General features: G+C 43.3%; 1 protein-coding gene across 1 annotated transcript; it reads right to left on the bottom strand.

Moving 5' to 3' along the window:
* Positions 1–377: 377 nt before the first annotated feature.
* Positions 378–35762, bottom strand: NFKBID (NFKB inhibitor delta). The gene is made up of 12 exons (XM_067460750.1): positions 35687–35762; positions 34297–34400; positions 29373–29406; positions 27799–28115; positions 16247–16449; positions 13888–13993; positions 12191–12337; positions 6654–6705; positions 4249–4394; positions 2266–2382; positions 749–913; positions 378–443 (listed from the first exon to the last, which is right to left on the bottom strand). The coding sequence occupies exons 1-12, from the start codon at positions 35760–35762 to the stop codon at positions 378–380; spliced, it is 1533 nt and encodes a 510-aa protein (XP_067316851.1).
* Positions 35763–72089: the final 36327 nt, after the last annotated feature.

Consider the following 72089-nt stretch of genomic DNA (forward strand, 5'->3'; position numbering starts at 1 on the left):
AATTCATTTCATAGAAATGATATAGATAATGCCACCGGGAGCACGCTGACCTCTGAAGGGATTTTTAAAAAATCATTCTCAGATTTTGAACTATTGCCTTACTGATGTAATGGATACTGTCTCCACCTAGGGAGAGAAGTAGGCACCCACTACAACTTCCCATTGGGAATCAAATCAACATCAGCAAGGAAGCAGTTGGGCACATGGCCCTGGTTCCAATAACTTACTTAAATATAGCTGGCATAAGGAATCAATTCCATTAACAAACAAACAAACAAACCCAACACTCAAAGAGAGAGAGATATCCAAGTTTCTCGACACGCTGGATAGTAGGAGAGGAGTCCTGCTGATCAGATGCGTTCATGGACAGAAAGCCATCAGGAAAGATTGGGGAGATGAGGTGGACCAGGACATGCCCGACGGCTCCTTAGAAGCAGGCGAAGCTGGAGAGAAGATGAGACAACCATTGGTAAGCACTGATGGTCAGACAATCCTCTTGCCTTCCCTCTTGATCAGTGGTTCTCAACCTGTGGGTGCCTATGTGTTTTGGCCTACAACTCCCAGAAATCCCAGCCAGTTTACCAGCTGTTAAGTTTTCTGGGAGTTGAAGGCCAAAATATCTGGGGACCCACAGGTTGAGAACCACTGCTGTAGGTAAAGTTACTAAACTCCCAAACCCACCCTAGCCAGCATGGCTAAGTGCAAACCCAAGCAACAGTTCCACCATTTCATTCTATTCTGAGTTTACCTGTTCTGCCACTGGTCCAGGAGCCAACAGGTGAACTGGTTGCTCATTCTCCAGATTCCGGGCACTGGGATCAGCCCAGTGGTGTAGTAACAGGCGAACAATCTCCTCTTGATAGGGATGCCCATGCAGACCGGCAGCCATGTGCAGAGCAGTATTCCCATGCGCCTGCAGGTAGAGATTTCACACACTGATCAGCACAAAACAAAAGCCCTTTATTCCTCGCAGTTCAGAACCCCTGATTGTAGCTCAATCCCACAAGGATGATAAAAACACCAAATCATCCAGGCGTCCCCTGGGCAACGTCCTTGCAGACGGCCAATTCTCTCACACCAGAAGCAACTTGCTCCTGACACGACAAAAAAAGGGGTTGATGTCCTCTCTCTCTGCCCTCCTCCCACTTTCCTCCTTTGTTCTCAGCTTACATCAGATGTTGCAAACTGAGGTCAATGTGCAAAACCTCACTTGCCTAGTTTCCAACAGACCTCACAGGGGAATTCCAGACAGGAAACAATCAGGGCCAGCTAACACCTTTCAACAAAGGATAATCCCAGGTAGGAAGCATCTAGGCTTTGAAGCTGCAAGGCTATTAAATGATAATCAAGCTGGCCAACGACACTATTCAGTCTTGCCTCAAGCAGACAAGAGTTCTTTCTCCCACTCTGGACATTCCACAGATATATAAATCTCACTTGCCTGGTTTCCAACAGACCTCACAGGGGAATTCCAGACAGGAAACAATCAGGGCCAGCTAACACCTCCCAACAAAGGATTCCTCCAGGCAGGAAGCATCCAGGCTTTGAAGCTGCAAGGCTATTAAATGCTAATCAAGCTGGCCAATGACACTATTCAGTCTTGTCTCAAGCAGACAAGGGTTCTTTCTCCCACTCTGGACATTCCACAGATATATAAACCTCACTTGTCTAGTTTCCAACAGACCTCACAACCTCTGAGGATGTCTGGCATAGATGTGGGCAAAACGTCAGGAGAGAATGCTTCTGGAACAAGGCCATACAGTATGGAAAACTCACAGCAACCTAGTGAGCACATGTTTGAAATAGGCTAATCTACACTGCCAAATAATGCAGTTTGATAGTTAATGTAGAACCATATGATGCAGTTCAATAGGTCTACATTGACCATATAATGCAGCTGAAGGATATGGTGAATGAACGGTCTTCCTCATGTAGAAAGTCACCTATTCCAGCCCTATGCTATTGCTCTTAGAGAATGTGCCGCACGTAGAAACTCACTCCCATGCCTGATCTGGTTCCTTCTTTTTGTTACTTTCAGGCTGCTGCTAAGTTTTCTTTTCTGTAGCTGATCAAAGAACAGCTTTTGAAAAGGGAGAAGTGGCTTTCTCATGTGCAGCGCTAAGCAACCACTCCCATCCAGTGGTTCTGTATTTCATGCTGCAGACACCAAGAAGAGCAAGTCGTCCTCATCACCATATTTCTCTCTCTCTCTTTCTCCAAATGTGGGTGACAACTCCCCCTGGCGGAAGAAATCTAGACACCTACTTTCATGTTGACAAAACGCTGGAGTTCTGGTCCAGGAAGCTGGAGAAGGAATTGGATCAGAGGCAGGTTTGCTGCTTGGACAGCCAAATGCAGGAGGGTTTTGCTGCTCTTCAGATCCTATAAAAAGGGATAGGAAAAAGATTTAGGCAGCCCATAGCAGGAAAGTAACGGCGCTCCATGCAGTCATGCTGGCCACATGACTTTGGAGGTGTCTATGGACAACGCCGGCTCTTCGACTTAGAAATGGGGATGAGCACTATCCCTCAGAGTCAGATATGGCTAGACAATGTCAAGGGGAAACCTTTACCTTTACTATAGCCTTTCTCAGAGCTAGACTTTTCCAAACTGTGTTTCGTGGTACGTTATTGTGTTAGCTGCAGTGTGTGTCATGCGAACATAACAAGAAACCTCTGAGTCTATGTGAAATAAGCAATAAATCTTATATGTTTAAAAATATAAAAAAGATTATCAAGAGATATTGTGTGTGCCCCATATATTTCACCAGTGCCCTCTGGTGGTGCAGCAGGTTAAACTGCTGAGCTGCTGAACTTGCAGATTGAAAGGCTGGTGGTTCGAATCCAGGGAACGGGGTGACCTCTTGCTGTTAGTCTCAGCTTCTACCAACTTGGCAGTTCAAAAACATGCTAATGTGAGTAGATCAATAGGTACCACTTCGGTTTTTTTTTTTTGATGTGTCAGGAGCAACTTGAGAAATTGCAAATTGCTTCTAGTGTGAGAGAATTGGCCGTCTGCAAGGATGTTGCCCAGAGGATGCCCGGATGATTTGATGTTTTTATCATCCTTGTGGGAGGCTTCTCTCATGTCCCCGCTTGGGGAGCTGAAGCTGACAGAGGGAGCTCATCCACCTCTCCCTGGATTCGAACCTGTGACCTGTCGGTCTTCAGTCCTGCCGGCACAGGGGTTTAACACACTGCGCCACCGGGGGCTCCACTTCGGGGGTAAGGTAACGGCACTCTATGGAGTCATGCTGGCCATATGACCTTGGAGGTGTCTATGGACAATGCTGACTCTTCGGCTTAGAAATGGAGATGAGCACCTTTCCCCAGATTCGGACATGACTAGACTTAATGTCAGGGGAAACCTGTACCTTTACCTTTTAGAAATTTCATTCTTCCCATTTATGCATGTGTTCATATCTCTTATGTGGGGTTGGTTTAACCTCTGGTTTGCTAGTAAAACTGAATAAGTGTTTTGCAAAATGTCTAAAAACTATATCAATAATATGAAATGTTTAGAAAGCTGTGTGTTATTGTATTGGCTGCAGTGTGTAAGTATGCTGCTCAACTGTAACGAGAAACCTTTGAGACTGTGTGAAATAAACAATACCACTGAAACTTGGAGGCGAGCTTAAAAATGCTGAATTACTCAGAGCGCATGTAGCTAATATTCTCCCAAATATTCAAAAGCTGTGTTCATCCCATCAATCTCACACATCTAATTAAAATGGTAAGTTATTTTATTGGTGTGAGATAATTGTTTTAAACTTCTTGCATATATTTACATATTGTGACTCATAAATGACAAAAACGTTGGAAATGTATGCTATTATCTTACAAATCATATATTAAATATACATATAAATGGCATGTTTATATGAGATCCGTTGTATCCCTAAACGTGTTATTACAATTTCTATCTGTGTCTTTATCTCTTATGAGGGGTTGGTTTAACCTTTAGTTAGCTTTAAAAACAAATTACTTGTATGATGCATGTCTAAAAAGTGTGACAACAACATGAAATGTTTGGAAAGCTCTGCTCTAAGCCAAGCATGAGCAAACTTGGGCCCTCCAGGTGTTTTGAACTTCAACTTCCACAATTCCTAACAGCCTCAGGCTCTTTCTTTACCTGAGGCTGTTAGGAATTATGGGAGTTGAAGTTCAAAATACCTGGAGAGCCAAAGTTTGCCCATGTGCATGCCTGATGCAGGAAGAGAGAAAATCATGCCCTAGCCCACTAGCCTACCTGGCTCTTGTAGTCTGCCCCAAGTTGCAAGAGCAGACGGATGCAAAGCAGCAAGTTCTGCAAGTGGTTCTGGGACAATGGCTCCATGGTTTGTGCCTGGAAGGCTGTATTGTGAGCGATGACAGCACAGTGCAGTGGGGTGAGACCTGTTGCAGGAGTAGGAAAAGTTATATCAATTAACAGAATATGAAATGTAGATAGCTTTGTGATAGGTTTGTGAAACATGTAGAATAATCACAGGATGTCTTAAACCTACGCCTGCTGATAGACTTTATAAGCTAGCTGAAATGTTGCTACTGTTATGACTCACAATGTAAATATCTGATATGCGGGTGTACATATTTCATTCACTGAACCAAATTTGGCACAAATACCTGATATGCCCAAATTTGAATACTGGTGGGGTTGGGATGGGGTTGATTTTGTCATTTGAGAGTTGATTTTGTCATTTGTAGTTGCTGGGATTTTTAGTTAACGTACAATCAAAGAGCATTCTGAACTCCACCAAGGATGGAATTGAACCAAACTTGGTACACAGAACTCCCATGATCAACCAAAAATAGTGGAAGGGTTTGGTGGGCATTGACCTTGAGTTTTGGAGTTGTAGTTCACCTATTTCCACATAGAACTGTGGACTCTAACAATGACGGATCTGGACCAAACTTGGCATGAATACTTAATATGCCCAAATGTGAACACTGGTGGGCTTTGGGGAAAATAGACCTTGACATTGGGGAGTTGTAGTTGCTGGATTTATAGTAGAATCATAGAATCAAAGAGTTGGAAGAGACCTCATGAGCCATCCAGTCCAACCCCCTGCCAAGAAGCAGGAATATTGCATTCAAATCACCCCTGACAGATGGCCATCCAGCCTCTGTTTAAAAGCCTCCAAAGAAGGAGCCTCCACCACACTCCGGGGCAGAGAGTTCCACTGCTGAACGGCTCTCACAGTCAGGAAGTTATTCCTCGTGTTCAGATGGATTCTCCTTTCTTGTAGTTTGAAGCCATTGTTTGAAGCCATTGTTCCGCGTCCTAGTCTCCAAGGAAGCAGAAAACAAGCTTGCTCCCTCCTCCCTGTGGCTTCCTCTCATATTTATACATGGCTATCATACATCTATAGCACCCCCATGCCTTGAGGGGACTTGCTGGAGCGACCCTCCTTACAGCCTCCCTCAGTCTCCCTTTTCCACACATGCGCACCGCGTTGTCATGCGCCGAGCACGCATGCTCTCCCCTCCTCACTTGGAGTCTCAGCCCTCCCCTTGGCTAAGAGGCCAGCTGAGAGGCCTGCCAATCACAGTGGAGGAGGGCTTTTGGTGGGAAGATTTGCCGTCTGTTTCCAAAAAGGATGAGAAGGACAGGCAGAAAGACCTTCAGCTTTCTCTGGCAAAGGCAATACCTTCTTTCACTTCCAGAGACCACTGCGACCCCCATGCATGGTGGATCTGGACCAAACTTGCCACACAGATCCCTTATGGTGCAGCTCAGGTTCTGGTGTGCTTCGGCAGAGGATGGATCATGGATGATGGTATACACAGTACTTTCACCACTATGACCCCAACAAATGATGTGCCTGGATGGGATTTGGCACAGATGCCCCATGACCTTCTAGACTGGCGTTTCTCTAATAAATAGTGTTATAGATTTCCTAAGTTATATTACCAAAGATTGAAAAACAAACAAAGCTTTTCTCAGCAACTTCAATTTGCAATACACCTTGCATTCTCTATGACTATCAACAAAGTACAGGGCCAATCTTTGCAAGTGTGTGGTTTGAATTTAGAAAGCAATTGCTTCTCGCATGCTCCAGAGTCAGTAAACCATCTGATCTTTATGTTTATGCAGAAACAGACAAACCAAAAATATAGTCAATCCAATAGCTTTACAATAAAAAATAATTTCTGGTAAAAAAAACTCCCTTCCTTTCATACCACATAGACACAGCAACACAAGGCAGGGTATTGAATTGAAGGATGTGTTTCCTCGGTGAATCTACGTTCGCAACAATACTTTTATTTACTTTCACATTCATTTCATATCAGACTGAGCCACAGCAAAGTGTGGCCGGGTTTAGCTAGTAAATAAATAACAATTTAGGTTTGTTGTTTTTAGGGGATCATTTGGAAGAGCTGTTGTTTATCATTTCAGTCAATTTTTTAAAATGGAAATTAACATGTTATTCAGATCTAAAGGAATGAATAATTTTAACTACGTGTTATTAATGATTAATCTAATGAATTAATTTTGCAAACTTCACTAAGACAAACGCGACTGAATTTCTTAATTATTAATGAATAAGCCTCAATGCTAATCCTTCCCAGTTCTATAGTTCAGTGCTTGCCTCCCTCAGTGCATGCTCCGGTCAAAACCATTTCTGGGAAGATACAACTCTTTTGTTCCCTTACCTTCAAAATTTCTTGCTTCCACGTTCACAGGGATGCCAGTCATCATGACAGCCTGGAAAAGATTGGAATAAAAAAATAATGATCTTGACATGTGCTTCCAAAGGGAATTCTCCAATACAGATAAAAACACATTGCCATATTCAATGAAAGATAGGAAACTTCTATCCTGTGATCTGGATGAGGCCCATGTGGGTTCCCATCTAGCCTTCAGGATTCTTCTGCTGGCACTTCCAATCAGTGATCAGAGACAAAATACTGTTTTATGGAACGGCAGTCTCATTGGCAGCTCAATTTCTTTAAGGCTCTGCCTAATGCTGTTGACTCTTAAAATCATAGAATCATAGAGTTGGAAGAGACTTTGTGGGCCATCCAGTCCAATCTCCTGCCGAGAAACAGGATAGTCGTATTCAAAGCACCCCCAACAGATGGCCATCCAGCCTCTGCTTAAAAGCCTCCATAGAAGGAGCCCCCATCACACTTTCACTGCTGCAAAGCTCTCACGGTCAGAAAGTTCTTTCTAATGTTCAGATGGAATCTCCTTTCCTGTAGTTTAAAGCCATTGTTCCACGTTCTAGTCTCCAGGGTAGCAGAAAACAAGCTTGTTTCATCCTCCCTATGACGTCCCCTCACATATTTATACACAGTCCTCATCATGTCATCAGCCTTCTCTTCTTCAGGCTAAACACACCCAGCTCTTTAAGCTGCTCCTCATAGGGCTTGTTCTCCAGACCCTTGATCATTTTAGTCGCCCTCCTATGGAAACATTCCAGCTTATTAATATCTCTCTTCAATTATGGTGCCCAGAATTGCACACAGTATTCCAGGTGTGGTCTGACCAAGGCAGAATAGAGCATGAGTAGCATGACTTCCCTGGATCTAGACACTATACTCCTATTGATACAGGCCAAACTCCCATTGGGTTTTTTAGCTGCAGCATCACATTGTTGGCTCATGTCTATCTTGTTGTTCACAAGGACTCCAAGATATTTTTCACACATACTGCTGTCTAGTCAGGAGTCCCCCATTATGTATCTCTGCATTTCATTTTTTTTCTGCCTAAGTGGAGTATCTTGCTCCAACTCTGTTATTATTATAGTGCTTTTCCTGCATAGCATAAGGGGGTTACTGTTATTAATATCATCATCATCATCAGGATTATTGAGGCAGGTGGCTATCTGTCGGGTGGGATTTGATGGTGCTTTCCCTACCAGGCAGAATAAAGAGGGTTGGGCTGGATGGCCCATGGGGTCTCTTCCAAATCTATTATTACTATTATCATTAGTATTATGGAGGCTGGATGCACATCTGTTGGAGGAGTTTTGATTGTGCTTTTTACTATTAATGTTATGGAGGCAGGATGGCCATCTGTTGGTGGTGCTTTGAATGTGCTTTTCCTGCATGGCAGAATAAAGGGGGTTGGATTGGATGGTCCTTGAGGTCTCTTGCAACTCTATTATTATTATTTACTATTAATATTAATGTTATGGAGGCAGGATGGCCATCTGTTGGGGGTGCTTTGAATGTGCTTTTCCTGCATGGCAGAATAAAGGGGGTTGGATTGGATGGTCCTTGAGGTCTCTTGCAACTCTATTATTATTTACTATTAATATTAATGTTATGGAGGCAGGATGGCCATCTGTTGGGGGTGCTTTGATGGTGCCTTTCCTGCCTGGTGGAATAAAGAGTTGGATTAGATGACCCATGGAGTCTCGTCCAACTCTCTTACGATTATCAATGTTAGTATTGCTGAAATGTGCCTTCCAGTTCTCTTCCCAATCTGCATGAAGGCAGAAGGGGGTTGAACTAGATGGCTCCTGGGGTTCTGCCTGTTATTATTATGTAGGCTGGATGGCCATCTGTTTGGGGTGCTTTGATTGTGCTTTTCCTGCATGGCAGAATAAAGGGGGTTTGGACTGGATGGTCCTTGAGGTCTCTTGCAACTCTATTATTATTTACTATTAATATTATTGCTATGGAGGCAGGATGCTGGGGGTGCTTTGATGGTGCTTTTCCTGCCTGGTGGAATAAAGAGTCGGACTAGATGGCCCATGGAGTCCCTTCCAACTCTCTTATGATTATCAATCTTAGTATTGCTGAAATGTGCCTTCCAGTTCTCTTATCAATCAGCACGAAGGCAGAGGGGGTTGGACTAGATGGCTCCTGGGGTTGTGCCTGTTATTATTATGTAGGCTGAATGGCCATCTGTTTGGGGTGCTTTGATTGTGCTTTTCCTGCATGGCAGAATAAAGGAGGTTGGATTGGATGGTCCTTGAGGTCTCTTGCAATCTATTATTATTTACTATTAATATTAATGTTATGGGGGCAGGATGGCCATCTGTTTGGGGTGCTTTGATTGTGCTTTTCCTGCATGGCAGAATAAAGGGGGTTGGATTGGATGGTCCTTGAGGTCTCTTGCAATCGATTATTATTTACTATTAATATTAACGTTATGGGGGCAGGATGGCCATCTGTTTGGGGTGCTTTGATTGTGCTTTTCCTGCATGGCAGAATAAGGGGGGTTGGATTGGATGGTCCTTGAGGTCTCTTGCAACTCTATTATTATTTAATATTAATGTTATGGGGGGCAGGATGGCCATCTTTTGGGGGTGCTTTGATGGTGCCTTTCCTGCCTGGTGGAATAAAGAGTTGGATCAACTCTCTTATGATTATCAATGTTAGTATTGCTGAAATGTGCCTTTCAGATATCTTCCCAATCTGGAATGTGGGACCAGGGGCCAAAAGAGGAAAAGATTCCCCACCATTGTGTTAGAGACAGGTGTTCAACTGAAACAAGCATTTCCCAGTAGCCTTCACTGATGTTGCCATGAATAGAAATGAGCATGAACTAGACGAGGAAGCAAATTTTTGAGCAAACAGCTTGTGCCTTGTGGCATGCACAGCTATATTCAAAGAAGTTGCTACAGTCCAAAAAAAAAAAGGGGGGGGGGTGGGGTAATAACTGCAAGCATGGAAGCAGAAATAGCTGTACTCATCTGCTGCAATGTGTGCCATGTTTGTCTTCCTGGCGGAAAACCCTTTTAACTACACTTGCAGCACATGCAAACTGGTGACTCTTGGAAGAGAAGGTCAGAACACTTCAGCATCACATTGACACTCTTAAGGACATGGGGACTTCCTGGACAATACAGAGAGAGAATAGATTTTACAGACTCAACTGCCAAAGAAAATGATGATGGCAATATCATTGAGGAAATACCCTGGGATATAGTCACTGTCCTGGCACGGCAGTGCCAGGAGATTTTAATTCCTTTTTCTTACACTGATAGTTTGTATGAATTTATTTAAGCATGCATTTTGCAATCAGGTAGCTTCCCCAGGTTGCAGCCATAGGGCCAGCAACCTGGCAATCATCGTTAGAGTCTTTAGACCCGCCCCTTTCCCCAGGGTTTTGGAGACAAAGGAGGACTTTGTTCAGTCTCACTGTTTGGAGCCTAACAGCAGGACGTGTGGGTTTCTCTATCCCACATGCACAAAGGCTTCACTACTCACAGCTCTGCTGGGGGAGTAAAGGAATAGTTCCACAGCTCTGCTGGGGGAATAAAGGAATAGTTCCATAGCTTTTGCTGGGGGAATACAGCCAGCCTTTGCTGGGGCAACAGGACAGTTCCTACAGCCTTTCGTGGAGTAAAACTAAAGGACACCTTTCAGCTTGGCAGATCTACAGAAACCTTGTCTGGTAAGGGACCACTTGGGCTATTCATAAAGTAGCTTGGAGCCGGGAGTAGTGGCCTCACTCCAGCAAGGTAAAGAAAGATTGCCCAAAGAGGGTTCAGAAGATTTCCCTAAGGAAGGAAGGAACAGTTTACCACCAGTTGCCTGCCCTTGTTGGCAGATTGAGGAAGCTACTGGTTTTCCAAGGTTATAAAGGGTTTAATTCATTTGTTTGAAGATTTAAGCCCAAATAAAGAACTTTGTTGAACTTATTTTGAGCCTCAATAGAACTTTGTGTTGGGAAATCCAAGGGGCCCTTCAGCTAAGGCACCCTGTCGTCCCGTTGGGCATACAGAAGGCAAGTCCTGTAAACAGACATTATTTCAGGCCCAGCGTTCGACAGCACAGTCACCGTCGGGAGCATACACAAAGAATTCCAAACTACTAAGCAATATGTTGTCAAAGGCTTTCATGGCCGGAATCACTGAATTGCTGTGAGTTTTCTGGGCTGTATGGCCATGTTCCAGAAGCATTCTCTCCTGACGTTTTTCCCACATCTATGGCAGGCAGAGGTTGTGAGGTGAGTTGGAAACTAGGCAAGTGACATTTTTAAATTTGTAGAATGTCCAGGGTGGGAGAAAGAGCAACACACAAAAAACAAAACAAAAAACAGGGAAATTCCACACAAGAATCAATGTTATTTTATATCCTTTTATACTTTTTTGCAAAACTATCAATAATAGTGGTGCCCCCCCCCCCCCCCCCCCCCCCCCCCGACTCTGGAATATTAGGCAAGCCCCCACGCTGGCAATCTTCAGGAAGAACCTGAAAACCTGGTTATTCCAATGTGCCTTCAATGATTGAATGTAAAATACTCCCTGACCAAACTTTGCATAAAATGGCCTCAGAAGCACTTTATTTTATGGCCCATGCAATTAAACCCTTTCTCATCCCCGGATCCTCCTCCCCGATAATTTATATTGTCCTGTCTCCCTGTGTTTTAAAATTTTATCATTGAATTTGGCCCCGCCCTGTCTAATCCTCTGTGTTTTTAATGTTTTGATTTGATTTTGCTGTGTTGCTTATTATATTGGTTTTGTATTTCATGTATTTTATGTGTTTGTTATGCTTTTGTGTTATATTGTGTTTACTGTATTGATGGGTGTGGCCTCATGTAACCCACACCGAGTCCCTCTGGGGGAGATGGAGCGGGGTATAAATAAAGTTATTATTATTATTATTATTATTATTATTATTATTATTATTATTATGTGGGCACTAACAACATGGTAAAAAGTGTGGATGGCAGGAGTTGGAAATGGTGTAACAGGCCAGTCTTTTTTTAGTTGAAGCCCCCAGTGGTGCAATGTGTTAAACCCTTGTGCCAGCAGGACTGCTGACCGAAATGTCGGCAGTTCGAATCCGGGGAGTGGGGTGAGCTCCCATCTGCCAGCTCCAGCTTCTCATGCCGGGACATGAGAGAAGCCTCCCACAAGATGGTAAAACTTCTAGGCATTCCCTGGGCAATACCCTTGCAGATGGCCAATTCTCTCACACCAGAAGCGACTTGCCGCTTCTCAAGTTGCTCTTGACACACACACAGAAACGTTTAAGACCTGGTCAAAACCATTGTGATAGGCTTCAATAAATACCCAAAGAAGGGCCTGATCTACATAAATTCAGCCAGTGCAAAGTTGCAAACCACGAAGAAAGGAAAACATTGGCTGCTTAATCTCTGTGTTCTGGTCTGGCATTAAAATACAGGAAATGATGCAATAAAAAGCATAATGGAAACGTGCGACTGTCAATGGCAACCCAGTTCTGTGGGCAGTTTTCCCAACACAGAGAGGCACAGCCAAACTCACCTCAATGACACTAGGCAGCCCGTATGTGGCGCCAAGGTGCAGCACAGTCTGGCCCTTCTGGTCGACAGCATTGGCGTCGGCTCCCAGCATGATCAGGTCTTTCACAATCTCTGCCTGATTTGCTGCTGCTGCCACTAGCAGTGGGGTCTAGACCCAAAGAAAGAAAGCAATGAATGACTGGGCACATTTTACCAAGTAGCCAATATGAGGCAACCGTTCCAGGATAGCATCATAGTTGTCACACGCTATTAGGTCATATGATATTGATGGTCAAGATCATCCCAAAACTGCTAACTGTCCACATTTGGCAAGGATAGTGCCAATTAATTCTCTGCTCTCCCATTTTCCAGTTACTTTTAAAATGTCCCAGTTGTTCTATCTTTCTCCTACTTTCTATTTTTGTCCTCAACTTATTTCAGTTTCTGCAAACTGAACTCTAAGTGCAACAATAATTTGCACTCAATTCACCAGGAAGCAGAGGAGAAAACAGAGTCCTTTAATGGGTCCCCTCCAGTCCAACCCCATTCTGCCTCCTTGAGAGATGTCCATCCAAAGAAAGACTTTCCAACACATTCCAAGGCAGCATATGCTAATACAGTGGTTCTCAACCTTCCTACTGCTGTGACCCTTTAATACAGTTCCTCATGTTGTGGTGACTTTCAACCATAACATTATTTTCGTTGCTAATTTATAACTGTGATTTTGCTACTCTTATGAATCATAATGTAAACTGATATGCAGGATCTATTTTCATTCACTGGACCAAATTTGGCACAAATACCTGATACGCGCAAACTACCAAAACTCCACCAGTGTTCACATTTGGGCATATTGAGTATTCATGCCAAGTTTGGTCCAGATCCATCATTGTTTGAGTCCTCAGTACTCTCTGTATATAGATGAACTACAACTCCAAAACTCAACGTCAATGCTCACCAAACCCTTCCAGTATTTTCTGTTGGTCATGGGAGTTCTGTGTGCCAAGTTTGGTTCAATTCCATTGTTGGTGGAGTTCAGAATGCTCTTTGATTGTAGGTGAACTATAAATCCCAGCAACTACAACTCCCAAATGTCAAGGTCTATTTTCTCCAAACTCCACCAGTGTTCACATTTGGGCATAGTGAGTATTCATGCCAAGTTTGGTCCAGAGCCATCATTGTTTGAGTCCACAGTACCCTCTGGATGTAGGTGAACTAAAATTCCCAAACTCGAGGTCAATGCCCACCAAACCCTTCCAGTATTTTCCGTTGCTTATGGGAGCTCTGTGTGCCAAATTTGGTCCAATTCCATCATCGGTTGAGCTCAGAATGCTCTTTGATTGCAGCTGAACTATAAATCCCAGCAACTACAACTCCCAAATGACAAAATCAATCCCACCAGTATTCAGATTTGGACATATGGAGTATTTGTGCCAAATTTGGTCCAGTGAATGAAAATACACCCTGCATATCAGATATTTACATTACAATCCATAACAATAGCAAAATTACAGTTATGAAATAGCAACGAAAATAATGTTATGGTTGGGGGTCGCCACAACATGAGGAACTGTATTAAGGGGTGGCAGCATTAGGAAGGTTGAGAAACACTGATATAAGACATACCCCAATTTAGAGGAGAAGTGTACTTCTGATGGGCAAGAACAGTGAGAGATGCCCACAGTAAAAGAAAGAGGTTCTGGTAGGCCACATCCTTACCTTCCCCCTGTGCTCTTTGACATCCAGTTGTCCACAGTCTCTGAGCATCTCAGCAGCAGCATAGGCCAGTGGGCGGAATCCTTGGGCAACAAGTAGGTGAAGAAGCCTGAAGACGGCAAATGGGAAACACAGGATGTTTAAAAAATACCTTTGGGGAATGGCACTCAAGACCTTTTTAGTATCCACCATCTGATGTCAACCCCTCCTGCTGCCCAGGTCCTTCCACATTTTAATATCTTGTATGTACCAGATACTTCCATGTCTTCACACATTTTTACACAGTTTGGCTTCCCTTTTATTGATTAAAATGTGAAACTATTTAAACTGATTTTTTGTAACCCACCCATCGTGCCATTACTGCTCAAGCAGGGAGCTTTGAGATGGTTGAACAGAAGCTCTCTGAAGCTCTAGGTGCTCTTACTGCCTACTACAGGGAAAACCAGCTGATCCCTAATCCATCTAAAACACAGACATGTGCCTTTCATCTCAAGAACAGACAAGCATCCCGAGCTCTGAGGATCACCTGGAAAGGAATCCCACTGGAGCATTGCAGCACACCCAAATACCTGGGAGTCACTCTGGACCGTACCCTGACCTACAAGAAGCCCTGCCTGAATATCAAGCAAAAAGTGGGTGCAAGAAACAATATCATACGAAAGCTTACTGGCACAACCTGGGGATCACAACCAGACACAGTGAAGACATCCGCCCTTGCGCTATGCTACTCTGCTGCTGAGTATGCATGCCCAGTGTGGAAAGCATCTCACCACGCTAAAACAGTGGATGTGGCTCTTAATGAGACATGCCACATTATCACGGGGTGTCTGTGGCCTACATCACTGGAGAAATTACAATGCTTAGCCGGTCTTGCACCACATGACATCCGCCGGAAAGTAGCAGCCAATAGTGAAAGGACCAAGGCAGAGACATCTCCAGGTCTTCCCTTGTTTGGGTATCAGCCAGCATGCCAACGACTTAAATCAAGAAATAGTTTTCTAAGGTCTACAGAGACACTTGTTGGAACACCTCAGCAAGCGAGAGTCAAAAAGTGGCAGGCTCAAACCCAGAGCCTCAATCAATGGCTGATACCCAATGAGAGACTCCCCCCTGGGCACACAGAAAATTGGGTGACTTGGAAGGCGCAGAACACACTGCGCTATGGCACCACGAGATGCAGAGCCAACCTTCAGAAAAGGGGACACAAAGTGGAATCCACAACATGGGAGTGTGGAGAAGAGCAAACTACAGACCACCTGATGCAATGCACCCTGAGTCCTGCTACATGCACAATGGAGGACCTTCTTGCGGCAACACCAGAAGCACTCCAAGTGGCCAGATATTGGTCAAAGGACATTTAATCAACTACCAAGCTTGCAAACTCTGTGTCTTTTGTATGTTTGTTTATTTGTTCTGTCAAAAATGTAATACAACTGTTCAGTTGCCTGACACGATAAATAAATAAATAAATAAACCCACCCTGGGATCATTTGAGAAGGATATATGTATTTTTAAAATTAACCAAGTAACTGAAGATAGATAAGCATATAAACTAGAGTTGTGCAAAATTTTGTTTGTGCCTCATTTCTTGCAAGATTCGTACATATGACGCAATATTAGGAGACATGAGGGGCACCCATGCAAAAAAATTCAAATTCAAAACACTGATGTGTGATTTTTCAGAAGAGTTGTGCAAGTCTGATAAATAGCTCCAGATCTCCTTCATGGGCACTGCTTCATCTTCAAAAGGGCTGGGTTTGGTTCCCGTAAAGAGCCCTGAGGATGAGATGGTGAGACTGGAGTGAAGGGAAAAGCCGTGCTCTACCCCAAATGGGGTGGCAAGGGGGGCTTTGGGATGGGTAGGATGCCTGGCTGGACGGCTGGGCAAGGAAGGAGCCTCTCTGGCACATGGCCCAGAGAAAGACAGGCAGAAACCACATTTACATCGAAGCTTTAACGCAGGAGGCGAGCAGAATTCTGGGAAATGTAGTTTAGGGCAGGACCTTTTGAATTCTCTGGCACAGGATCCTTGCCTTCCCAAACTACATTTCCCAGAATTCCTCCCTGAAAGTTTTAGTGTTCATTCTCTAAAGGGATTTCAAGACAAAAAGGGATTGTTGGGAGTTGAATCAACCCTGTGAGACAAGCAAAGTTGAGAGGCTGTTACTCCCAAGTTTACCTAGTAGGTTTCCATTATTATTAGTATTATTATTATTATTATTATTAAAAGGTGGTATACAAATGCGGTAAATAAATAAATAAACAAATAAATACTCCAACCAACAAAATCACATAAAAATGATCCCCTGCTTTGAGGAAGATCAACCCGTACCCTTCTATCCAAACCTTCCTGTGTACTCACATATCTCCATCCTCATCCTGCTGCAGCAGCCGGGTCAGCTCCACATTCTGGATCTGGGCCCGAGCTTGAGCCAGCTCCCCTGGATCCATCTCTGCAGATGGGACTGGAAAACTCCCAGGAGGAAGGAGACAGGGATTGTTCATTTCCTGCACCGGCCAGTTGTTCTCATAAAGGTTCAAGGTCTGGGCTTCAGTAGTTGCATTCTGTGATAGAGAAAACAAACCAAAAGAGGCCTTGAAACATAGCCAAACTCTCTCCTTGACCTTTCTGTTCTTCTTCTGGATCTTGGTTGCCATTCCTCTCCAATTACCACACTTTGATCAGAGAACTGCAGTGTTTCCTTGCTACTTCGTGGTTCGCTTTTAGCGGACTTGCTGTTTTGTGGTTTTTCAATAAATATTAATTTAAAATATATATCGTGGTATTTTTGCTGTTTTGTGGGTTTTTGCCGCTGCCGGCACTTTCCCTCCTCAGTCCTCCCTCCCTCCAGCTTTGAAGGGCCTTTCCTTCCTTTCCTTCGCTCTCTCTCTCTCTCTCTTCACCCAGAGAAGAGAAAGGTGAGGAGGGCTTGCTTCATTTCCTTCCTTCCTTTTCAGCCACCATACTGACAGTGTGGCAGGTGGGGGGAGCCGGGGGGGGGGGGAGGAGGAGGAGGACTCGGTAAAACAGAAACAGGGTTTATTTTAAGTTTATAAGGACTTTAAAAATGTATAACTACTTGAATAATGTATAAATATTAAAATAATATTAAAATAAATAGAACCTCCCTACTTCACGGATTTTCACTTATCGCGGGTGGTCCTGGAATGTAACACCCATGATAAGTGAGGGAACACTGTATGTTCAATGAAAATGTCAATGCAGAGTAGCTCATTAGATTTTATTTTATTTTGTATCAAAATCATTGCATAAATTAGTCTAAAACTGATAAAAATAAAAGGAGTGCAGGTGGCTAAATATCTTTTGACCAAAAACTGGCAACAGCAATGGCATTGTCTGTAGCCTCCAACAATTCCTCCTCTGTACATGAGGCAGGGCATAGTGGACAAGCATACGGATACAGAGTTGTCTGTTCTGCTCCACAGTTACACAAGGTGTGGGATTCTTTTAGGTAGTGCCATTTTGCCAGGATGTCTTTTGATCTGCCTACTCCACTTCTGAGCCTGTTCAGGGACTTCCAAGTGGCCCATTCTTGGTTTGCCCCTGAAGGAAGATCCTCGTGGGGGGCCATCCAATTGGGATTTCCTGGTTCATTAGATGGTCCATTGTAATGTTGTGAGTATAGAATGCAAGGGCCCTTTCAGTCTACATTAAGATTCTACTTTAAGGTAAAGGTAAAGGTATTCCCCTGACATTGTGTCCGATTTTGGGGTTTGGTGCCTCTAAGGTAATGTGGCTGGCATGACTGCATGGAGTGCCATTACCTTCCCGCCGAAGCTGTGACAACGTCGTCTATGAGCATTCAGAAGAAGACCTACAAGCCACTCTAAACACCTTTGCAGAAGCATATGAGAAGCTTGGCCTGTCATTAAACATCGAGAAAACCAAAGTGCTGTTCCAGCAGTCACCAGCCAATCCCTCTCCAATGCCAGAAATACAGCTTAATGGTGTAACATTAGAAAATGTTGACCATTTCTGCTACCTTGCCAGCCACCTCTCCACCAAAGTCAACATTGGCACTGAAATTCAACACCGCCTGAGCTCTGCGAGTGCAGCATTTTTCTGAATGAAGCAGAGAGTGTTTGAGGACTGAGACATCCGTAGGGATACCAAGATGCTTGTTTATAAAGCTATTGTCCTCCCAACCGTGCTATATGCCTGCGAGACGTGGAATGTCTACAGACATCACATGCAACTCCTAGAACGATTCCATCAGCGCTGCCTCCAAAAAATCCTGCAAATCTCTTGGGAAGACAAGCAGACAAATGTCAGCGTGCTGGAAGAAGCAAAGACCACCAGCATTGAAGCAATGGTCCTCCACCATCAACTCTGCTGGACTGGCCACGTTGTCCGGATGCCCGACCACCGTCTCCCAGAGCAGTTGCTCTATTCCAAGAACGGAAAACGGAATGTTGGTGGACAGGAAAAGAGATTTAAAGACGGGCTCAAAGCCAACCTTAAAAACTCTGGGATAGACACTGAGAACTGGGAAGCCCTGGCCCTTGAGCGCTCCAGTTGGAGATCAGCTGTGACCAGCAGTGCTGCAGAATTTGAAGAGGCACAAATGGAGGGTGAAAGAGAGAAATGTGCCAAGAGGAAGGCACGTCAAGCCAACCCCGACCGGGACAGCCTTCCACCTGGAAACCGATGCCCTCACTGTGGGAGAAGATGCGGGTCAAGAATTGGGCTCCACAGACAGATATGGACCCACTGCCAGGACACTTGGAGGACCATCATCCTCAGACTATGTTTTCTACCACCTCTGCTTCCCTTCCCTCACTCCCAACTTCCTAGCACCCCCCTCCCCTCCCTCTTGTTTTTTAAACTTTATTGTATAGCCTAACCCTTTCTTCTTATCCCCCCAAATTTTCTAATTGCATTTTGTAAAAGTATTCTAATAAAAATTATTTAAAAAAATCCTCAGACTATGTGGGATCGCCTAAGAAGAAGACCTATTGATCTACTCACATTTGCATGTTTTCGAGCTGCTAGGTTGGCAGAAGCTGAAGCTAATAGTGGGAGCTCACTCTGGTCCATGGATTCGAACTGATGACCTTTTGGTCAGCAAATTCAACAGCTCAGTGGTTTAACCCACTGCACCACCAGGGGCTCCTTTACTTTACCTGGCATAAATTCATCTGACGGAAACTGGGGTCTGTAGTTTGTGGTCATCCCACTTACTGTGCTGGCTGAGAACTGTGAACATTCCTCCCTAAATTGCAAATCACAAGATTCTACTGGCTGAATATGTGAATCAGAGCACTCAAACTGTGTTGTGTAAATGGGCCTCTGGACTTGGGGGATGTAGAATTCTTTAGTCCCCACTGAGATGCCTTAGGTTAATTACTTCCTCCCTGCCTTGCTATAGGATTGTTGTGAGGATAGAGCAGGAAGAAGAGGCATGGGTACTACCTTGAAGAAAGGCAAGAACAAATAAATAAATCTCAACATAGGAAAGTGTTCTGTCGATAAGAGTAATGATGAATGATGATATTGACTGATTAATATCATTACGATAAATAATTATAAACCCACAGGCATGCATATTACTACTATTATTCTCATTCCTGTCTGCTCTCAAAGAATGCACGGCAACATACAAGGACTGAAATTAATAACAGCAATAAAACAATAAACAGTAAATAAAACCAATATGTTAAAGCAACGTTTTTTACAATACGGCTGATTCAAAGCAAAAGAGAAACAATATTGTCAGAGTGTTGTCGAAGGCTTTCATGGCAGGAATCACTGGTTTGCTGTGAGTTTTCCGGGCTGTGTGGCCATGCTCCAGAAGCATTCTCTCCTGACGTTTCACCCACATCTATGGCAGGCATCCTCAGAGGTTGTGAGGTCTGTTGGAAACTAGGCAAGTGAGGTTTATATACCTGTGGAATGTCAAGGGTTGGAGAAAAAACTAACACCTCCCAAGATGGGATCCCGTCAGCCAGGCTTTGAAGCTAGAAGGCCATTATCTACCCTCCCAACAGGATGGTCAATTGCAACATTCCCACTTGCCTCAAACATACAAGAGTTCTTTCTCCCACCCTGGACTTTCTGTTGTTGTTCATTCTTTCAGTCGTCTCCGACTCTTCGTGACCTCATGGACCAGCCCAAGTCAGAGCTCCCTGTCGGCCGTCAGCACCCCCAGCTCCTTCAAGGTCATTCCAGTCACTTCAAGGATGCCATCCATCCATCTTGCCCTTGGTCGGCCCCTCTTCCTTTTGCCTTCCACTTCCCCCAACATAATTGTCTTCTCTAGGCTTTGCTGTCTCCTCGTGATGTGGCCAAAGTACTTCAACTTTGTCTCTAGTATCCTTCCCTCCAATGAGCAGTCGGGCTTTATTTCCTGGAGGATGGACTGGTTGGATCTTCTCGCAGTCCAAGGCACTCTCAGAACTTTCCTCCAACACCACAGTTCAGAAGCATCTATCTTCCTTCGCTCAGCCTTCCCTAAGGTCTACAGATATATAAACCTCACTCGCCTAGTTTCCAAGAGACCAAACAACATCTGAGGATGCCTTCCAAAGATGTGGGTGAAACGTCAGGAGATAATGCTTCTGGAACATGGCCATACAGCCCGGAAAAGTCACAGCAACCCAACACTGTCAGAGTAATCTTGTGTACTCCAGGGTTCCCCATATTTCAGGGCCTGATCCATCTTCTCTGGTCCTCAAGTTAAAGAGGAAGGGCTTCATGGCAAGATTATTACATTGGAAACTGCACACACTCTCACACTGTATGTATGCATGTAGGTAGGTAGGTATGGAATGTATGTATGTATGTTGAGCTATGGGACCACTGGTACTATAGTACATCTGATGTAGACTGTAGCTTGGAAACCTTTCTTTGTGTTATTAAAAGTGATGCTTTTGTAGATGTTCCAAACAAGGCTGTAAAGGGTCTGTGTGTTTCCTGTTTAATGCAGAGCTTAGAAAACATAATTTCCAACCACACAAATATTCTCATGTGTTAGGCTTGGCGTTAAGTATCTGAATGATACGCGATTAGCTATGCCTATGGAAAAGAAATAATCTATATCCTGTGTTCCAACTTGGTTCGATTATCATACCCTCCCAAATGAATTTTAAAAGCACACGGAGAATGGATCAAAAGGTGTGTGGTCAAGTGCAAAAGTAAAGAGTGAGATTATATTAAGCAGAAAAAAAATCTGGCTTTATGTAATGAATTATATATTGAATATATGAATATAAACATTATGTAAATACATAATATGAATACATTATATATTTATATAATAAAATGTATTGAATATAGTATAATATTTTATTCAATATTTAGGTTATATATAAATATTGCAGATAAATATTATAGTATACATTAATGTGCAATCAACCTAACCATGCTCAAAATGATCACTTTCTCTGTGTCACAATCACTGCTGGAGCTCTACGTTCACACTCACACCATCCACTCAATGCATAGTAACACCAACCTTCCAATGAAAGAGTCATATCTACTAGAGTAGTGCGTTGAGTTCGTTTCTCCCGTTTCCTCCGTGTCTTTCGGAGCATGGAAGAGAAAGGCCCCTTCCCATACAAAATACAGCTCGACACGAAAGCAAGCAGGATTGGGTCCCAGCTCCTGGTCTGCTTTTCGGCATCACAGAGTAAGAGGTGCTCCGCGCAGCCACTTTCTGAGCCTGTACGCCACACACACACACACTCTTTCCAAGGAGAGTGCATGTATGGCATGCAGGAGCACCTGCGCCTGCCAATGCCTGCAGCCAAGCACCTCTTACTCTAGAGTACGAGGCACTCGGCTGCAGCCATTGGCAGGCGGAGGCGCTTTCTGGGCCTTCATGCCACACATGAACTCTCCCTGGAAAGAGTGTGTGTGTGGCACGCAGGCCCTGAAAGCACCCATGTCTGCCTGTATCTGCAGCTGAGTGCCTCCTCTAGAGTAGAAACAGAAGGCAAGAAGATGCCTCCTTAAAGCACGTGCCAGGAAGGAGAGCCTGGATGGGTTGATAGAAAATCGATCTTTTGGTACCAAAGAGCAAAAACAGATATCTGCCCTCCAAATTTTGAGAGTTTCCCAAAAAATGGATTGGGCCCCCATTGAAAGCCAGGACAGGAAACGGGTCAAGACGTTCCCCGAATGCACAACCCTAATATCTACCACTTTCACCTCCAGGAGGTAAATGGAACAGAAGTAGTTAAAATACATATAGTTGAGGAGGAATATTATTATCAGAATTAATTTGACACATTCCAGGGGCTTTTTAGGGTGTTGCCTGGGCTACATTTAAGTCTCACTGGACTCAGTTGGGGGGGGGGGGGGTCTGTGTAGATGTGGGTATAATTTCAATGTCAAGGTAAAGGGACATTGACAATGGCTATATGTTGTTGTTGTTCATTTGTTCAGTCGTCTCCGACTCTTCGTGACCTCATGGACCAGCCCACGCCAGAGCTCCCTGTCGGCCGTCACCACCTCCAGCTCCTTCAAGGTCAGTCCAGTCACTTCAAGGATGCCATCCATCCATCTTGCCCTTGGTCGGCCCCTATTCCTTTTGCCTTCCACTTTCCCCAGCATAATTGTCTTCTCCAGGCTTTGCTGTCTCCTCATGATGTGGCCAAAGTACTTCAACTTTGTCTCTAGTATCCTTCCTTCCAGTGAGCAGTCGGGCTTTATTTCCTGAAGGATGGACTGGTTGGATCTTCTCGCAGCATGTATGTATGTCAACCCTGGAGGGACTCAAGGCAGTTTACAACATACTAATGGCAAAAATTCAGTATCAGCATACAGTACACAAAGAAATCATGATGACTAATTACTACATATGGTTATATGTAGTAATTAGTCATCCTAATTTCTTTGTGTACTGTATGCTGATACTGAATTGTTGCCATTAGTATGTTGTAAACTGCCTTGAGTCCCTCCAGGGTTGACATACATACATACATACATACATACATTAAATAAATAAATAAATAAATAAATAAATAAATAATGTACAGGTAAGGTTCTCTCTGTGGCTGTATCCACACTGCAGAATTGTGAAATATTTATCCTTCTCTCTCAGAGTGCTCTGGTGTCACAAAACTGAGGATTCCAAGGGATGAAACCACAGCAGTCAGAGAGCTGTTGAATTGCTATAATTCTGCAGTGTGGATAGTCTATGTTAGCATTTCTCAACCTGGGAGTTGGGACACCTGGGGTGGGGGGGGGGATCGTAAGGGGTGTCAGAGGGGTTGCCAAAGATCATCAGAAAACACAGTATTTTCTGTTGGTCATGGGGGTTTTGTGTGGGAAGTTTGGCCCAATTTTGTCATTGGTGGAGTTCAGAATGCTCTTTGGTTGTAGGTGAACTATAAATCCCAGCAAGTACAACTCCCAAATGTCAAGGTCTATTTTCCCCAAACTCTACCAGTGTTCACATTTTGGCATATTGAGTATTTGTGCCAAGTTTGGTCCAGATCCATCATTGTTTGAGTCCACAGTGCTCTCTGGATGTAGGTGAACTACAACTCCAAAACTCAAGGTCAGTGCCCAACAAACCCTTCCAGTATTTTTTTGTTAGTCATGTGAGTTGTGTGTGCCAAGTCTGGCCCAATTCCATCGTTGGTGGAGTTCCGAATTCTCTTTGATTGTAGCTGAACTATAAATCCCAGCAACTACAGCTCTCAAATTGCGAAATCAATCCCACCCCCAACTCCACCAGTATTCAAATTTGGGCGTATTGGGTATTTGTGCCAAATTTACATCCTGCCTATCAGATATTTACATTACAATTCATAACAGTAGCACACTTACAGTTGTGCAGTAGCAACAAAAATAATGTTATGCTTGGGGGTCACCACAACATGAGGAACTGCATGAAGGGGTCGTGGCATTAGGAAGGTAGCGAACCACTGGTCTATGTGTTTGTCTCACACTGTCTTTTGTCCCTCTCCATGTTTGCTCAAACAATCTCCTATCCATACACACAGATAAACACCCACCCACCCGAGTTTTATTTAGCTGGAGGAAAGACTTGGTAGTGCCCCTTGGTTCCTGCTGCTCTTTCCCTGCCTCTCTTTTCCTCCTCATTCAGTCAGCTTCTGCAGCAGGAAACAGAGAATGTCCGCCCACACCCACTTTGGATTGATGGTCAGGGCATCTCTCTTTCTTTCTCTCCCTCCTTCACTCCCCCTCCCATACGTTTTGATGGATCGATGTGTTGCTCTATGAGAAATACCCAATAGTTTAAAACTGCTTGTGGGAAGAAATCATCCTGCCATTTTGAATCCATGATTCTGTCATTATCTTTTAGGATCTCAGGGACATTCTTACTTAGTTAATGTATTGTTTTACTGCCAGGGACCAGGACTGTTGCTTGTGAAATTCTGTATCTCATTCATCCCAATGATTTGTCTAATAGTGGTGCAATGGGTTCAACCCTTATGCTGGCAGGATTGAAGACTGACAGCTCAGAGGTTCGAATTTGGGGAGAGCGTGGATGAGCTCCCCTCTGTCAGCTCCAGCTCCCCATACAGGGACATGGGAGAATCCTCCCACAAGGATGATAAAACATCAAAACACCCAGGCGTCTCCTGGGCAATGTCCTTGCAGACGGCCAATTCTCTCACACCAGAAGCGATTTGCGGTTTCTCAAGTCGCTCCTAACATGGAAAAAAAAAAAGCTTGTCTGGGTTGAGTATAATGCTTCCTTACTTTTGGGAATGGGGGACACTAGTTGCTGCTCCCCTTCAGGCCACAAATATCTTGGACCAACATTATAGGATTCTACTGTGGAACATAATGATGTAACTTATGATATGGGACCACTTTTACCCGATACAGATCTATATAAATAAAAATGTAATGTTCGTTTGTGGGATTAACAGAACTCAAAAACCACTGGACAAATTGACACCAAATTTGGACACAAGACACCTAACAACCCAATGTATGTCCTTCACTAAAAAAAAAAATTGATTTTGTCATTTGGGAGTTGTAATTGCTGGGATTTATAGTTCACTTACAATCCAAGAGCATTCTGAACTCCACCAATGATGGAATTGAACCAAAGGTGGCACACAGGACTCCCGTGACCAACAGAAACACTAGAAGGGTTTAGTGGGCATTGACCTTGACTTTGGGAGTTGTAGTTCACCTACACCCAGAGAACACTGTGGACTCAAACAATGATGGATCTGGACCAAACTTGGCATGAATATTCCATATGCCCAAATATGAACACAGATGGAGTTTGGGGGAAATAGACCTTATCATTTGGGAGTCGTAGTTACTGGGATTTATAGTTCACCTACAATCAAAGAGCATTCTGAATCACACCAGTGATAGAATTGGGCTAAACTTCCCACACAGAACCCCCATGACCAACAGAAAATACTTACGCCATTTAGTCCAACTCCCTTCACCGGGGCGAGAAAACATAAACAAAGCTCTCCTGACAAAGAGCCATCTAGCCATAGATATAGATATATATGAATCACACACACACACAGATATAGTATCATAGATTTGAAAGGGACCCCTAAAGAAGGACAATAATATGTTGCATGTTCCAGAGTAGGCAAACCAGACAATCTCTACATCAACACTGACAAAGAAACCACAAGAAGTACTGTTTATCCACAGGCATCAAGACATTCCATATATTAGAAACCAACACTTTCTCATTACTTTATTTTCGAGATCACCAGACTGGGCCACAGCAACGTGTGGCAGGGGACGGCTAGTTTAGAATAAAGATACTGAGAACAATTTTCTTACAGTTTGGCAGCATCCTGTCCATTGGTTATTTGCCTTGAGACAGCTATGAGATGGAACAGAATTCTGAATCTGAAGACAGCTTCATAGCAGAGCTTTAATAAAATAAGTTTCTGTATTACATCTTTTAGAATCTTCTAGTCCACATACCATTGTAATTTCTGCCTCTAATGTTGGAAATAGCATTCTTCTCAAGCCTTCACTAAATATTTCTTATGTACATAATTCTTACTGCATTATATGTGTGTGTATTAGTTTGCTATTTTACCTAATCTCTTTGATGTGGGAGGGGTTGCTGACCATGATCAGAACTGAGCATGTTCAGGATTCTGACTCCATTTTAGATTTAGACATCAGTGACGAAATTTGCTTTGAGATGCCTGTAGAGAAGTTTGTTATCAGATGTCAGCAGGAGCAGTATGTTTAGAGATTAAACAGAGACTCTATATTAAACTCCCAAAACAGAGATGCTTTGGACTATAGACTATTGATCACAAGGAAGATGCCCCGTGTAACCTACACAGAGAAACTACTACAAAATCCTATTGTAACTGGATTCATAAGCAAAGTGCCTGTATGCTGTATACATGAAGCTTTGTGAGTAAACCAACTTTGTTATTTTTTAAAAAAACTGTTTATTTTGTCTCTTGAGAGCATAATTTAAAGGCAAATATATTTCAAGGGAGAGTAGATATTTTTGGGCAATTAAAGGAACATTTCTGAAACTCTGCTGAATATAAATGTTTTTGTGCGTTGGCATGTCTTTGTCCCTGACAGTTCAAAGACATACCTAGATACATCAGTTTAAGAGCTGAGAGACCTAGCTGTTTTGCATGAATGCTGGTGAACACAATTTTTCCATAAAGGTTGTGACTTCTAACAAGGTCATGCCCTTCCTATGACCAGTGGTTTTCCCCAAAAGGTCATGTATCCCGTTTCCCAAATGGTTACGGAGATTGATATTTTCCAAAATCGAACACTGTAAAGTCTCTTCTTCCCTGGTACTACAAACAGGCAAATTCAGGTTGCATCTATACTGTAGAATCAATGTCATTTGACCCCACTTTAACTGCCATGGCTCAATGTAATGAATTTGTAGTTTGGGATTTTCCTGCTTTGGCAAAGAAGATTAAAGACTGTAAGACTCCAACTCCCACAATTCCATAGAATTGAGCCATAGCAGTTAAAATGGTGTCAAACTGCACTGCTGCATCCGTATATTGGGAAGTCTGACTTGGCCATGGTAGTCCATGCTCTGCTTACATCTCGTATAGACTACTGCAATGCGCTCTACGTGAGGTTGCCTTTGAAGACGGTCTGGAAGCTTCAACTGGTCCAGTGGACGGCAGCCAGGTTGCTAACAGGAGCAGCACTCAGGAGCATACAACCCCCTTGTTGCGCCAGCTCCACTGGCTGCCGAGTTGTTACCAGGCCCAACTCAAAGTGCTGGCTTTGACCTATAAAGCCCTAAACGGTTCTGGACCAACTTACCTGTTCGAATGCATCTCCCCTTACAAACCACTAAGGACTTTAAGATCGTCTGGGGAGGCCCTGCTCTCGGTCCCGCCTTTGTCACAAGTACGTCTGGCGGGGACGAGAGACAGGGCCTTCTCGGCAGTGGCCCCTTGACTGTGGAACACCCTCCCTAGAGAGAGAAGATCACCTTCTTTGCTCCTAACATTTCAGAAAAAACTGAAAACATGGCTTTTTGAGCAAGCGTTTGCAAATATTGAGTAATGGACATAGGAAAACGGAACATGATGGGACTGGACAATGTTTTTTAATGATGGTTTATTGACTTATGCTTTATTACTGTTGTAATGATTTTATTGTTGTTAATGTTTTAAAATTGTACTTGTGTTTTTGTGGCATTGAATTTTGCCTTGTAAACCACCTCGAGTCGTCGGAAGGCTGAGAGGGGCAGTATACAAATACAATAAATAAATAAATAGCTTCTAAAGGGTAGATGCATCCTGAGTCTGCCCAATTCCCCTCAGTCTACGCATATTTTAGGCCACATTATCCCAGCTTCCTCTGAAAAATGTTGGGAATGGTAGTTTTGATATGTTGCTTGTTTATTTCCCAGGTTTTCCTGGGAATATAGTAGAAATACAACCCTAGTTAGAGATTGTCCCAACCCTTTGCCCCAACCTTACCTCAAAATCCATGGCTGGTGCCGTCTTGGAGCCATGCACTGGCTCAGTGGCTGCTGGTCCTGTTGACCCATAAAGATTTGTTTCCAAGTAAATGAAGGGGCTCATCACACCAAATGGAGGGGCTGGAGGCTGAAGGCAGAAGCTATTGGTGGCATCGACATGCTGGTAGGGGCGGCCAGGTGGGAAGCTTGCTTGGCTGGAGGCATCTGGCTGCCAGGCAGGAAGGGCACCAACAGGGTACTCTGGAATGGCTGTCTGCCCTGGAGTGGGTCCCCCTCCTTCTGGGGCTCCTGCAGGCTCTGGGAATAGGAACTCGGCTAAGTAAAGACAAGATGGAACACAGAATAGTGGCTCAAACCTGCACAAGGCTGCCTTGCTTTCAAGGCAAGGCAGAAGATGCACAGGCGAGCATTCCTAGGGCTATGCATGCCCTGTTCTAAAGGAAACAATTTGTCCCAAAACAGAGAGCAAACCCCCCCCCCCCCAAAAAAACCCCCCAGCATTCTGTAAACAACACAAGTTGTATGTTTTGTTGAAGGCTTTCATGGCCGAAATCACGGGGTTGCTTTTTCGGGCTATATAGCCATGTTCCAGAAGCATTTTCTCCTGACGTTTTGCCTGCATCTATGGCAGGCATCCTCAGAGGTTGTGAGGTCTGTTGGAAATTAGGAAAATGGCAGAACCACAGCAGACCTGGACACAGCATATTATTTGAGAATGCAGAAATACTGGACCACTCTAACAACTGCCTTGTCAGTACACAGAGAAGCCATTGAAATCCACAAGTATGTGAACAATTTCAACAGAAAGGAATTAAACATGAAAATGAACAAAATCTGGGTATTAAAAAAACTCTAAATAAAGTAAATAAAGACAGGAGAGCTCCAGACAAGAAACAACTAGGGACAGCTAATCACCTCTAAACAAAGGATTCCCCCAGGCAGTAAGAAGCCACACCTTGAAAACTGCTAGGCCATTAAATGGTAATCAAGGTGGCCAATTGAAACATTCACACCTACCTCTAACGGACATAACATATGTGGAATGCCCAGGGTGGGAGAAAGAACTCTTGTCTGCTTGAGGCAACTGGCCACTGAGATTAGCATTTAATGGCCTTGTAGCTTCAAAGCTTGGCTGCCTGCTGCCTGGGGGATCCTTTGTTGGGAAATGTTAGTTCTTTCACCTACTGTGGACATTCCACATATATATAAACCCCATTTTCCTAGTTTCCAACAGACCTCATAACCTCTGAAGGTGCCTGCCATAGATGCAGGCGAAAGGTCAGGAGAAAATGTTTCTGGAACATGGCAATACAGCCCAAAAAATGTACAGCAATCCAACACAAGTTGTGTAAATTGCATCTCACATCTGCATCTCATGTCATATATTTTATTCTGAGGTGCATCTTTGGGAACATTTCTAACTCATACTCTGGGTAAGTCTGGTAAGGTTGGAATACCCCCTTCCCTGCCCCATTTTAGAAACGTTGGCATAAAGGAATGAAGCAAGAAAGGACAAGGCAGAGACAGAGGAGATGGAGAGCAATGCATCCTAGTATGTGTGGATCTACTCACCTGGGTGGCTGCCTTCTGGTGCTCCAGAAGGGATCTGTAGGGAGGAAAGATGGGTTTGGCAATAAGTATTTGAAAACAGTAAACCGGTTGGGGTTGCACAGACTTCGTCATCTGACCTTAATCTGGAAACAATTGTTGCGGGAGAGGACTGTCCTAAATCTGAAGCCCTCATTCATTCGATCCCTGGCAAACCAGAATCTGGGGGGCCTTCCACACAGCCAGAATATCAAGGCAGGAGATCCCACATTATCTGCTTTGAACTGGAATGTATGGCAGTGTGGACTCAGATATCCCAGTTCAAAGCAGAATACCAAGGCAGGGATTTTCTGCCTTGATATTCTGGATTATATACCTGTGTGGAAGGGGCCTGGAATTACCAAAATGAAAAAAAAAAAACAAACAACTTATTGAACAAGATCATATGCAGTGTATTGATAATTCTTGGATGCGAATTGCATGATGACAGCCGGGGCGGCTCAACCCATTACGCAAAGTAAGCATTTGCAGTATAGTTGATTTTGCCCAGGGGCGCTCTTGAGGTGCTCTTGGGGGAAAATAGACCTTCACATATGCGAGTTGTAGTTACTGGGATGTATAGTTCACCAACAATCAAAGAGCATGTATTGTCGAAGGCTTTCATGGCCGGAATCACTGGGTTGTTGTAGGTTTTTCCGGGCTATATGGCCATGTTCTAGAGGCATTTTCTCCTGACGTTTCGCCTGCATCTATGGCAGAGGTAGTCAGACTACACAAGAGAAGCCATTGAAATCCACAAGCATATGGACAATTTCAACAGAAAGGAAGAAACCATGAAAATGAACAAAATCTGGCTACCAGTATTAAAAAAAAACTCAAAAATTACAACAGCAAAACAATAGAGAGTAAACAATCAGGCACATCAAATCACTCCCAACAAAAGATTCCCCCCGGCACTTCCAAGCCATTAAATGCTAATCAAGGTGGTCAGTTGAAACATTCACACCTAGCTCCAGCAGACATAAGTCCTTTGTCGCACCCTGGTCATTCCCCAGGTATATAAACCCACTTTCCTACTTCCAACAGACCTCACTACCTCTGAGGGTGCTTGCCATAGATGCAGGCGAAACGTCAGGAGAAAATGCCTCTAGAACATGGCCATATAGCCCGGAAAAAACCTACAACAACCCAATTAAAGAGCATTCTGAACTCCACCAATGGCAGAATTGAACCAAATATGGCACACAGAACTCCCACGATGAACAGAAAATATATATCAATGATTGGTTGGGGGTGGGGGTGGGGCAAAATACTGTTTGCTTACCGTTGAAAATTACCGTTGAAAATTTAAATGCTTTAAAAATAAATAAATAAATAAATAAATTCAGCTAAGCTTTGAAGCTACAAGGCCATTAAATGCTAATCAAGGTGGCCATTTGCAACATTCACACTTGCCCCAAGCAGACAAGATTCTCCCACTCTGAACATTCCAGAGATATATAAACATCACTTGCCTAGTTTCCAACAGACCTCACAACCTCTGCGGATGCCTGCCATAGATGTGGGCGAAACGTCAGGAGAGAATGCTTCTGGAGCATGGATATACAGCCCAGAAAACTCACAGCAACCCAGTGATTCCGGCCATTAAAGCTTTCGACAACACATCTTCACATCCGCTTCCAACTAATCTATACTTCCTCATTAATAACTTTTGCCTTCTTGACCACAATCTGATGTTGCTTGGCCACAGGTATCTTAGTCTTCATCTGTGAAGTGCTGGCAGTATGCCCAGACTGAGGAAGAATTACCTTTGTTTTTAAGAAATTAGAGCTTTAAGTGAGCAAGCTCACATCGTTTCCAGGAAATATATTTCCTTGCCTCATAGGGGTAAGGTAAAGGGGTACAGCTGAACAGATGCCAAATTGTTTTATATATATATAACTGTGCGTGCCTGGAACCAACGAATACCGTATTTACTTGAGTCTAATGAGCCATTGAATCTAATGCACAATTGATTTTCAAAACCTTGAAACTAAAAAAAAGTATTTGCTGCCAAATGTAATGTGCAGCGGCAAAAAGGACATTCTTTGGCAATTGCCCATTACAGTTGTTGCCTGCTTAGAATCCCGTCTTTAAAAACAAACGCGTTAGAACACCAAAGCTTTCATATAATAAATAAATAAATAAATATTGGAAAAGAAAAATTTGGAGTGCATCTATGGTCCATCCATCTTGTCAATAGGTATGAGATGACAGGAGAAGAAAGTCCTCAAAACAGGAAGGAACACAGTTGTACTACCTTCCTTTCTCCACCAAATCCTGCTTCTCTGAATCCTGCTTAGCTAGGGTCTGAAGGTGCTGACCTAAGGGTGCTGTAAGGTATCTGCCAGGGACTTGCAAAAATGGAAATCTAGTACTCTCTTAGATTGCACATATCCTGTTCTTTACATTAGAGTTTCTGTGATTTGCATCTGGCTCTAGAATCATAGAATCATAGAATCAAAGAGTTGGAAGAGACCTCATGGGCCATCCAGTCCAAACCCCTGCCAAGAAGCAGGAATATTGCATTCAAATCACCCCCAACAGATGGCCATCCAGCCTCTGTTTAAAAGCTTCCAAAGAAGGAGCCTCCACCACACTCCGGGACAGAGAGTTCCACTGCTGAACTGCTCTCACAGTCAGGAAGTTCTTCCTCGTGTTCAGATGGAATCTCCTCTCTTGTAGTTTGAAGCCATTGTTCCGCGTCCTAGTCTCCAAGGAAGCAGAAAACAAGCCTGCTCCCTCCTCCCTGTGGCTTCCTCTCACATATTTATACATGGCTATCATATCTCCTCTCAGCCTTCTCTTCTTCAGGCTAAACATGCCCAGCTCCTTAAGCCGCTCCTCATAGGGCTTGTTCTCCAGACCCTTGATCATTTTAGTCGCCCTCCTCTGGACACATTCCAGCTTGTCAATATCTCTCTTGAATTGTGGTGCCCAGAATTGGACACAATATTCCAGGTGTGGTCTAACCAGAGCGGAATAGAGGGGTAGCATTACTTCCCTAGATCTAGACACTATGCTCCTCTTGATGCAGGCCAAAATCCCATTGGCTTTTTTTGCCGCCACATCACATTGTTGGCTCATGTTTAACTTGTTGTCCACGAGGACTCCAAGATCTTTTTCACACGTACTGCTCTCGAGCCAGGCATCCCCCATTCTGTATCTTTGCATTTTGTTTTTCCTGCCAAAGTGGAGTATCTTGCATTTGTCTAGCTTAACGTTTCTCAACCTGGGGGTCAGGACCCCTGGAAGAGGTCATGAGGGAGGTGTCAGAGGGGTCGCCAAAGACAATTAGGAAACACAGTATGTTCTGTTGGTCATTGGAGTACTGTGTGGGAAGTTTGGCCTAATTCTATCGTTAGTGAGGTTCAGAATACTCTTTGATTGTAAGTGAACTATAAATTCTAGGAACTACAACTCCCCAATGTCAAGGTCTATTTTCCCCAAAACTCCACTAGTGTTCACATTTAGGCATATTGAGTTTCCATGCCAAATTTGATCCAAATCCATCCTTGTTTGAGTCCACAGAGCTCAAACAAGGATGGATCTGGATCAAACTTGGATGTAGGGGAACTACAACTCCAAAACTCAAGCTCAATGACCACCAAACCCTTCCATTATGGGAATTCTGTGTGCCAAGTTTGGTTCAATTCCTTCATTGATGCAGTTCAGAATGCTCTTTGATTGTAGGTGAACTATAAATCCCAGCAACTACAACTCCCAAATGACAAAATCAATCCCCCCCCCCCCCCCCCCAGCAGTATTCAAATTTGGACGCACTGGGTATTTGTGCCAAATTTGGTCCAGTGAATGAAAATACATCCCGCATATCAGATATTTGCATTACATTTCAAAACAGTAGCAAAATTACAGTTATGAAGTAGAACAAACATAATCTTATGATTGGGGTCACTACAACATGAGGAACTGTATTGAGGGGTTGCGGCATTAGGAAGGTTACACAGTGGGTTAAACTCCAGTGGCGCAGTGGGTTAAACCCCTGTGCCGGCAGGACTGAAGACCGACAGGTTGCAGGTTCGCATCCGTGGAGAGGCAGATGAGCTCCCTCTATCAGCTCCAGCTCCTCATATGGGGACATGAGAGAAGCCTCCCACAAGGATGATAAAAACATCAAATCATCCGGGCATCCCCTGGGCAATGTCCTTGCAGACGGCCAATTCTCTCACACCAGAAGCAACTTGCAGTTTCTCAAGTCGCTCCTGATACATAAAAAAAAATAATTAGGAAGTTTGAGAACAACTGGTGTAGTTGTTTGTGTACTGGACTGTGGATCCATCTGCACTGTAGAATGAATGTGGTTTGATACCACTTTGCCTGTTTTGGAAGTTGAAGTTTTACAAGGTCTTCAGCATTCTCTATCAAAGAGTCCTGGTGCTTCGCCAAACTACACTTCCCATGATTCCCTTGCATTGCGCCATGGCAGTTAAAGTGGTTTCAATACACATTCATTCTACGATCAAGATGCATCATTGGACTCTGGAGACCAGGTTTCAAATCCATTCTTGGCCATGGAAAGCCACTGGCCATTGGTCAGCCACACTCTCTCAGCCTCAGAGGAAGACAAAGGCAAAACCCTCTGCAAATCTTGTCAAGAAAACCCTGTGACAGGTATGCCTTAGCGTTGCAATAAGACAGAAACGACTTGAAGGCAACCTATAGTCCACCAATCCAATCTTAGTCCAACTAGTGTTAGACCCACTGAAATGATTGTGACATGTTAGACCATACTTATGTAAATCCTACCTGTTTCATTAGATTTACTATAAAATTCTAAGGGCTGCTAAACGCCCTGCAGGTGTTCACAGGGGAAATGTGTGAAAAACGGGGAGTGGGTGGGTGGGAGAAGAGGACAAGGAATCATAACTTGTTTCTGTGGATGACTCACCAGGGATCTAGCGCTGTCTCCTGGCACTGACCGCTCTAGTCGTTTTTTCTCCAATAATTTCCTCACTGTCTGGGATGCAACATTGGTATGTGACACTTTGCAACCTGTAGGTAGAGAGAATAGGTTAGGGTTAGTCACTTGAGTTGTGCACAGAAATTGTTTCTCCTGTTTCCTTTGTTTCTTTCATTTCTTTCAGTCCCTCGGGAGCACGTAATGGGAAGCTTCCCCCCCCCCCCCCCCTTATGAAAATCAGCTCGACATGAAAGCAAATGGGAGTCCCAGCTCCTGGCCTGCTTTTCGGCATCACAGCTTAATCTTTTTTATCAATCCCCCAGCAAATAAAAAGTAAACCCTTATTCCCTGAAAACTACTCTCCTCTTCTAGGAGGTCATCGCTCTTCCTTATCTGGAAGTGGGAAGCCTCCTTAAAATGCCTTGGAGAGTGCGTAGCTGGCTGGCATAGTGTAGCCCAGGAGAGAAAGCACTCGTGCCTGCAGCTGAGCGCCTCCCAGAACTTGCCTCATTGCCTTGGAAAAAGAGAGAGAGAGAGTGTGTGTGTTTGTGTGTGTGTGTGTGTGTGGCATGCAGGCCCAGAAAGCATGCGTGACTACCAGTGCCTGCAGTTGAGTGCCTCTTACTCTAGAGTAAGAGGCGCTCGGCTGTAGGTATTTCCAGGTGCTTGTGGTTTCTGAGCTTGACCTGCATGCCACACACACACACACACTTTCCAAGGAGAGTGTGTGTGTGATATGCAGGCCCAGAAAGCATGCATGCCTGCCAGTCCTGCAATTGAGTACCTCTTACTCTAGAGTAAAAAAACGAACTTGCCTCCTTGCATTGGAAGAGTGTGTGTGTGTGGCGTGCAGGCCCAGAAAGCATGCGTGACTGCCAGTGCCTGCAGTTGAGTGCCTCTTACTCTAGAGTAAGAGGCGCTTGGCTGTAGGTATTTCCGGGGTGCTTGTGGTTTCTGGGCCTGCCCTGCATGCCACGTACACACACACTTTCCAAGGAGAGTGTGTGTGTGATATGCATGCCCAGAAAGCATGCATGCCTGCCAGTCCTGCAACTGAGCACCTCATACTCTAGAGTAAAAAACAGAACTTGCCTCCTTGCATTGGAAGAGTGTGTGTGTGTGGCGTACAGGCCCAGAAAGCATACGTGACTGCCAGTGCCTGCAGTTGAGTGCCTCTTACTCTAGAGTAAGAGGCACTCGGCTGTAGGTATCTCCAGGTGCTCGTGGTTTCTGGGCCTGCCCTGCATGCCACACAGAAAGCATGGATGCCTGCTGGTCCTACAACTGAGCACCTCTTACTCTAGAGCAAAAAACAGGACTTGCCTCCTTGCCTTGGAAAGAGTGAGTGTGTGTGGCATGCAGGCCAGAAAGTGCACACCTGCCAGTGCCTGCGGCGGAGTACCTCCTCTAGAGACTAGAAACAGCAGGCAAGAAAATGCCTCCTTAAAGCGCATGCCGGGATGGCGAGCCTGGATGAGGAGCCACCCCGCCCCCAAATAATGGTTTGATAGAAAACTGATCTTTTGGCACCCAGAGTGAAAACAGATATCTGCCCTCTTGATTTCCAGAGGCTCCCAAAAAATTGATCGGGGCCTCCACCAAGAGCCGGTTTACTCCAAATGCCCTATTATTCACAATGGAGAGAGTGGCAAGAGAACAGCCCTCTGCCGTCCACAACATTTCTTTTGATAGACTCTGAAATTTAGACAGATGAAAAAAGTGACTTCTTTTTCTTTTCCAAATAAGAACTCATTGAAGTCCAAAATTTACTATTTGTGAAAGAACAAGTCACAACTGCAGAGGAGAGTTGGATGGCATTGTTCCAGTGGCAGCTTGGCTGTTGATGGGACATCAGTACCTGTCTACAAAACATCATTCTGACAAATCACCAGCTAGCAAACTCATGCATATAACTATTTGGATGAATGGGTTAAGGAACTGGAGGGCTAAGGCTCAGGCAAAAGCAAACGGTTGCAACCTAGGGCCCTTCCACACAAGCATATAAACCAGAATATCAAGGCAGATAATCTGCAATATTTGCTTTGAACTGGATTATCTGAGTCCACACTGCCATATAATCCAGTTCAATATCTATTTTATACAGTTGTGTGGAAGGAGTCCTAGTCTGTGTGTTCTTTCACATTAATAACTTCTTCCATGGCATTCTGATGTTGCTTGGCAGCACGGTTTGCATCTGTGAAATGTTAGAGCAGTGTTTCTCAACCTGGGGGTTGGGACTCCTGGTTTGGGGGGGGGGGGTCATGAGGGAGTTTCAGAAGGGTCACCAAAGACCATCAGATAGTCTTAGGAACCCCTTTGGCATAGTTGTTTGGGTTCACAGTGCTCTCCGGATGTGGGTGAACTACATCTCTCCTAAATCATTGTCAATTTATCCCAAATTCCTCCAGTATTTTCTGTTGGTGGGTTTCTGGGTGGGAAGTTTGGCCCAATTCTATCATTCAGAATGCTCTTTGATTGTATGTGAACTATAATGCCAGCAACTATGGGTCCTTCCACACATCCCTATATCCCAGAATATCAAGGCAGAAAATCCCACAATAGCTGCTTTGAACTGGGTTATCTGAGTCCACACTCTGACAATGTGGGATTTTCTGCCTTGATATTCTGGGATATAGGGCTGTGTGGAAGGGCCCTACAGCTCCCAAATGTCTAGGCGTATTTTTCCCCAATATCCACCAGTGTTCACATTTGGGCATATTGTGTATTTGTGCCAAGTTTGGTCTAGATCCATCATTGTTTGAATCCACAGTGCTCTTTTATATAGGTGAACTACAACTCCCAAACTCAAGGTCAATGCCCACCAAAACCTTCCAGTATTTTCTGTTGGTCATGAGAGTTCTGTGTGCCAAGTTTGGATCCATTCCATTGTTTGTGGAGTTCAGAATGCTCTTTGATTGTAGGTGAACTATAAATCCCAGCAATGACAACTCCCAAATGACAAAATCAATCCCGCCCCCAACTCCACCAGTATTCAAATTTGGACGTATTGGGTATTTGTGCCAAATTTGGTCCAGTGAATGGACAATGAATGAATTTTTATTATACTAGCCATAGGCCATGACATCACATAATATTCAACCTTTGAAAGTACAATACAATAAATACAATAAGCACTTTCCAATATAAATATTAAAACTTATTCCATATATTGGCTCTTTAAAATTATAGTAGCAGTCCAGTGAATGAAAATAGTACATCCTGCATATCGGATATTTACACTACGATTCATAACAGTAGCAAAATTATAGTTACGAAGTTGCAATGAAAAGAATGTTATGGTTGTGGGTCACCACATGAGGAACTGTATTAAGGGATTGCCGCATTAGAAAGGTTGAGAACCACTGAGTTAGAGGGTATACTGATCTGTGAGTCTAACACCATCAGCCTACTTTTTTTTACAAACTTTTTTGATGAAGAAGCCAGTGGATTTTGAAATTCAGTGCAATGAATGGCCTAACAAAGGTATTCCAAAAACATGACATCAACACCTTGCCAGCCAAATGATTGACTGCCCAGCAACCTCTATGACAGAAAATTGAAGTGTTGGATCTTCACATGCCAGGATGATTCAATTTCTACTCTGCCCATTACACAGTCAGTTCTGTCAGCAGGAAATCACATTTTTCTACCTGTTCCCCATGAATCATGCTCTGCCCTCTCCCTCCTTCGGCTGTGGTTTTCCTTCTCAATTTTCCAGATCAGGCTGTGCCCAAGACACAAATGCTTGGGGGTGATTCTTATCTGCGGGGAAGGGGAGAAGCAAAGGCCAGCCTCCCAACTTTGAGAATTGTTCCGCAGTTGTCATGGCTTGCCTCTGTCGCGAGGCCAAACTGCTGCAGCATTGCTTCCGTGATGGAAGGCATGAGACTCAGCCCGGAGGAAATGATGCGGAAGGAAAACCTCAACAGGCACCGGCTAACAGTGAGAATGATTTCTCCACACAACAACAGATGGTTTCCTCATGCGGTGACCTGAACCCATGGGGTTCTAGGCTATTTCCCATTGCAATGATGTATTGGCAAATAATCTTGAGGGCAGGGCTGGTGCCAAGGGCTGGCATCCCAGTCAGGAGTCTCCTTTTGGGAGAAGGCAGTGGCAGACAGGGTGGCAAATGAAAAAGAGATGCAGTCAGGGAGGGAAGGTTGAGAGTGAGGGCTCTTCTGTTGGAGCATTTAAAAATCAGTTGGTGAGTGTGTTACTTGAAAAATGCAAAGCTGATTGGTTTGCCCATGCACGAGAGGCTAGCTGAGCCTGGGAATTTTGACAAGAGTTACATGTTTACGTTTTCTGTGCAGGAGATTGCCAAGCCAAGTTAGTGTATATTTTCTGCTTCTGAGCTGCTGGAAGAAGATAATAAAATCATAGAGTTGGAAGAGACCTCGTGGGCCATCCAGTCCAACCCTCTGCCAAGAAGCAGTAGAATTGCATTCAAAGCACCCCTGACAGATGGCCATCCAGCCTCTGTTTAAAAGCCTCCAAAGAAGGAGCCTCTACCATACTCTGGGGTAGAGAGTTCCACTGCTGAACAGCTCTCACTGTGGACAACAATAAGATCCTTTACATGGACACCCAAGGAACATTTGAATCTCTCTCAAAGGACATTGTGTTAGTCAATGCAACTGTTTGCATGACTGTATATATGTTGCTCTGCATAACAAAGTGTAAACAGTTTTTACTGATCATCCACATGGCATATCTTTTCTCTAGCAAGACAGTGTGTGATTGGTAAAGACACGAACTATGTGTGGTTTTTATTCCACCACACCTTCCACATTGTCCCTATATGCCAGGATCTGAACCCAGATTGTAATAATAATAACAACAACAACAACAACAAATCTTTATTTGTACCCCACCACCATCTCCCCAAAGGGACTCATGGCAGCTCACAGATGCACTCCAAGTGCCACACGCAGACAACAACACATAAGCACAAACACAATGACACAAGTACAATAAACAGATTATCTGATTTTCCCAGTTTATCTGACAGTGATGACTCCTACACTGCATTATAATCCAGGATATTGAGGCAGATAATCCATATTATCTGCTTTGAACTGGATTATCTGAGTCTATATTGCCAGATAATCCAGTTCAAAGCAGATAAACTATATTTTATACAGATGTGTAGAAGGGGGCTCATATAAGCCAATTTAAAGCAGATAATCTAGGATCAGTTCCTGGATGTAGAGCAGTGTAGAAGATACCTGAGAAACAACATTGGCTCACATAAGAGAGGATGAAATGGCTGGCAAAATAAAGAGGAGGAAGGAAGTGGAAAGGGATTGTTGCAAGGATAGTGGCCCTACTCACCACTATTCTCCGTTTTCCCACATTGATTTTCTGCTAAGGAATAAATCAAGGGTGAACAAAGTGTGACTCCTGTCACTTGCTAAAGCCACGGACCAATTTGGGGACAGTTTTTCATCCCAAATCAAGTCAAGTCAATCCAAAGCAAGTGCTTTAGCCAACCCTCCTGGGCTTCCCAAGTGACCCTACTCCACCCCAAACTAAAGGTCTGAAGATGTCAGGAATTACAAGAGGTAATTTCCATCATACTAAAATGTGACGTGCTGACTGTCAGGAGGATCCACAATCATTTGCTCACTCATGGAATAAATCCTCAATAGAACCCCAAAGAGTCATCTACGCTTCTTAGCTGTTGGTTCACTACCCCTTTCCAAGCAAGGTAGGAGAGAGAGGAATGAGAGGGGTTTTTTTTAATGGAAGAGTTATTTCTACACAGGTCTGCTGTTGCCTGAGGCCCTATCTACACTGCCATATAAAATCCAGATTATCTGCTTTGAATTGCATTATATGGCAGCATAGACTCATATAATTCAAATCAAAGAAGATAATATGGATTATCTGTTTTGGTAATCCGGATTATATGACAATATAGAAGCAGCATGAGTCTATAGGGAAGCACATGTTGCCTTCTCTCCTCTTCCCCCTACTTAGTAAGTGCAAATGAGTAAATGCAAATTACTAATTATATTGCAGTATAGTGGTATGGTATAATACAATGTAGTAATATATAATGCTAATATTGTGCTAGGTTAATAATGGAGCCCCCGGTGGCCCAGTGGGTTAAACCCCTGTGCCGGCAGGACTGAAGACCGACAGGTCGCAGGTTCGAATCCGGGGAGAGGCGGATGAGCTCCCCCTATCAGCTCCAGCTCCTCATGCGGGGACATGAGAGAAGCCTCCCACAAGGATGATAAAAACATCAAATCATCCGGGCGTCCCCTGGGCAACGTCCTTGCAGACGACCAATTCTCTCACACCAGAAGCGACTTGCAGTTTCTCAAGTCGCTCCTGACACGACAAAAAATATATATATAAAGTAAATACTAGTGTTTCTCAACCTTCCTAATGTTGCCACCCCTTAATACAGTTCCTCATGTTGTGGTGATCCCCAACCATAAAATTATATTTGTTGCTACTTCATAACTGTATTTTTGTTACTTTTATGAATTGTAATATAAATAACTGATATGCAGGATGGATTTTCATTCACTGGACCAAATTTGGCATAAATACCCAATACACACAAATTTGAATATTGATGGGGTTGAGGGGGTTGATATTGTCATTTGGGAGTTGTAGTTGCTGGGATTTCTAGTTCATCTACAATCAAAGACCGTTATGAACTCCACCAACAATGGAATTGAACCAAATTTGGAACAGAGAACTCCCATGACCAACTGAAAATACTGGAAGGGTTTGGTGGGCATTTAGCTTGAGTTTTGGAGTTGTAGTTCACCTACATCCAGAGAGCACTTTGGACTCAAACAATGATAGATCTGGATTTGGCATGAATACTCAATATGTTCAAATGTGAACACTGGAGTTTGGAGAAAATAGACCTTGACATTTTGGAGTTGTAGCTGCTGGGATTTATAGTTCTCCTACAATCAAAGAGAATTCTGAACCTCATCATCTATAGAATTGGGCCAAACTTCCTACACAGAACCCCCATGTGTTGAAGGGAGTCACAGTCGCGAGCCTCCCTCCCACTTTGCATGCTCCCCCTTGCCAGCATATGCACACCACTCTGCAGTGCACCGAACATGCCTGCTCTCCCCTTCCCATTTGAAATCTCAGAAACAGCTCTTTCCTTGGCTGAGAGGTCAGCTGAGAGGCCCATCAATCACAGCAGAGGATGGCTTTTGGTGGGAGGATTTGTCGTCTGTTTTCAAAAAGGAAGAGAACTGGCGGAGAGATCTTCTTCTCTTCTAAAGTGGTTCCTAAGACCATCAGAAATATGTGTTTTCTGATGGTCTTTGGTGACCCCTCTGAAACCCCCTCGTGAACCCCCTCCAGGGGTTCTGACCCCAGGTTGAGAAACACTGGTATATACATATAATATTTATAATAATACTGGCTGTCCCCTGCCATGCATTGCTGTGGCCCAGTCTGGTGATCTTTGATTGTAGGTGAACTATAAATCCCAGTAACTACAACTCCCAAATTCCAAGGTCCCTTTCCCCCAAACTCCATCTGTGTTCATATTTGAGCATATGGAATATTCGTGCCAAGTTTGGTCTAGATCCATCATTGTTTGAGTCCACAGTGCTCTCAGGATGTAGGTGAACTACAACTCCCAAACTCAAGGTCAATGTCCACCAAATGCTGCTAGTATTTTCTGTTGGTTATGGGAGGCCTGTGTGCCAAGTTTGGTTCAATTCCATCATTGGTGGAGTTCAGAATGCGTTTTGATTATAGGTGAACTATAAATCCCAGCAACTACAACTCCCAAATGACAAAATCATATTTTTTGAGTGATGGTCACTCCTTGTGTAGTGAGATGTTTTGTTGCCAAATTTGGTGTGATTTCGTTCATTGGTTCTTTTGTTTTTAAGGTACTCATTATGCACAGAGCATTTATATATATATAGATTATAATGTAATATGGTATAATACCAATAATAATACAATATAATACCAATAATAATAATAATAATAATAACGTAATATAGTCATACTAATATATTAGTATTGTATATGTTGTACGACCATGTTGTAAACTGCTCTGATTCCCCCCGGGGTGAGAAGAACAGTATAGAAATGCAGTAAATAAATAAATGTTTACTTAGTTTGTAGCGACTGAAGTATATTGAGGAGAAAAGGAGAAAATGGTAGGAGAAAAGAAAAAGTGGCACATTAAACAGTAGCTAAAAAAAATGGGTGACAGAGGACAAAGTGGGACTGTCTTTTCCAAACTGGAAGAGATGGAGAGGGTGCAGTTTTCACTGGCGCCAGTTAGCTAGAACAGTAATTAAGAGATCATGGCACTAGTTACTAACAGCTCAAGGGACACAGGATTCCTGACCTTGAATTAAAGTCAGTGAAGGTCTGTGCAGACTGCAGAGTTCATCCAGGATTGCCGGGACAAAGCTAAACACAAAGGCCAATCTTTTTATTTTTTTCAAGCAAGAAAATCTCCAAAAAGCATATTCAACGAGGAAAACATTTGTGAATAACAGCCAGCATCTATCAAAGCATGCTAAATGTTCTGGAGAAAAATCCCATGCTGTGACAAAGAGATAGTTGCTATGACTTGTGGGACCATGGTAAATGTCATTTGACTCTGAATCTTGCCATTTCAGTCTTATCATCTGGGTTTGAGACCTCAGATTTGTAAAATCTATATTGTTGCTTACTAGAACCTGTGCAAAAGTTAGTTTTTTAGAGGACACCCCAGAGAATCCCCTTTCCAGCATGATTTGAGAAGTGGGAGGCACTGCAGACTAATTCAGCCTGAGAAGTCAGCCATAGCAGAGCACCTGATGAACCAACCTGGACACAGAAATGCTGGACCACTCTAACAACCACCATGTCAGACTACACAGAGAAGCCATTGACATCCACAAGCAGGTGGACAATTTCAACAGAAAGACGGAAACCGTGGAAATGAACAAATCTGACTACCAATATTTAAAAAATGCTAAAATCAGTACAGTAAATAAAGAGCAACACTGAAAAAGCAGGGGAATTCCAGACAGGAAATGTGACGGCGCGAGTGGCGCCACCTATGTATAGAACTGTTAGTTGTAAGATTTAAACTGTTGTATCATGCTTAATCCTGCCCCTTTTTACACTGTTTATGTATAGTTGTATGGATTGGTTGCTTGTAGCTGTCAATCGGTACTGTTTGGCTCCACCTCTTCCTGCAAGAGAGGAGAACTTCCTTTTTTCTTCTTCATTCAGCCATCAGAGTTCCTGCAACATGGACGTGAGTAAGAGACTTGATTCTAAAAGACCCTGATTTAAGTTACCTCTTAGCACCAGTTCTGAGCTTTTTTACCCCTGGGACTCATGCTTTATGTCCAGATCATCCTGGACAATTATTGAGGAGACCCAGGCACCTTCAAGCTGGTTCTTTTGGCACCAAAGGAAGATCCTGAATCTTCAAAACATAGGCCATCTGAACTGGGGTTGTGGTTTGCTCCGGCATTCACAGCCATTGAGGAAAGAGGAAACTTGGTGAGGCTTCTCAGCTTCAAACCCCTTGGACCCAGGACTGATTGAGACTGTAATGTATGTTTTCCTTCACCCCTCTAAAGTTTTCCAGCTCATTGCTTTGAAGAAATGACTTTGTGATAAATAAAACGTATCTTGAGCTATTTACAACGTTTTGGGTTTTTGGGAGTTCCACTTTCCTATAGGAGGGTAAGAAGCAATCCCTTGGGGGAAAGGTGCCACGTCCATCCCTCCTTCATTAAGACTAATAGCCCCCAAGCGTGACGGCACAGGAAACAATCAGGGCCAGCTAACACCTCCTAAAAAGCATCTCTTCAGGAAGGAAACAGCCAGGCTTTGAAGCTGCAAGGCCATTCAGTACTAATCAAACTGGCCAATTTATTATTTATTTATTTACCATATTTATATACCGCCTTTCTCAGCCCGAAGGCAACTCAAGGTGGTTTTAAATCAGCAATCAATGCCCCCAACAACATAAAATATAATTTAAAACATTAACATATAATATAAGCTATATAAACACAGTAGAAACAATAAAAACACAAATCCTCAGCGTCTCATTATTAAAATCATTTTCCAGTCACATCGTCCAGTCATTCCATGGATCTAAATTTGCCTGTTACACTGTATTTGCAAATGCGTGCTCAAAAAGCCAGGTTTTAACTCTTTTTCGAAATGTTAAGAGGGAGGAGGCCGATCTGATATCCCTAGGGAGAGTGTTCCATAGCTGAGGGGCCACTGCTTAAAAGGCCCTGTCTCTTGTTCCCGCCAGTCGCATCTGCGAAGGATGTGGGACCGAGAGCAGGGCCTCCCCAGATGATCTTAAGCTCCTAGCTAGTTCATAGGGAGAGATACGTTCGGATTGCAACATTCACACTTGCCTCAAGCAGACAAGAGTTCTTTCTCCCACCCTGGACATTCCACAGATATATAAACCTCACTTGCCTAGTTTCTAACAGACCTCACAACCTCTGAGGATGCCTGCCATAGATGTGGACGAAATGTCAAGACAGAATTCTTCTAGAATATGGCCATACAGCCTGGAAAACTCACAACAACTCAGGGAGGAAGGGTTCTTGGAGGTGTATATATATGAGGAAGCATTCCCAGACTCTCTGATCAATCTGGTAGAGCCAGATACAAACAACAGAAACCCGAATGTAAAGAACAGGATATGTCAGTGTGCATTCTAATAACGTACTTTGAGTATTAGATTTGCATTTTTACAAGTCCCTGGCAGACACCTTACAGCACCTTTAGGTCAACACCTTCAGACCCTAGCTGAGCAGTATACAGAGAAGTAGGATTTGGTGGCAGAAGGAAGGCCTTGTCCTATAGCACAAAGGTAGTGCAACTGTGTTACTTTGGGTTTTGGCAACTTTCTTCTATCATCTCATATCTGTTGACAAGATGGATGGGGCTCATGGCAACTGAAGCTACAGTGCTCCCTCCACCACCAAACGTTTACAAAGTTAGTCACTTTATTTTGGCACTTGAAGCAGCAACTCCCACAAACATATTTACCCATCCCTGTTATCAAATCAAATAAACTCTGCTCCCTTCAAGCAGAAGGAATTAGGAGAGCAACTGTGCTTGTGTTGCAAAGCCACCTCTCGGTAGTTCAGAAAAGATATTACAATTCACAAATGGTGCTCATCTCCATGTTTAAGCCAAAGAGCCAGCATTGTCCGTAGATACCTCCTAGTTCATGTGGCCAGCATGACTGCATGGAGCACTATTACGTTCCCATCTGATTGGTACCTATTTATCTACTCACACTTGCATGTTTTCAAACTGCTAGGTTGGCAAGAGCTGGGGCTATCAATGGGAGCTCACCCTGTCCTGCAGAATTGAACTGCTGACCTTCTTGTCAACATATTTGACCATCTTGTCAACAAGTCAATCAGGTTTGCAGACGACACCAAATTGGGAGGGATAGCCAATACACTAGAGGACAGGAGCAGAATTCAAAACGATCTTGACAGATTAGAGAGATGGGCCAAAACTAAGAAAATGAAGTTCAACAGTGACACATGCAAGATACTCCACTTAGGCAGAAAAAATGAAATGCAAAGATACAGAATGGGGGACAATGCCTGGCTCGAGAGCAGTATGTGTGAAAAAGATCTTGAAGTCCTCGTGGAAAACAAGTTAAACATGAGCCAACAATGTGATGTGGCGGCAAAAAAAGCCAATGGGATTTTGGCCTCCATCAATAGGAGCATATTGTCTAGATCTAGGGAAGTAATGCTACCCTCTATTCTGCTTTGGTTAGATCACACCTGGAATATTGTGTCCAATTCTGGGCACCACAATTCAAGAGAGATATTGACAAGCTGGAATGTGTCCAGAGGAGGGTGACTAAAATGATCAATGGTCTGAAGAACAAGCCCTATGAGGAGCGGCTTAAGGAGCTGGGCATGTTTAGCCTGAAGAAGAGAAGGCTGAGAGGAGATATGATAGCCATGTATAAATATGTGAGAGGAAGCCACAGGGAGGAGGGAGCAAGCTTGTTTACTGCTTCCATGGAGACTAGGACATGGAGCAATGGCTTTAAACTACAGGAAAAGGAGATTCCATCTGAACATTAGGAAGAACTTCCTGACTGTGAGAGCCGTTCAGCAGTGGAACTCTCTGCCCCGGAGTGTGGTGAGGCTCCTTCTTTGGAAGCTTTTAAACAGAGGCTGGATGGCCATCTGTCAGGGGTGATTTGAATGCAATATTTCTGCTTCTTGGCAGGGGGTTGGACTGGATGGCCGATGAGGTCTCTTCCAACTCTATGATTCTATGATTCTAAGTTCAGTCTCGGCGGTTTAACCCAATGCACCACTGCGGCCATTGGTTCCACACAACCATGCAACCCAGAATATCAAGGCAGATAATCCACAATATCTGCTTTGAACTGGGTTAATCTGAGTTCAGACTGCCATATAATGTGGGATTTTGTAAAGCTGTGTAGAAGGGGCCTAAGATGGATTGATCACAGGGTTTTCTTGGCAAGATCTGTTAGAGGGGCTTTTCTCTTTGCCTCCATCTGATGCAGAGAGTAAGAGGTCACTCACTGGGTTTCCATGAGCAAGCAGGGATTTGAATGACAGGTCTCCACAGTTATAGTCCAAATCTCAAACCAAAACATATGCTGGCCCTCTCCCACCAAATCCCTCTGACTAAATATCTCATCATACCACAAAACCCAGGATTTCATAGAATGTCAACAAGGCTGTAAAAGTAATATGAAGCTAATATACCATTGAATAAAAGAAACCTTAGTTGTTCAGTTAAATTTCCCGAGGGCAACAAAATATTAACTTTTGGAAACCAGAGCCATATTTTCCTCTCTTTTCTACTCACACCAGAACTGCCTCTCTGGCCCATTCCACACAGCTGAATAAAATCCCACATTTTCTGCTTTGAACTGGGATATCTGACAGTATGGGGTCAGATAATCTAGTTCAAAGCAGATATTGTGAGATTTTCTGCCTTGATATTCCGGTTTTTTTGGCTGTGTGGAAGGGCCCTCAATTTTTCGTCTGTCTTGGAACCTGGCCAAAGCTTGACAGTAAAGTTTGCGGGCTGAGATAATGAAGAGAACAAAATGCATTGTGGACAGAGAGACTTCCACCTTGGAGATGCCCTGCTGGTGAGTCACTCGGGGTTGCTTTGCATGTTCAAGCCTTACTCATTTGTTCAATATTGCTAATGCTATTACATCATTGTAAACCAGGGATTACTTTGGGCAGGGTTCTAGGAGTTGTAGTCACTTGAAAAGTTCCATGGTTAAGATAAAGTCTTCTTAAAAAACCCCCACAAAGTTTGAAAACTTGGCATTCTATTAAATGTCCTTTGACCAGTAGCTGGCCACTTGGAGTGTCTCTGGTGTTGTTATGAGAACCTCCTCCACTGTGCATGCGGCCGGGCCCAGACTGCATTGTAGTAGGTGACCTGTGGTTTTCTCTTCTCCACACTCGCATGTTGTGGATTCCAATTTGTAGCCCCATTTCTTAAGGTTGGCTCTGCATCTCGTGGTGCCAGAGCGCAGTCTGTTCAGCGCCTTCCAAGTTGTGTGCCCAGGAGGGAGTCTCTCATTTGGTATCAGCCATGGGTTGAGGTTTTGGGTTTGAGCCTGCCACTTTTGGACTCTTGCTTGCTGAGGCGTTCCAGTGAGTTTCTCTGTAGCTCTTAGAAAACTATTTCTTGATTTAAGTTGTTGTTGTGCTGGCTGATAATCGAACAGGGGATGGTCTTTCACTATTGGTTGCTACTTCCCGGTGGATGTCAGGTGGTGCAATACCGGCTAAACAGTATAATTTCTCCAGTGGTGTAGAGTGCAGACACCCCGTGATAATGTGGCATATCTCACTAACAGCCACATCCACTGTTTTAGCGTGGTGAGACGTGTTCCACACTGGGCATGCATACTCAGCAGCAGAGTAGCAAAGCGCAAGGGCAGATGTCTTCACTGTGTCTGTTTGTGATCCCCAGGTTGAGCTATCCTGATGAAACTTGCTACAGTGGTAGAACCCTTTTACCACTGTTACTTCACCAAATTTCAGAATGTTTGACTTATCCACAGATGTTTGGCTAATTTTCAAAGTTTTAAAAAACATTTTTAGTAATCTCTGTCTCTGCCTCCCCCTATTCTCCGTCAGCCCTGATAGGTTGGAGAGGCATGCCAACAGGTTTGGCTCTGCCTCTCAGCAGGGCTTAGTTGCCCTGTGAATTTTAGCTCAGTATTGTGCAAGGGGGGGGGGGGGTAGCAAGCATGCTTCAAAAGTGCTAAATACCTGAAAATAATAATAATAATAATAATAATAATAATAATAATAATCTCTAGTTATATACCGCTCTATCTCCCCTAGGGGACTCAGGATGGTTTCCAAATAGCAAAACACGAACATACAGACTACGAAAACATAAGCATAGAATTATCAAAACAACACAATTACATTAAAAACCAATCCCACCCAATTCTTCATGCAAAAATTACTGTTAGGGCAAGAATTTCAAAAAAATGGGACTAAGTAAATTAAAAGGGCCAGATCAAAACTAGCGTAAAAAACAGGACATGGGGGAATGGGTAAGGTACAATAACCAGTCCCAACCATAGTAATAGTGGGGCCTGTGGCTGCTCAATTCCAGGGCCTATTGGGGGACTGTTCGGGATAAAAGATGGGGGTGCGAGGCCAGATTCTGATAGTGTCCAGGGGCTGGGCTGGCATCAGTCATTCTCAAAGGTCTGGTGAAACCACCATGTCTTCAAGCTCTTTTGAAAAGAGAAGAAGGATTAGGCCTGTCTTATTTCTCTTGGAAGGGTGTTCCAGAGGTAGGGGGCCACCACCGAGAAGGCCCTCTCTCTTGTCCCCACCAGCCATACTTGTGACTAGATCCGAATCAAGGGTATTTCCACATCAAACGCACAAGCCTAGTGTATACCCCTCTCCAGGATAATCTACACGTGTGGCCAAATAAAGTGATTGGATGGACAGAGTGTAAGCAAAGGATGTTTTAAAAGGTGTGTGGCTGCAATATGGAATGCAACCAGAATAAGAAAAATCTGTCCTTCCCCAGCAGTGCTAGTTTTCAACATACAGAAGGGGTGCAAAGAGAACAGGAGAGATCTCCTCACCTCTGTGGGGAAGTGATGCATCTCATTCTACCACTTGGTTTTGCTGCCTTTGAGCTCTGGAAAGCTGTAAGCCCCAAGGGATAAACAAATAACCAAGTGGCAAGAAATCAAAGTGATGTACGTGCACGCATGAACCAGACTAAGTTCCCTCTAATAACTTGTCATTGTAAATCAATGTAGAGTGATAGCACTCTCTCTCTCCTGCCCTCCCATTCCTCCCATCACAGCACAGGAATCTGAAGCCATGGGAAGAATTTGGCAGGCAATACACTCAAGGCAGTTGATATAGTCTAGCCTTCCTCAGTCTGAGGCTCCTTTTACATCAGTGGTTCTCAACCTTCCTAATGTCACGACCCCTTAACACAGTTCCTCATGTTGTGGTGACCCCCAACCATAACATTATTTTCATTGCTACTTCATAACTATAACTTTGCTACTGTTATGAATCATAATGTAAATATCTGATGTGCAGGATGTATTTTCATTCACTTGACCAAATTGGGCACAAATACCCAATACACTGACATTTAAATACTGGTGGGGTGGGGTACAGATTGATTTTTGTCATTTGGGAGTTGTAGTTGCTGGGATTTATAGTTAACCTACAAGCAAAGAGCATTCCGAACTCCAACAACTATGGGATTGAACCAAACTTGGCACACAGAACTCCCATGACCAACAGAAAATACTGGGTTTGGTGGGCATTGAACTTGAGTTTTGGAGTTGTAGTTCACCTACATCCAGAGAGCGTTTGGGGAAAATAGACCTTGACATTTGGGAGTTGTAGTTGCTGGGATTTATAGTTCACTTACAATCAAAGAGCATTCTGAGCTCCTCCAACGTTGGAATTGAACCAAACTTCCCACACAGAACTGTCATGACCAACAAAAAATACTGTGTTTTCTGATGGTATTTGGCGACCCCTCTGACACCCCCTTGCGACGCTCCAGGGGTCCCGACCCCCAGGTTGAGAAACACTGTTCTACATCATAGAATCATAGAGTTGGAAGAACCATCCAATCCAACTCCCTGCCAAGAAGCAGGAAAACTGCATTCAAAGCAGCCCCGACAGATGACCATCCGGCCTCTGTTTAAAAGCCTTCAAAGAAGGAGCCTCCACCACAATCTAGGGCAGAGATTTCCACTGCTGAACCGCTCTCACAGTTGGGAAGTTATTTTATTTATTTATTTATTTATTTATTTATTTCTTCCTAATGTTCCAGTGGAATCTCTTTTCCTGTATTTTTGAAGCCAGTGTTTCGCGTCCTAGTCTCCAAAGCAGCAGAAAACAAACCTGTTCCCTCCTCCTTGTGACTTCCCCTCACATATTTATACATGGCTCTCATCACGTCTCAAGTTTTCTCTTCTGAATGCTAAACATGCCCAGCTCTTTAAGCTGCTCCTCATAGGGCTTGTTCTCCACACCCTTGATCATTTTAGTTGCCCTCCTCTGGACACATTCCAGCTTGTCGACATCTCCCTTCAATTGTGGTGCCCAGAATTGGTAGTGTAATAATAATAATATAAATAATAAACTTTATTTATAACCCGCCAGCATCTCCCCAAAGGGGACTCGGAGCGGCTAACATGAGGCCAAGCCCAAAAATGATACAGAGCAACAAAGAAATACATCACAACAAAACGATGTAAAATAAACAGAATAAAATACACAGTGCAAAATCTATATAAATAAAAATGTAATGTTTGTTTGTGGGATTAACAAAACTCAAAAACCACGAATTGACATCAAATTTGGATACATGATACCTAACAACCCAATGTATGTCCTTCACTCAAAAAAATTGATTTTGTCATTTGGGAGTTGTAGTTGGTGGGATTTATAGTTCACCTACAATCAAAGAGCATTCTGAGCTCCTCCAACGATGGAATTGAACCAAACTTGACACACAGTTCTCCCATGACCAACAGAAAATACTGGAAGGGTTTGGTGGGCAGTGTCCTTTGGTTTTGGAGTTGTAGTTCACCTACAATCCAGAGATCACTGTGGACTGAAACAATGATGGAACTGGACCAAATTCTACACGAATACTCAATATGCCCAAATGTGAACACTGGTGGAGTTTGGGGAAAATAGAATCTTGACATTTGGGAGTTGTAGTTGCTGGGATTTATAGTTCACCTACAATCACAGAGCATTCTGAACCCCACCAAATGATGGAAATGGGCCAAATCTCCCACGCAGAACCCCCATGTGGGCCACAGCAACGCATGGCAGGGGATGGCTAGTAACATAATAAAAAATCAAACACAAAGGGCGGGATTATATGAGATTATACATGGAGCCCCCGGTGGCGCAGTGGGTTAAAGCACTGAGCTGCTGAGCTTGTTGATCGAAAGGTCGCAGGTTCGATTCCAGGGAGCGGCGTGAGCTTCCGCTGTCAGCCCTAGCTTCTGCCAACCTAGCAGTTCGAAAACATGCAAAAGTGAGTAGATCAATAGGTACCGCTCCGGCGGGAAGGTAACGGCGCTCCATGCAGTCATGCCGGCCACATGACCTTGGAGGCTTAGAAATGGAGATGAACACCACACCCCAGAGTCAGACATGACTGGACTTAATGTCAGGGGACTACCTTTATCCTTTACCTTATAGACTCATATGATCAAGTTCAAAGCAGATAATGTGGATTATATGGCAGTGTATGGCCTGGGTCTACACTGCCATATAATCCAGTTCAAACCAGATAATATGGATGTGATGTGCAGAGGGATCCTGCTTAGTTATGAAATGAGGCATGTCCAAAAAATAGGAAAAGCTCAGGCTTTTCCTAAATGTGGTCTTTCCTGGCTGCAGATCCCAGCAACCAATGGGGGAGTGTGGATGCTGAAATCCAGGAAGGTATGCCATGAAGCCCTCGAAGAGAGAAAGCTGGGGGCTTTTCGGGGAAGCCCTCTGAGCCGGGGATTCCGGGGAGATGCTGTCCAGCCGGCCGTGACGTCGCTGAGGAGTTGGCCCCGCCCTCTTTCTCTGCGCGCGCCCACGCTGAGTGGAATCCCCAGCGCCGCGTCACTGGGAAACCCCGCTTCCTTTCCCCGCCGAAGAGGCGGCCTGCGGGGGAAGGGCTCTTCTGTTTGTCTCCAAACCTAAGACGAAGCCAGGGATCCCGGCGCTTCCTTGTTTAGTAGGCTTAGGCCAAGCATGGGCCAACTTGGGCCCTCCAGGTGCTTTGGACTCCAACTCCCATCATTCCTAACAGCCTCAGGCCCCTTCCTTTCCCCCCTCAGCCGCTTAAGCGGCTGAGGGGGGAAAGGAAGGGGCCTGAGGCTGTTAGGAATGATGGGAGTTGGAGTCCAAAGCACCTGGAGGGCCCAAGTTGGCCCATGCATGAGCTATCTCGACCTACTAATTTGCATATGGTTTGTGATTGGCCAGCCTGAACATTCTAACACTGTTAAGCGCCTGAAGGGGAAAAGGAAAGGGCCTGAGGCAGTTAGGAATGGTGGGAGTTGGAGTCCAAAACACCTATTTATTTATTACTAGCCATCCCCTACCATGCATTGCTGTAGCCCAGTCTATGTATATATGTTTTGTGTGTGTGTGTATTTGTGTATATATGTTTTTATTATTATTATTATTACTATTATTTAAACTTATATGCCGCCACTCCCCTGGGGCTCGGAGCGGCTTACAAGAATAGCTAAAATCTAACAAAATTTTAAAGCAATTTAAAACAATTTAAAAACAGCAATATCAAAAATCAAAGGCCTGTCGAAACAGATATGTCTTTCATGCCCTGCGGAAAGCTGGTAAGTCCTGCAAGGCACGGACTTCAGGTGGCAGAGTATTCCAGAGTGATGGTGCCACTGCTGTGAAGGCTCTGCACAGGCCTGTAGCCAGGATTTCGTTTCAGGGGGGGGGCTGAGTTTCGGGGGGGGCTAAATAATGCACCAGTAAGGCCTTTTCGCGAACCACCGTGAGAATTTCGGGGGGGGGGGATGAAGCCCCCCGAGCCCCCCCCCCCCCCCCCCGGCTGCATGCCTGGCTCTGCGTCTGGTTGCTGTTAGACACAAGGTCTTGACACTGGGGACTTCCAATAGATCTTGGTCCTCAGAACGGAGGGATCTCTGGGGTTGGTAGGGGGTGAGGCGGTCCCTCAGATACATCGGCCCCAGACCATGCAAGGCCTTAAAGGTGAGTACCATCACTTTGAAAGTGATCCGGTGCTCAATTGGTAACCAATGCAGCTGCAGTAAGATTGGGGTGATGTGGCATCTCATTGGAATTCCCGCAAGAAGCCGAGCAGCTGCGTTTTGTACCAACTTGAGCTTCCGGATCAACGACAGAGGAAGGCCAATGTAGAGGGCGTTACAGTAGTCCATATATGTGTGTTTTGTGTGCATGCAATTCAGTACCAAAAGGTCCTCTACCTCAATAATAATAATAATAATAATAATAATAAGAATAATAATAAGAATAATAAGAATAATAGAATAATTCCTTCATGAATGCAATTCAACGTCCCACCTCAGAGTCTATGATCTGGGGAGGCCCTGCTTTCGACCCCGCCTCTATCACAAGTGAGATTGACGGGGACGAGGAGCAGGGCTTTCTCAGTGGTGGCTCCTCACCTATGGAATTCACTCCCCGGGGAAATTAGATCAGCAACATCTCTCCTTTCTTTCAGAAAGAAATTAAAAACATGGATGTGGGACCAGGCGTTTGGGCAATCTGGCAGATGAATAAAGGACGGTGACGACAGATAGGAATAGACAATGTAAAACGAAGTATGGACTCTGAGTTGGCGAACTCTGTGCTTGAGATTGGCTATCGACTGTGAGATATATTGTTGTTTTAATTGTTTTAATTGTTAACCATTTAATTGCTGTTTTTATATGTTATTGTATTTGTGTAGGCACCAAATTATGCCATTTTGTAAGCCGCCCTGAGTCCCTCCTCGGGGGTTGAGAAGGGCGGGGTAGAAGTATACGAAATAAATAAATATAATAATAATAATAATAATAATAATAATAGAATAATTCCTTCATGAATGCAATTCAACACTCAAAAGTCCTCTCTCTCTCTCTCTCTATATATATATACTCGCCGTCCCCTGCCATGCATTGTTGTGGTCCAGTTTGTGTATATGTGTAGATATATGTGTTTGTGTGCATATATATGTGTATGTGTGTGTATACGAGTGTATATATTTGTTTATTTCTGTGTTTATATGTAATGCAATTGTTATTGTTTGTATTTCATTTTCCTGTGTTGTATTTTCGGGCTTGGCCTCATGTTAGCTGCCCTGAGCTCCATTGGAGAGATGGTGGTGGGGTGTAAATAAAAATTATTATTATTATTATTATTATTATTAATTATTATTATTATTATTATTATTATTATACGTATGTGTATGCACCGTATATATTGTGTATATGTGTGTGCTTGTGTATATTCATATATATATGTATGTATGTGTATATCTATATATGTGTAGGTGTATATGTATGTATGTGTATATTTGTGTGTCACTTACGTATATATATGTGTGAGTCTGTATGTATGTCTGCATGTGTATATGTATATGAATGTAGTTGTATATGTATACATGGTTAATTTGGAGGTGTGGGTTGGTTAAAGTCCATTCTGCTAGGCTTTTTTTGTGTGTTTTTAGGGGTGATGGATACTCGTTGGACTATTAGGTGTATTGTGTCAACATGTCAATCCATCCAGTGGTTTCTGAGTTATGTTTCTCCCACAAATGAACATTACATTTTTATGTCTATAGATTTATAACATTTCTACCCTGCCCTTCTCAACCCCTGAGGGGGGACTCAGAGTGGCTAGCACTGGCAACAATTCGATGCCACAATATCACAATATAACAACAATATAAAACCATAAATACACAATAGATTAAAAGCAATAACATTAATTATACAGTCACATAGCCGTTTCCATTATCATAACAATCATATGGTCCAGTTCAATGTCCAAAGTGCGGTTGCGCCTGCTAGCCAAAAGCCTGGTTCCAAAACCACGATTTCAGTTTTTTTCCTAAAGGAAAGGGGGGAGGATGCTGATCTAATCTTGCTAGGGAGGAAATTCCACAAGTGGGAGGTCACCACCGAGAAGGCCCTGTCCCTCATCCCCACCAGATGTGTTTGCGAGGCCGATGGGACTGAGAGCAGGGCCTCCCTCGTGGATCTTAAATTATGAGGTGGAACATAGAGGGAGATATGTTCGGACAAGTAAACTGGGCTGGAGCTGTATAGGGCTTTATACGCCAAGACCAGCACCTTGAATTGTGCTCGGAAATGGGCAGGCAGACAGTAGAGTTGACATAGCAGGGGGATGGTGTGCTCCCTGCATGGTGCTCCGGTGAGCAATCTGGCTGCCGCCCGTTGGACTATTTGAAGTTTCCGAACAGTCTTCAAAGGCAACCCCATGTAGATTGGGTTGCAGTAATCTATTCGGGATGTAACCAGAGCGTGGACCACTGTGGCCAGATCAGACTTCCCAAGGTACAGGCGCAGCTGGCGCACAAGCTTTAACTGTGCAAAGGCTCCCCTGGCCACTGCCGAAACCTGGGGTTCCAGGCTAAGTGATGAATCCAGGATCACTCCCAAGCTGCGAACCTGCGTCTTCGGGGGGAGTGTAACCCCATCCAACACAGGCTGCAACCCTATGCCCTATTTGGCCTTTCAAGACCAGGAGGACTTCTGTCTTGTCTGGATTCAATTTCAATTTGTTAGCCCTCATCCAGTCTGACACAGCTGCCAAGCACCAGTTCAAGGTCTGAACAGCCTGTTTCGTTTTCTTTTAACTAGGCTATCAGTGGGGACCATCCGTGGCGTCCCCTGGGCAATGTCTTTGCAGACAGCCAATTCTCTCACATCAGAAGCGACTTGAAGTTTCTCAAGTTGCTCCTGACATGAAAAAACAAAACAAAACACCTGAATCAATAGGATTGTCAGCATTTGTGATAGAGAAGAGACCATAGAGTCTGGAATCCTATTTAGGGGTTTTTCTCTTCTGGACTGGAAAGTCGAAAAAGTACATAGTTTCCAAAAAAAGCATTTCATTTTGTCTAGCCCTGCCGTCTGACTCACGGAAACCTAGCTGAGTAAGGATGTAGTGTGAAATGTGCTTGCTAGGACTAAATCGAAGACTTCAGGCTTAACTTTTGAACCGTCTTGTGTGGGGCTGTGCAGTCAGGTTTTTCCCATAGCTTATCTGTGTGCCAGGAAGAAACGAAAACTCAAGAGGGTCAGACTGATGTTGAAAGGGAGAGAAACAGGGCTGGATTTTTTTTTAAAAAATGCCAATCTTGAATAAATCACTTTCGCATCAAAGCATTGCCATCCTGATAGGAAATGAGTGCTTTGGCAAGCCAAAAATATTACGTAAAGGTGATTTTATTGAGAAGAGCATGGTCCTGTGGCTCTCACCCCCACATCTGTCCTTGGATATCATCAAGTATTGTCGAAGGCTTTCATGGCCAGAATCACTGAGTTGCTCTGTGCTTTCTGGGCTGTATGGCCATGTTCCAGAAGCATTCTCTTCTGAAGTTTTGCCTGCATCTATGGGGTCACAACCTCTCAGGATGCCTGCCATAGATGTGGGCAGGCATGTAGCCGGGGGAGGGGGGGGGGGGGCTGGGGGCTTCACACCCCCCCCCCCCGAAATTCTCATGGTGGTCCGCGAGAAGGCCTTACTGGTACATTATTTAAACTGTTATGTTAATTCATATCATGATCTGATCACCATGCTCAATATATCCCATATGCATGGGGGTATTGGGGTAACAATAGAAAAGGTTTGCTACAATAGACCCTCTTTCACTCAGACTCAGCCCCCGCCCCCCCGAATCAAACTCATCTCCCCCCGAAACAAAATCCTGGCTACAGGCCTGGATGTGGGCAAAACATCAGTAGAGAATGCTTCTGGAACATGGCCATACAGCCCGGAAAACACACAACAACCTATCATCAAGTAGTTGTTCTGTGACATATAGAGTGCATCTACACACTAGTATTTGACATCACTTTTCACCCAAAGACCTCTGGAACCTTACCAAACTATATCTCATAGCGTCCCATAGCATCAAGCCATGGCAGTTAAAGTGGTGTTAAAGTGGATTAATTCTAATGTATAGATCAGGCATGGGCAAACTTGGGCCCTCCAGGTGATTTGGACTGCAACTCCCACCATTCCTAACAGCCTCAGGCCCCTTTCTTTTCCTCCTCAGCCGCTTAAAGGGGCCTGAGGCTGTTAGGAATGGTGGGAGTTGCAGTCCAAATCACCTGGAGGGCCCAAGTTTGCCCATGCCTGTTATAGATGCATCCATGGCTTCTGTAAAGCTAGGCTTGCCACCTCTTTTTTCCGGCATGTGCTCTTTCTTTGACAACTACGAAATGGGCTGAAATTCCATGAACTGGAATCAGCTTGTGCCAGGAAGGGTTTGACTATCTCTTGGCCCATCCAGGGGTCTTGCCTTTAATCCCCCCCCCCCCCCTTTGGAGAAAAGGCTCTTGTGTTGCTCTCATCCAGAGAATAGCCATCACCCAGATGGTTTCCCAAGTTCTCCCCCTTACCTTTCTGTGGCCTCATTCCCATCTTCAGGCCTCCTTGCGGGGCACCAGATCCGTTCCCTTCCTCCGCCACCTTCCTCTGCGGTGACTGACACACAGCACAGTCTCACTGAAGCACTCTTGAGATTCAGAGGAGGAAGCGGGGTTGTCCTTTATACTTGTGAGAGGAAGTGGCTGCCCAACCCCCTGCGGAAGAACCACGCCTCCCTCCAGCTACCTGGCAACAAACAACAGACTTTTATATCATCATCATCATTATCATCATCATCATCATCGTCATCACCATCATCATCATCATAATTTGATACACAACAAGATTAGTACACAGCAAACAAGATCACTGTGCTGGTTTTTGTACACGTCGGACACTTCCCAAGTGTCTAGGGCTGTGCAATGTATCGGTGAATAATGCATGCAGATCCAAGCAGGGTGGCCTTTTGCAGCTGACAATTGGTAATTTTGTCAGCGCTGATTGTTTTTAAGTGCAGGCCAAGGTCTTTAGGCTCCGCACCCAGTGTGCCAATCACCACTGGGACCACCTTTACTGGCTTGTGCCAGAGTAATTGTTGTTATATTATAATTATTATTTGATACATAGCAAGGTTAATACACAGCAAACAAGATCACTGTGCTGGCTTTTGTATTTGATCAGACATCGGACACTTCCCAAGCATCTAGGACTGTGTGATGTATCAACAAATAATGCGTGCAGACCCAAGCAGAGTGGCCTTTTGCAGCTGACAAATTGTAATTTGGTCAGCGCCAATTGTTTTAAAGTGCAGGCCAAGGTCTTTAGACACTTCACCCAGTGTGCCGATTGCCACTGGGACCACCTTGACTGGCTTGTGCCAGAGTCTTTGCATTTCTATCTTTCATTTATTTATTTATTTATTTATTTATTTATTTATTTTTCGTCATTTAAATTCTCATATCATGTAAGTTTCTCCAGTTGCTTCTCGTCAATCCTGCTGTTGTCTGGGATTGCAACATCAATGTGTGTTTTTCCCATGATAGTGAGGTCAGGAGTTATTGTGCTCCAAAACTCTGTCAGTCTGAATTCGGAAGTCCCAGAGTAGTTTGACGTGTTCATTTTCCATAACTTTTTCAGGTTTGTGATCCCAACAGCCCTTTGTTGCAGGCAGATAGTATTTGTGGCCCAAGTTCCAATGGATCATCTAAGCAACTCTGTTGTGCCTCTGCTTGTAGTCCGTCTGCCTGATCTTCTTGCAGCAGCTGAGTATGTGATCCATTGTTTCGTCTGCTTCCTTGCAGAGTCTTCACTTGGAATCTGTCATTGACATTTCAATTCTGGCTTTGATGGCATTGGTTCTAATGGCTTGTTCTTGGGCTGCAAGAATCAGGCCCTCCATCTCCTTTTTAAATAATTATATAACAATAACAACAAAAACAACAACAACAATAGCAAAAATTACATTGTGGAATGACTTGCCAGAATACCTCTGACAGCTAGATCTGTTGTCAGAATTTAAAAACCAGCTAAAGACCTATCTTTTTTTTTTTGGCAGGCCTACCCAGCGAGTTTTAAGCATCAATTTTAAACTTGTGTCTTGTGTTTAATCTCTGTTCTGTGCATTTTAAAATGTATTTTTATAGACACATATTTAATATGTGTAATTATATAATTTTTACAATTTTTATATGTGTTGGGTTGCTGTGAGGTTTTTGGGCTGTATGGCCATGTTCCAGTAGCATTCTTTCCTGACATTTTACCTGCACCTGTGGCAAGCATCCTCAGAGGTTTGTTGGAAATGAGGCAAGTGGGGTATATATATATTTACCTGTAGACTGTCCAGGGTGGGGGAAAGAACCCTTGTCTGAAGCAAGTGGAAATGTTGCAATTGGCAAACCTCTGAGTAGCCTTGCAACTGAAAAGTCAGTTGGATCTGTTAGCTGGAGGCATCCTTTGTTTGGAAGGTGTTAACTGGCACTCGATTGTTTGCTGTCTGGAATTCCTCTGTTTTTGAGTGGTGTTCTTTATTTAGTGTTTTGATTCTGGTGTTTTTTTAAATACTGGTAGCCAGATTTTGTTCATTTTTATGGTTTTCTCCTTTCTGTTGAAATTGTCCACATGCTTGTGCATTTCAATGGCTTCTCTGTGTAGTCTGACATGGTGGTTGTGAGAGTGGTCCAGCATTTCTGTGTTCTCAAATAATATGCTGTGTCCAGGCTGGTTCATCAGGTGCTCTGCTCTGGCTTACTTCTCTGGTTGAAGTAGTCTGCAGTGCCTTTCATGTTCCTTGATTCGTGTTTGGGCAATGCTGCATTTGGCGGTCCCTATGTAGACTAGTCCACAGCTGCAAGGCATACAGTAGACTCCTGCAGAGGTGAGAGGATCCCTGTTATCCTTTGTTGAACATAGCATTTGTTGAATTTTCTTGGTGGCTCTGTAGATTGTTTGTAGGCTGTGTTTCTTCATCAGCTTCCCTATGTGGTCAGTGGTTCCTATGATGTATAGTAAGAACACTTTTCCTTTAGGTGAATCTTTTTCTTGACACTCGTGGCTTGTTCTTGGTCTTATAGCTTTTCTGATGTCTGTCGTAGAGTACCCATTCGCCTGTAGAACCCAGTTTAGTTGGTTTATGTGTTTTAATTATGCTGTAACCCACCTCGAGCCATGAGGACAGGTGGGTAAGAAATATTATTAATAATAATCTATATAAATAAAAATGTAATGTTCGTTTGTGGTATTCACAGAACTCAAAAACCGCTGGGGGAATTGACACCAAATTTGGACAAGATACACCTAATAACCCAATGTATGTTCTTCACTCAAAAAATTGATTTTGTCATTTGGGAGCTGTAGTTGCTGGGATTTATAGTTTACCTACAATCAAAGAGCATTCTGGACCCCACCAATGATGGAATTGAACCAAACTTGGCACACAGTTCTCCCACGACCAACAGAAAATACTGGAAGGGTTTGGTGGGCAGTGTTCTTTGGTTTTGGAGTTGTAGTTCACCTACATCCAGAGATCACTGTGGACTCAAACAATGATGGATCTGAACCAAACTCTACACGAATACTCAATATGCCCAAATGTGATTACTGGTGGAGTTTGGGGGAAATAGAATCTTGACATTTGGGAGTTGTAGTTGCTGGGATTTGTAGTTCACCTACAATCACAGAGCATTCTGAACCCCACCAATGATAGAATTGGGCCAAACCTCCCACACAGAACCCCCATGACCACCAGAGTGGACCACAGCAACACATGGCAGGGGACGGCTAGTAATAATAATAATAATAATGAGAAGAAAAGGCCAAGGAAACATGTTTCTTACCTGGCAAAAAGGATTGCCGCAGGCAAAAAGTCAAAAGATGATGTACAGTTATATAAAAGATTAGTTCTCCAGAAAAGTTGACACACATATTTCGTGAATTCAGGTGCTGAAAGTGTTACAATGTCTTCCTTTGAATAACAGGATTTGTTGTATTATTTTTTTTAAAAAGGTAGCATTGGGATATGTGAAATGATATGGGGGTGAGACCTTAGGGTTGGTGGGGCAGTGCAATATGAAAGCACAAATCCCAGTATCTATATATATATAAAGACACTAGATCCCATTTGATCATAGAACCTGTTGACTTCAAATAGTGGTTCCTGGGCTCCATCTACACATTTTATGGTCACATTTTTAAAGTTTCAAACTTTTTTTATAGTGTCAGAAGTGAATTGAGAATATACTGCAAGTCACTTCTTGTGTGAAGGAATTGGCTGTCTGCAAGGACGTTGCCCAGGGGATGCCCAGATGTGTTAAAATCTTGTGGGAGGCTTCTCTCATGTCTCCGCATGAGAAGCTGGAGCTGACAGACAGGAGTTCACCCTATCTTGTGGATTCAAACCACCGACCTTCAGGTCTTCAGGCCAGCAATTCAGCCAACACAAGGGTTGAACCCATTGTGCCAACGCAGCTCCAGTTTCGGACTGCATTATATAGCCGTGGAGATGTGGTCTTAGTCTGTTGTATCTTGTCCAACCAATCACTCTTATTGAATAACTGCATCCCAATATGAAGGGAAGTGGTAGGATATCAAAAAAGCTTTCTTGGTTCAGGCGAAAGGCCCATGTAGGTCATTGTTCTATATCAGAGAGTGAGTGATAAGTTGCTTTCAGAAAGCCCTCGAGGAGAACATAAATCCATCTATCTTATATTCCCTGGCAGCTGATCCATAGAAGCCTACTGCCTCCAAAAAGCCCTCTTTTTCTCAGCAGCACATTTATTCTGTTCCAGGCATTCTGCTACACTGTTTATCATTCATGGTAAATTTTAAGGGAATGAAACATAGTCCTAGTATAGCTGGGACCAAATGACAAAAACACAAAAATTAATACTAATTACATTATTGTGGAAAATCCTAGAAATACCACTGAACATACATATTATTGCTACATTCAAGCATACACTGCAACATTTCATAAAAATGATAAGCAACATCAGAGTGTGGTTAAGATGGCAATTGTTATGAATCCGGGAGAGAGAGAAAAGGTAGCAGAAGGTGCATCAGTTTGCTTCTGTTACGAATATCTTTTCAGTAACTTTGAAACATAGATTCTTTTTTTGCAATTTTCCAGCAAGAGAGGGTAACAGAACAACATTTTTACACAAAGAACAACATTGGTCATACAGATTCTATGTAACTACATTGGATACACAAACCTACAGGTACATTGGCTAACAAACAAACAAACAAACAAACAAGGGGAATTACATTTCCACTCAGCATTCGCTTACACACACTCATTTTTTTGTGTCAGGAGTGTCTTGAGAAACTGCAAGTCGCTTCTGGTGTGAGAGAGTTTTCTGTCTGCAAGGATGTTGCCAAGAGGATGCCTGGATTTTTTTACCATCCTGTGGGAGGCTTCTCTCATGTCCCTGCATGCAAAGCTGAATCTGACAGACAGGAGCTTACCCCTCTCTCCCTGGATTCTAACCGCTGATCTTCCAGTCAGCAAGTTCAACAATTCACCAGTTTAAGGGGGTACACAACTATAGGAACAAAGTGGGCACAACACTTAAACACTTTCCCACTAGTAATACCAGCAATGTCATTTACCTCTTGACGTGTGATTGTGATCTGTGGTATATTGGAAAGACCACCAGACCTCTGAGAATTAGAATCTCTGAATATAACTCTAGAATCAAATGTCTATCTTCTAGATCTAGGGAAGTAATGCTACCCCTCTATTCCGCTTTGGTTAGACCACACCTGGAATATTGTATCCAATTCTGGGCACCACAATTCAAGAGAGATATTGCCAAGCTGGAATGTGTCCAGAGGAGGGCGACTAAAATGATCAAGGGTCTGGAGAACAAGCCCTATGAGGAGCGGCTTAAGGAGCTGGGCATGTTTAGCCTGAAGAAGAGAAGGCTGAGAGGAGATATGATAGCCATGTATAAATATGTGAGAGGAAGCCACAGGGAGGAGGGAGCAAGCTTGTTTTCTGCTTCCATGGAGACTAGGACGTGGAACAATGGCTTCAAACTACAAGAGAGGAGATTCCATCTGAACATGAGGAAGAACTTGCTGACTGTGAGAGCCATTCAGCAGTGGAACTCTCTGCCCTGGAGTGTGGTGGAGGCTCCTTCTTTGGAAGCTTTTAAACAGAGGCTGGATGGCCATCTGTCAGGGGTGATTTGAATGCAATATTCCTGCTTCTTGGCAGGGGGTTGGCCTGGATGGCTCATGAGGTCTCTTCTAACACTTTGATTCTATGATAATGAGTCCCTTCTGTATTCTCACTTTACACAATTCAAACACTCATTTAACTCTTTTAAATTTTGTGCTCTGGAATGTATTACCCCAAAACCCCATATGGACTTGGAAGAACTATTATCCCAAAGGGAAATGTACTGGATCTTTAAGTTCAAAACCTTTCCCCCTCCGGGACTTAATGAGTCAATTAATTTCAGCTATTTCCTTTAAGTTTCTAAATACTCCTTATAAACCTTATAATGATGGAATTACTACAAGCAGAGTCATTGCTTATAAAGCTATCAGGCACTATGAGAGTATGTGTTTGTTATATGGGTTATCTCTACTTTTATAATTTTGCTGGAATATACTTGTTACTGTGTTTTGTTTTAGATACGAGTCTAGAATCACTGTGCATATTAACTCCTGAAGAAGGGGATTTTTTCCCCAAAACAGGGTTCAAAAAATACCCGGGCACCCCTGTCGATGCCATTTGGATTTTGCTTATGAAGACGTTTTTGAGAGCCTGCTCCATTATCACTGGACTTTATTTGGATTTTGATTCGAATTGGACTTTCCTTTGGACTTCATGACTCATTGTCTGTTTACTTTGAACACATATCCCTGAAGCCTATATATATTGGAATCTATCAGTCTCAGAACTGTTATGTTTGAGAGTGGTTGCTCCTTTTCACTTTAGTTTATATTACTTTATTGAGCTATATATAGGGAATTTTGATATAATTATATACTGTATGCTCTTTGGATGTTATACTTCCTCCATACATAGATTGTTTTGTGTTTTTTCTGACTCAGCAGTTTAACCTATTGCACCATTGTGCCACCGCAACAGTCTGGGTTGCAACTTAGTTAGGGGAGAGTGGGGCCATGAAGCAATCTCCACATTCTCCATGATACAAAATATTATTTCTATATTTCTTTCTTGGAGCTGGGGGTGGTGACGGCCAACAGGGAGCTCTGGCATGGGTTAGTCCATGAGGTCACGAAGAGTCGGAAGCGACTGAACAAATAAACAACAACATCTGTTCCTTTTCTTCTCTTATGCGAATGTGTGCACGAGCACAGAGGAATGTATGAAAATAAATAAAGCAAATAACCTTTCATGCCCTGCATGCAGCCATGGTGAGGTCCCTCTCTCTTCACTCTACTTTCCTCCTGGAATCCTATACTGAAACACCACATGGACTCTATCTTTACTATAAGAACTAGCCGCCTCCTGCCACACATTGCTGTGGCCCAGTCAAGTGAGCTGGAAAATAAAGTAATGAGAAAGTGTTGGTTTCTACTATATGTAATTTCTTTATGCTTGTGGGTAAACAGTATTTCTTGTTGCTTCATTGCCAGTGTTAATGTGGAGATTGTCTGGTTTGCCTACTCTGGAACATGCAACATATCATTGTCCTTCTTTGGTCCCTTTCAAATCTATGATACGATATCCGTCATATACATATGTGTGTGTGTGAATCATATATATTGATCTATATCTATGACTGGATGACTCTTAGATTATGTTTTCTTGCCCTGGTGAATGGAGTTGGATCGAAAGGCTATAAGGCAGCATTTCTCAACCTGGGTGTCGGGACCTCTGGGGGGGGGACACGCAAGGGGGTGTCAGAAGAGTCACCAAAGACCACCAGAAAGCACAGCATTTTCTGTTGGTCATGGGGGTTCTGTATGGGAAGTTTGGCCCCATTCTATCATTGGTGGGATTCAGAATGCTCTTTGATTCTAGGTGAACTATAAATCCCAGGAACTACAACTCCCAAATGTCAAGGTGTATTTTCCCCAAACTCCATCTGTGTTCATATTTGGGCATATTGTGTATTCGTGCCAAGTTTGGTCCAGATCCATCATTGTTTTTGTCCATAGTGCACTCTGGATGTAGTAGGTGAACTACAAGTCCAGAACTCAAGGTCAATGCCCACCAAACCCTTTTAGTGTTTCCTGTTGGTCATGGGAGTTCTGTGTGCCAAGTTTGGTTCAATTCCGTCATTGGTGGAGTTCAGAATGCTCTTTGATTGTAGGTGAACTATAAATCCCAGTAACTACAACTCCCAAATGACAAAATCAATATTTTTTGAGTGATGGTCACTCCTTGGGTTAATAGGTGTCTTGCTGCAAAATTTGATGTCAAATCCTCCAGTGGTTTTTGAGTTATGTTAATCCCACAAATGAACATTACATTTTTATTTATGTAGATAATTATTCCTTTGTTTCACTAAACTACATGAAATGGAAGGCAAAACCTACACGATCTTGTGAACTTGTAACCTCTTGAGCAATTTCAAAGCTTCCAGATAGTCTTTCCACACTCTGTGTGGGAGCCATTGATGAGATATAACCTGTTGGACAAAGAGTCTTTCTACGTGCCAGCGGGAGGCATTCCGCCTGCCACCCGGAACTTCCTCTTTGGGGATCTCAGCTATTAGGCTTGTTTGATCGTGTTCGTTAGTTTCTAAAGTCGTTATTAATTTGTATTTAAATTAGCTTACGATCCAATATTGAGCTATGCAGGAATAGTGTGAAGAGTAATTAAGAATCAAAACAAGTTTTCCAAATTTTTGTAATTATTTCGTAATTATTTTGTAATTATTGAGACGAGAAAGAAGGAGAGAAAAGGTGCCAGCGTTGCCTTTCCTCCCCATCCTCCTCCTCCTCCTCCTCCTCCTCCTCCTCCTCCTGGAGATATTTTATTATCTTATTACTTATTTTATTATTTTATTTTATTATTTATTTTATTATTTTATTATTTTATTATTTAATTTATTTTAAGTGATTTTAATTTGTATTTTTACCAACTTATTGTATTTTAATTTCATCCTAAATTTATTTTAATTTGGTTCTGTTAGTTGTAAGTTTTATCACCAACAGTCAGCAACAGAGGGAGAGGGATGCTTCAGAAGCTCCCCCTGTCCCGTTTGGAGGTGTTTTTAGCGCATTGCACAATTGCGTCCGCCATTAACGAATCGATTCGTAATTAACGAAATTTCATAAATTTTGAAATCTTAAATTTCGGAAGTCCTCAGAAATTCAAAATACTGGCGCCCCCTGGAAACGAAGCGAGTTTAGAACCAATTTTTTTCTTGATCAAACAAGCCTATTAGCTATCCATGGGACAAAGGTTAAGGAAGAAACTTTGATTTCACATCCATCAGCAATAGACATTTCTGGGACTTTTTCTGCTGGGAAGACATCTGAAAATTCAGTGCTCATTGTCTTTGCACTCGTATCTGTATAATTCTCGTATCTGCATAATTCTACCATTCATCTTTTTGGGGTTTCTTAGTCTTCAGCATTCCATTGCTACACACCCAAGGGTTGACACAGACCCTGGAGACCTCTCCACCCCAGAAACCACCACCTCCTCTGGCTCATTGGAAGCCCCAGGCCCTCCCTGCCCAGCTGGTGGGGAGTCCCGGCTGTGTCATTGCCTCTACAGCCAATTGGAGAGCAATGTAACAAAGTCCCATCTCTGGGCAAATCAGAGGTCTGGAAAATGCTGGCCGGCTATTCCATGATGGACCAATCAGTAGGTGGGGAGGGAATTTAAAACAGGCAACAATGCCGTCGGGATGCAGCCACAAGCATTACTAACAACAACAGCAGTTTAATTCAGTCTGCCACCAAGACTGAATTCAATGGAGACGAAAGCTGCAGATGTATGTGTACAGCTTCCTTGGAAATTGTAAGTCCCACTTGACAAACAATTCAGTTTTTACATTTCCTGAATGTAGAAATCAATCGGAAAAGTTATCAAGTCAAATGCATATTCTAGTAAACAGTTGCCCCCCCCCCCCTGCTTTTTTTTTAATTTCCCAGGAAGAACATTTTACTAGTCTTGCATATCCTGAGACCAAGAGATGTTGTTATTGTAAAAACGCCCTGAAGGGAAATTCTGGCATCAATGATGATGTATTGAAAAAAACCCCAAAAAAAACTTCAGTGGCTTTACATTTAGATGAGTGATATAAATGCTCTCAGTGGTGCCACCTTGTGGCTATTAATGTGAACTTTCTGCACAATTGCAACAGATTGCTGAAAGCGAGTCATACACTGGACTAATCATCAGCACTACAATGGAATTCACTTTCTAGGAAACATATGTGTCATTTGGACTATTTGTCTTGCAATAACAATGTCAGGGGAAAATCTTTACCTTTACTAGTAAACAACTGGGAGAAGTACGATTCGTTATGGGTTTCCCCAAAGAAGTTACAGCCTTGCCCAGCCCAGTTGTTATTGCAAGACAAAGAGTCCAAATGACACATATGTTTCCTAGAAAGTCCAGTCATGTCCAACTCTGGGGGTTGGTGCTCATCTCCATTTCTAAGCCAAAGAGCCAACACCTCAAAGATCATGTGGCTGGAAGGACTGCATGGAGCACCATTACATTCCCACCGGAGCGGTACCTATTGATCTACTCACATTTTCATGTTTTCGAACTGCTAGGTTGGCAGAAGCTGGGGCTAACAGCAGGAGCTCACGCCACTCCCCGAATTTGAACCTGCAACCTTTCAAGCAACAAGTTCAGCAGCTCAGCAGCTGAACCCACTGTGCTACCAGGGGTGCCAATTTACTACCTGTGCTTATTTCCCCCCTCCTTTTGCCTATTCTGATATCAACATTTATTTGTTCATAAAATGTGTACCCTGCCTATCTTTTAACCAAACACACTCAACCTGGCAAATAATGGTAAGATTTTTAAAAATACAATTGAAATTTGTTTAATTTATGGTCTACTTGTCTCCTGCCAAGAAACCCACAGCAGTTTTTGTTGTTTATTTGTTCATTCGTTTTCAACTCTTTGTGACCTCATGGACCTACCCACGCCAGAGCTCCCTGTTGGCCGTGGCCACCCCCAGCTTCTTCAAGGTCAAGCTAGTCACTTCAAGCATGCCATCCATCCATCTTGCCCTTGATCGACCCCTTTTCCTTTTTCCTTCCATTTTCCCCAGCATCATTCTCTTCTCCAAGCTTTCCAGTCTTCTCATTATGTGGCCAAAGTACTTCATCTTTGCCTCTAATATCCTTCCCTCCAGTGAGCACTCGGGCTTTCTTTCCTGAAGAATGGACTGGTTTGATCTTCTTGCGGTCCAAGGCACTCTCAGAATTTTCCTCCCACACCACAGTTCAAAAGCGTCTATCTTCATTTGCTCAGCCTTCCTTATGGTTCAGCTCTCACATCCATAGGTTACTATGGGGAATACCATTGCTTTAACTATGCGAATCTTCATTGCCAGTGTGATGTCTCTACTCTTCACTATTTACAAAATTTAAAACAAAAGTTTGGGCAAAAATGTACTTATGTATTTTAAAAATTCTATTCTTCTAAACATATATAGTTCTGAAAAGTTTAAAATATATTTTACAATGATTAAATACATATGAATTATGGAAAGAGATTTTTTTAAAAAAAGTATTGTGCTATATGACTAAAATCAGCCCAAGGCCCCATCTACACTGCCGTTATACAGTCACTCATATAATGCAGTTTAAATGCATAGAACTGTATTATACACTGTCCATACAGCTGTATTAATGGTAGTATAGATGAGGCCAAAGTGTGCCTAAACAAAAAAGATTTAACCTGCCTGCAAAGAGAGAGCAAGGAGTGGCCCAATTGAATCTCCTTGGAAGATTTTAGAAATTTGGCCAATTCACATAATGCAGTACAGCGTTCTAATAATGTTGTTGATGATGATGATAATAATAATAATAATAATAATAATATACTTTATTTATATTCCACTCTATCTCCCTGAGGGACTCAGAGCGGATTACAGAATACATATATGGCAAACATTCAGTGCCGTTATACAATTAACAACAAAGACAGACAGTACATAGACAGAGGCAAGACTTCCCTCTCTGGCATCTGGAGGCTTTGCTCAACTCGGCCATGGGGAGGCGCTGTTGTTCCATTTTCCATGCAGAGGAACCTGTTATTGATGGACTGAACTTGAACTTATTAGAAAACAGTTGAATTTGGTACAATTAGAAAAAATAGCAAAAAAATAAATAAATCTAAAGGCAAATTATTTTGTCAATGCAAATAAACCGGGGAAACTACTAGCAAAAAAAATAATGAAAAGAAGACAACATCAACACATAACTAGGATAACCAAAGATGGGAGAAACTTTCATACAGAAGAGGAGATAAAAAAAACAATTCAGAGACTTCTATAAAGAACTGTACAAAAAGGACCAGACAAAAATGGATGACATAGTAACATACATAAATGAACACAAATTAGAGAAAATAAGTGACGACCAAAGAGAGTTGCTCAATAAACAGGTAAGCGAGGATGAGATTAGGAGAGCTATTAAGAATCTTCACAATAACAAAGCACCTGGGCTGGATGGGATAACAGCTATATACTATAAAACCTTCTCAGATTACAGTTTTTGGACTGGTAGGTAAGCAGAAGCTAGGGCTGATGGCAGGAGCTCACACCGATTCACAGCTTTGAATTGCCAACTTGTTGGCCAGATTTTATGCAGCTGGTGACCCCATTTGGATAGTTTAGCTCAGGGGTCCTCAAACTAAGGCCCGGGGGCTGGATATGGCCCTCCAAGCTCATTTATCCGGCCCTTGCTCAGGATCAATCTAAGTCTGAAACAACTTAAAAGCACACAACAACAACAACAACCATCCTATCTCATCAGCCAAAATGAGGCCCACACTTCCCATTGAAATACTAATAAGTTTATATTTGTTAAAATTGTTCTTCATTTTAATTATTGTATTGTTTTCATATGTTTTTGCACTACAAATAAGATATGTGCAGTGTGCATTGGAATTCATGTTTTTTTTTTTCAAATTATAATCTGGCCCTCCAACAGTTTGAGGGACTGTGACCTGGCCCTCTGTTTAAAAAGTTTGAGGATCCCTGGTTTAGCTCATGGCATTTTGTAGCTTCAATACAAATACAAAATCATTCACTGTCTTCCATTACGGCAACTTGTCTAACTGTGAGGAATCCTTCTCCAGAAATGGCAACAGACCTGAAGCCACCTATGACCAAAGCATCACACAAGAGTCCAAAGTAAAGGCAAATAGTTTATTGTAAAAAGCACACAAGACTTATGGGTAGGGAAAGCAGGAATAAGCCGATGTAAAACCCAAACAGTCAGCAATCAAATGCCCGTTGCAAATCCAAAAACAAGACAGGTCAAGAATAGTCCAAAATCCAAAGGCAACGTGAGTCCATAGGCAAAACTTGAGCAAGGATAATTAACATAAACATGGAAAACTCCCAGAAAACCATGACAAGAACAAGAGAACCCAGGCCTTGCTGTAACTCAAAAGCCAAGTTGCCTGAACTAAAGAGCAAAGCGCTCACAGCTTCTTATATATAGACATGAAAGCATTACGAATCCCCTGGAACTTTTGCTTCCCATGGAGAAATGATGACCATCTCAGCTGGCTATCCGCTCAAGTCTACAAGCGAGCCTCCTGGCTTAGATTAGGTGTGTTCTCATGAGAATTTCTCACCAACTTGTCTTCCCTAGACTCCTTATCTGGAGAGGATGAGTCTAACTCCCATGAATGGCCTTGAAAGCCTGGTGGATCAGAGGCAATTAGGTTCCCAGACCCATCTGTGCCCCTGTCTAAAGTAGTTTCACTTTCTGGCTCTGCATGAGAATGGCCTTCTACATCAGAATGAATCCCAGGGAAACACACAATTCCATCTGACTCAAAATCATCAGTGAACCAATCAGCCTGCTGTGACTTTCTACTGACCTACAACAAGAATCTTCTACCAGACATAAAGAAAGCTAGTTTAATTTGGGTGTAATAAGAAATTCAATGTGCAAATTTGATAAATTGGAATTTAAAATGATGTGTGGGAGAGGCAACAGTCAGAAGCTAGGAAACTGGTATTTTTGTTATATTTTAGGGACCCTGGCCCATTTTCTTGTTGTTGTATTCCTTCAAGTCATCTCTAATTTTTCATGATCCTAAGACAAACTTATTGTAAGGTTTTTCTTTGTAAAATTTGTTCAGATCAGGATTGCCTTTGCTTCCTGTGAAGCTGAGAGTGTGTGACTTGCCTAAGATTGGTTTCCATAGCTGAGAGGGGATTTGAGCTCAGGTTACCCAGTCTGGATCTATATTATTTATTTATTTATTTATTTATTTATTTATTAGATGCACTTATTGACCGCCATTCTCAGCCCTTACGGGCGACTCATGGCGGTGTACAGTACACATAAAAAGACAGTTACAGAGGCCAGTATCAACAACATATGACTATACAACAAATACAAACTACATAAAATCCGCTTCGTCTCTTAGTAGAATCATAGCCAGTCTCATTTTCCTTATACCATTCCAGTTCTCATTACCGTAATGTT

Source organism: Anolis sagrei, chromosome X (genome assembly GCF_037176765.1).
Source record: "Anolis sagrei isolate rAnoSag1 chromosome X, rAnoSag1.mat, whole genome shotgun sequence".
Classification (NCBI taxonomy): Eukaryota; Metazoa; Chordata; class Lepidosauria; order Squamata; family Dactyloidae; genus Anolis; species Anolis sagrei.

Excerpts from the sequence above, each read along its gene's own strand:
- NFKBID (XM_067460750.1), bottom strand. The coding sequence starts at position 35,762 with ATGCGCTTTAAGGAGGCATTTTCTTGCCTGCTGTTTCTAGTCTCTAGA. Across the intron at positions 28,116-29,372 it reads ACCAGAAGGCAGCCACCCAG|CCGAGTTCCTATTCCCAGAG; the intron begins GTGAGTAGATCC and ends GTCTTTACTTAG. Across the intron at positions 444-748 it reads CTGGACCAGTGGCAGAACAG|CTTCGCCTGCTTCTAAGGAG; the intron begins GTAAACTCAGAA and ends TCTTCTCTCCAG.